The 72,089-nt window shown below is 37.3% G+C and overlaps 1 protein-coding gene, 1 long non-coding RNA gene and 1 pseudogene across 2 annotated transcripts; 1 reads left to right on the top strand and 2 right to left on the bottom strand.

Moving 5' to 3' along the window:
* Positions 1-18,936: 18,936 nt before the first annotated feature.
* Positions 18,937-23,717, bottom strand: LOC125236891. The gene is made up of 7 exons (XM_048143809.1): positions 23,690-23,717; positions 23,618-23,644; positions 23,329-23,382; positions 22,925-22,993; positions 22,407-22,541; positions 19,633-19,793; positions 18,937-19,212 (listed from the first exon to the last, which is right to left on the bottom strand). Exons 1-6 carry the CDS (start codon positions 23,715-23,717, stop codon positions 19,738-19,740), a joined length of 369 nt encoding a protein of 122 aa, XP_047999766.1. The 3' UTR covers positions 18,937-19,212; positions 19,633-19,737.
* Positions 23,715-25,532, bottom strand: LOC125237181. The gene is made up of 3 exons (XR_007178302.1): positions 24,904-25,532; positions 24,743-24,826; positions 23,715-23,812 (listed from the first exon to the last, which is right to left on the bottom strand). It is a non-coding gene; the product is annotated as an uncharacterized LOC125237181 (long non-coding RNA).
* Positions 25,533-30,498: 4,966 nt separating this feature from the next.
* LOC125236890 lies at positions 30,499-31,909 on the top strand (annotated as a pseudogene).
* Positions 31,910-72,089: the final 40,180 nt, after the last annotated feature.

Here is a 72,089-nt window from a genome sequence, read left to right as displayed (position 1 = left end):
TTTGTATGGTATTTTAAACAGCGCACCATGCGGAGTATTTTGGAAACACGAATAATTCATATTTTTACTATTCAATAGGTAGCACAGAGTATTTTTGCAACAATCAGGTTAGTGCCTCTTTTTAAGTATAAAAATAGGTCATTTAGGTCAAAAGTATAAAATGTTATAGCCATTGTCCTTGTCCATTAGGTAATAGACGTTTTTCCGGATTTATTTTTACAAAAATGTAATAAAGAATATTGTAAACGCACTCCAGTGCTCTCGTATTCTGCCGGCGTATCATGCTGCCAATTTTATCACTTATCCACGTGGATAAGACATCTGTCACTCTCACACTGACATACTTGCTAAAGCGTGACGGACGCTTTATCCACGTGGATAAGTAATAAAATTGGCAGCATGATACGCCGGCTGTTTTAATAATGAAATCAAAGGACTGTTTCGAATTCGCCAATATCTTACTGAATCTGAGAATATTCAGGCAAGAATCTCATTCTAATTTGATCTAGATTCCAACATGATTTAGTGTTATGACATTTTCGAGATTTATTGAACCTTTCATAATATTTTAATAATGTACTCTGTCATGCCTGAATACCTAAATGTCTGAAATATTCCGAACCACAGAGGAGCGCTTTTATTTTGACAACTAATGTTAAGAATCTCATAACTTCACAAATTATTTATATAATATTTGTACAACCGTGTTAAATCCATACTTCCATACTTAATATTATAAATGGGAAAGTGTGTGTGTTTGTTTGTTTATCCGTCTTTCACGGAAAAACGGAGCGACGAATTGACGTGTTTTTCTAGATGGAAATAGTTGAAGGGATGGAGAGTGACATAGGCTACTTTTTGTCTCTTTCTAACGCGAGCGAAGCCGCGGGCAAAGCGGCCTCTTAGCGAAAAGCGACTGTAAAATGACAAATGACAGTTTTGATTAACTCATTAGACATTGACAGTTTTTATGATCTCCTTGATTGAAAGTCGCTTGCTCTTACCCCAAGAAAACCAGCGCTTTTCTCTTTAATAGGTATTATTATGTAACTTGAAAACTATCGGCACTTGTAAATTAGGAAACAAACAAAGTCATACAACGTACATGTAAGAGGTGTAAACTACATGATTTGCTCAACTGACTCACCCAATGTGACTTCAATAACCCGTGCGTTGCTCTCAGTGAGTAATCATATTTAATCACTACACTGCGACTTAAGGCTGCTTTCAAAAAAAACGTCAAAATAATGTAAAATTGATAGTTTTAGTCGGTGAAATACTACACTTTCCGTTATCCAATAGATTTATTTAATTCAAATTTCAGTTAGAGCATCTTATTATCTTGATTTTTATAAGACTGGATTTTTGAAAACCAAGTCACTAAATTAATTATGAATTTTTCTCTAATGCACGTTTAGAAAAACTCACGTATAGAGCTGAATTAGTCGATCTTATTTGTAAAATTTGGACAATTTTGAATACTAAAACAGGTAAATTTATAATTCGTATACCCTGTACTACAAACTTCTCAGACTACATTTTTATTATAAGGTTTTAAAAAAGAGTAAACGAGGCTAAGACGAAACCATTTTTTTCAGAAATTACCTAAAATTAAGTGACAATTTCTTTGAAAATCTACATCACATCGAAATAATTTTTATAGTTAATTAATCTGCAACGTTTACTTTAATTGCTATTATGCCTCAGTGATTATAAATTGCTATTATTTATTTTTGGCAATTTTTTGAAACCGAGCCTTCACCGGTACAATTATTACCACTTTTGGACATTTTCTCATATTTTGTTAGACCAAGTAGAAAAAGTCCTATAATGTGATATATATTTGTAAACTACTCGCAAAGCCCTTTAATTTGATACCACACACGGTATTATCAAGCGCTCGGTTGCGATTTCACTGTTTTTCACACGAAAGCCCTCTTAAGGTTTACGAATTGTATAATGGTTTCTAGCCCATCGCCCACACCAATGCAAACCGTGCAACCCATCTCCTACTATGCTCATGGGAGGAACATCATTAAATTTATCTCCCTAATATTTATTACAATATGTCAGCGACAAATTCATCGTGAAATTATCCACTTTCGTTCAAATAGCTGAATATAATTCCTAAAAAGCAGTCAATGGCAGACAATCACTTATTCGCCCAGCAGTGGGCATAAATTGGGCGCGAATAACTACCTCCGTAATTCTGCCGGAAAGAATATTAAAAGCATAAATTCACAGTTTTTCCAATTTCGGATAGTCCTTTAGTGGGGGGCTAAAATGGCGCTTCGAGATTTAACTGTTTTTTACATAGCAGTGCAATAAAAACAAATTCAGTCGAATTGAGAACCTCCTCCTTTTTTGAAGTCGGTTAAAAATAGAAGATGTGAAGATGAAATCAGACAGGGGCAAGCACGGTAGCGTGATTTAACTTATCGTGCCGATGCTTCCCATTGCCCGCCAGAATGAGGGCCTTTAAAATTATAAATAAGTTGAGTAAAACTTTAATAAGAGCGAGAGAGTTTTCAGACTAATAAAGTGGAAAATGGGTTAAAAAATTGGAGAATCAAAAGAATTAGGTTATGCCATGAGTTTTTCAGGTTATAGAATTATTTAGACAAGCCCTGGAAGGCCGAAGTCAACGAATTGCTACTGAATGAATATCAATTAATTTGTTAATTAAAATTCTAATTTCACCAAGGATATTCTATGCCAATAGGCATTTGAGGGGTTAAGCAGCATTTTAACCCGTTCACGCGCCGTCGAACTGTCCCGCTGTCTCTCGCAGCTCGCTCGTTACGTTAGGGTGTCCTGCAACGAGCTCACAAACTTTACTGGCTTTGGTAGTGTTCGACCAGCTTAACTCTGACCCCATAGATATAGGAAGGAGATTGGACATGCCTGGCGATTTTTTTTTATTCATAAGATTTGTATTGAATAGTGAATACGCCTGTCGCAAGTTCTTAAACCTACACACACTTGTAGATGGACGCGATAAGGCTAATGCGCAATACACGAGCAATATTCTCTCTCAACATTAAAGGACATATTTTTACACAGTTTCTGGCACAGACACAAACAAGCATACGGTCCGCGTGATGGAAAGTGATCACCGTACCTATGAACGCCTGCAACTCAAGGAGTGTCACATGCGCGTTGCCAACCCATTAGAAACTTGTATAACCTGGACATACCTAGTTATAATTAAAATACATAAAATTGTGCAAGATATTTTTTTTTTAATGATGAAAAATTGAAAGGCCGAGATAATCTAGACATGTAATTTTAAGCTTTCTGAATAGGTTAGCCGCAGTTATAGATAGTTAGTCTGCGTGTCCACACACTGTAGCACACTGCTTGCACAAACTTGTCATGTGAGGATTTAGGGCTGGAATACCTACATTATTACCGGAGATTATGTTTTTCTTTAATACAGACATTTTGTAGGTACTGAAAACTTACAACTTGAAAGTGTAGATGGACCTTTTTTTTTTAAAATTGTCCACCCCACTTTTTTGTAACATGGGTATTTTTTACGCGATTCATCTGAGTATGAATTGCGAGGTCTTTCGATCCTGATAAGAGAAAAAAAATGTCCCAAGATTTCTATACATTTTTCAAACCTTCCATATCGATACCGCCATACAAAATGTATGAAAAAATGGTAACAGAATGGGAAAAAACCTTAAGAGAGAAGTCTCTTAACACACTTATTTTTTTCACGTCTCTTTTACACAATTCATCCATCGTTGTTTGGGTATATTTTTCAAGTTTATCACATTTATTATTTGTAAAGAACAAACCAAACATGGTCACTCACAGAGATTCAGAAGTCCAAACTGAAGGTTTGCCAACGCGCTATGGAGCGCAGCATTCTAGATGTCAAAAGGACCGATCGAGTCCGAAACACTACGCTGCGCTCCAAAACTCGCATTGCTGATGTTGGCAAAAAAACCGCCAGGCTTAAATGGGACTGGGCCGGCCACATCTATCGCATGCATCCAGATAGGTGGGCTAACATAGCCACCAAGTGGATGCCGACGAAGAAGCGTGGGCCGGGTAGGCCCAGACAAAGATGGCGAAACGATCTTGACGCCTTTCTGAGGAACTGGCCGGAGGAAACGGAGAATCGGGAGTCACGGAGACCAGGGGAGAGGCCTTTGCCCAGCAGTGGGACACTCAAATAGGCTAACCAAAAAAAAAAACAGAAGAACGAAAAACTATGTTGAGCTTTGAACTGCACTGAGAACCCGACACGCTTTTGGCCGGATTTTTCACTTATTGGTTCGTTAGCACGGATAAAAAGAACGGAAGATTGCTTCCATTTGCTCCATTTGTGGCAACTGATTGGTTGTTCGCCCAGAGACGAGTTACTTAGAGGGACTGATACTCCATCCGAAGTTTACAAATTTTGCTAATTGTTCATCAGAAATCTTTAAGAGTTTTGAATGATTCACGGTTATTTTTATTAGACTTATATTGACTGGGATATATACCCGATATAGAAATCCCAGTGTATAGAAATGTTTGCTTTTCGGACGAACCTTTTGCCTTCACACGATTGAATACTTTCGCATTTTAAACACACGTTGTTTTTAACCGGGTCTATCGCGAAATAACTGTGATATGTAGGTATATAACTTTTTAGTAACTGACGATTAGATCGACACAGGTTCCACAATTTGAGACGTTGCAGCAAAATAACAAAACACATTTGTGTAATTACCCAACGAAAAGTCTATGAAGTTTGGAGCACAGTTTGAAATCGCTAAAAACCATGTTTTAACCGAATACTCGTACAAATGCAGAAATCAAAGTCAACATAAACTTTCGGTTTCCACACGAAAGCAGGTGTGGGCTTGGTGACGAACCGGATTCGCTCGAACAAAACAGATTATGACATACTTTTCCATCATCATCCTCCTTGCGTTATCCCGGCATTTGCCACGGCTCATGGGAGCATGGTGTCCGCTTTGACAAAGCGACTGCCATCTGACCTTCCAACCCGAAGGGTAAACTAGACCTTATTGGAATTAGTCCGGTTTCCTCACGATGTTGTCCTTCACCGAAAAGCGACTGGCATTTCCGGAATTTATGTGCGAAATGTCATTTGATATTTATCAAATGACATTTCACACATAAATTCCGAAAAACTTATTGGTGCGAGCCGAAGTTCGTACCCGCGACCTCCGGAATGAAAGTCGAACGTACTTACCGCTAGGCTACCAGCGCTTCCACACACACACCCATTACATATAAGTACTTACTCTTTACGGTCAAATATAATAAACATTGACAGTCTTCAACTAACTCGTCTTTCATTAACCGAATGAAGCACAAGAGTAATGTTTATTGAAATGCCGCCATTTCTGTGTCCTTGCAAAAATGCAACGTTCGCTCGCGTTTCATTTTGCTGCACCGATGCAGTGAACATTATTGCATCGGATTCCTGTTTATTCTGTCACTTCGTTTTTCCTTAATTTTCGTGAATTTGTCTTGTTTTATTTGTTGTGTACTTAATTGGCCAACGAATATTTTATCGTATTTAATGTTGTTAATGAACAAACAACTTTGCTCATATCTCTTGTTTGTACATATTAATTTATAAATGTAGGTCGTGAAAAGCTGCCAATTTTATACGCAGCGATATTTTTTATTGCTCTCGTCAACAAAATAAGCGATGCGAAATGCATTGCATATTCTAGTGTCAAAAGGAATATATAGTATCCAAAGCCTATTTTGGATGTAAGAACACAATTCTATCGAGAAAAGAATCATACGGCCGCTCCGTGACACTATATCGTAATATTCGTAATAATCGTACTGTGGCCGTGACGCTCTTTTGCTCGACTTGGCGGGGGCACTGATCTACCCCCAGATTAAAATTACAAAGAATAATAACAACACCTTAAGATTTTAATCTAAATTGCATTGTATTGCAGTTTTTGCCTACCAGTCATTCCGCCATAATGTCTTGCCTTTCACAAAAACTCAAACAGACCAGCATTAAAAAACCTTCTGCATCTCTGGAACCAAGCCAGCAGCTATCTCCGTCTAACTCGGGTTAGGAAGGGATAGCAACAGCAGATGCGATGGATAAAAGTTTTTAAGTTAATCTAGGTTTTAGTAGATTAAAGATTTGATGGACGGGCAAGTGCAAAGTATAAACTTCTTGATGCTGAGAAGCGAAACCCCTGAAATGTTCAACTAACAGGGTTGTGAATTAATAGCTCCTTCAGTTTTTGCATGTACATTTAATATGAACTATCGGATGGATTATATTATATACTAATTAGTATATTTAGACACATTTACTAAGGATTATATGGATGATACATAAATCAATCACAGTCCTAAAGTGAGTATGGCCCGACATGCTCTTGGTCAGCTTTTTTAACGTAGTTTATTTATTTATTTAAAATTTATTGCACAAAAGAACAACTTAATGTACAAAAGGCGAACTTAATGCCATGGGGCATTCTCTACCAGTCAACCTTTGGGCAAAGCAGAGAAGATTGTAGGCGGTGCATTAAGAGACCAATTTTGAAATATCAATCAAAACCTTAGACATATAATATATTAACGTACATATAATTACATACTATTTTTACATAAATAACTAACAACTAGTAATAGTTTAGCTAAAAACAAAACTTTGTTCTGCGGTAGTTTTACAAAATAATGTACCTATTTACCTGCTACGAATATCATATAGAATTTTTTCAGTAAAAACTAGTATGGAATATAAACATTTTGGTGCTGCCCTGAGTTGACAAGTAGACATTTTAATTTCGCACCTATTTTCTAGTCAAAAAGTAGGTACATCCGATCACCATCTTATCAACCTTTAACTTAAAAATCGGAACAAGATGTCATAATTAAAGAAAAAATGTCGGACACCAATCAATCAGGTCTTTAACAATCCGGGCTAACGCCATTAAACCCCTAGACCACCCCGTTACCGTTATTTAACTTAGTCTGGGTATAGTTTTGCTAAGAATTTGGCCAATTTGTTTAAGTTATGTATTTACGGCGTTTGCAGTGGAGACTTTTGGGCAGGATGCGCGAAATTTGTTCAAGGATTTAAAGAAAAGGCTCCTAGACACCACCAGGGATCCTAGGGCTGGTTCATGTGGGGCAGAAGATTGGCATTGCCATCCAGCGGGGAAATGTGGCCAGCATTAGGTATGGACACTCTTCCGCAGGGATCGGATTTGGGAGATTTTATTTGATAGTTTGATTTTGTTTGATTTTATTTGATTTTTAGTTTGATTTCACCACCCCTTTTCTTCCCGTGGGTGTCGTAGAAGGCGTCTATGGGATATGAGTTAAAATGTGGTATAGGCGAGAGGCTAGCAACCTGTCACTGCAATGCCAGTTTCGTTTTCTTTTAACCCCTTATTTGTCAAGAGTGGCACTGAAGCTTTAGGAGTTTTCATGTGCTCTGCCTACCCCTTTATGGGATACAGGCGTGATTGTATGTTGTTGTTGTTATATGTTATTTGATAGTTTAGTTTGTAAGGGAAATTTTAGATATTAAGACTGATTTATGTGTGATTGAGTCATGTAGGTTACTACGCTTCCGAGTTAGGTATTATATTGAATACCGTTTCAGCCAATTTCCCGCTTGGTTGCTCCGAGACAACACAATGGCACTTCCGTTCCCAGAAATAACGACTTCCAACTCTTTCAAGACATTCTACATTCAAAAATACATAAGATTTGACATTAAGTAGGTACAGTCTCGTCGTAACAAGTAAAATAGGGCGTATTAGCAATAGTAGGTACTATCAGCTGCAAAAGTGCATGGAGAAATTATGAATGAGTTCATTGATAAATTCTCCCGAACAGTCAACCTGTCATATCTCACTCATACAAGTATTCACCTACACGAGCTTAGAATGTGTGCTAGGAACGCGCTTGCAAGAATGTAGAACACAAAACAAGTTATTACAGTATACATTATGATCCGTGTGGTGACGAGTTAAGAATTTCACCACCCCCTTTCTTCTCGTGGGTGTCGTAGAAGGCGACTGTGGGATATGGGTTAAATTGTGGCGTAGGCGAGAGGCTGGCAACCTGTCACTGCAATGTCACAGTTTCATTTTCTTTCAACCCCTTATATGCCAAGAGTGGCACTGAAACTTGAGTAGTTTCATGTGCTCTGCCTACCCCTTCATGGGATACAGGCGTGATTGTATGTATGTATGTATGTATGTATGTATGTACATTATGTCCCATGGTACATTCTGCTTATCAAAGCATGCAAAGAAGGTGTGCTTAATCTAACTTATACTTTCATATATTTGATCGCCAGTGCACAGTGTCCGAGATGTGCTGTAACTTAGATCAAATTAAACCGACCGGTCTGGCGCAGTCGGTAGTGACCCTGCCTGCTACGCCGCGGTCCCGGGTTCGAATCCCGGTAAGGGCATTTATTAGTGTGATGAGCACAGATATTTGTTCCTGAGTCATGGATGTTTTCTATGTATATAAGTATTATAAGTATTTATATATTATATATATCGTTGTCTGAGTACCCACAGCACAAGCCTTCTTGAGCTTACCGTGGGCCTCAGTCAATCTGTGTAAGAATGTCCTATAATATTTATTTTATTTATTTATTTAAACTATTTTCTCATAGAAAATATTTTAATTTGTATTTTTCAAGTAGTCTCACTACTATATCTAATTCTAGTCTATAGGTAATTGTACAGGTTGATATGTCACCTTGTGTTAAACATTTTAAAATGGTCGATTTCTGTATAACATTTAGTTCAGTCATCTCCGCTTAGGTATATCTTTTGAGGCAAGGCTTCTTAAGTCTCGTAACTAACTAACTAACTAGTATGGCACTGTGATCCAAAGAGGATCTTGGCCTCCAAAACGAGAGCACGCCACTTATCCCGATCCTGCGCAGCTTCCTGCCAACTATCGGCTTGTAGCTGACACAGATCCGCCATCACGCTGTCTCCCCAGCGGTATCTGGGCCGACCCGCCGGGCGGCCACCAGTTGGTCTTCCCAGATACGCCCTCTTGGCAGCCCGATCCTCTCCCATTCTGAGTAGGTGGCCGAACCAGCGAAGTCTGTGGGATTTGGTTACGCCGATGATGTTCGCTTCGCCCACCAACTCCTCTATTTCGGTATTCCTCCTTATCCTCCACGTGCCGTCATCTCTCTTGACAGGTCCCAGGATTTTCCGGTATATCTTCCTTTCCGCTACAAGGAGCCGACTTTCCTCTTTAAGTCTCGTAACTAATATTATATTATTTAACAGCATTTAAAACATGCATTTTATGATACAGATGTTCTAGCTATCAAGATTTCATCTCGCAAGATAGGTACCGACGTGATCTGCTACAGATTTCTAGCACGTTTCGCTGCTAGCTTGTAGATAAGTATACGTATCGGGAACAGCGGATAAGAGGTTTTATAAAGTTTACTGCCAATGCTGTGATACCCGTACAACATTGGCATATTATTTATTATAACACCGTGTCATCATCCTCCTTGCGTTGTCCCGGCATTTGCCACGGCTCATGGGAGCCTGGGGTCCGCTTTTGACAACTAACCCCAAGATTGGGCGTAGACAAATCAAATCTTCAAGAAAAGAGCGTACACCCATCTTAAAGACCGGCAACGCACCTCCAACACCTCTGGTGTTTCGGGTGTCCATGGGCGGCAGTGATCGCTTACCATCAGGCGACCTGTCTGCTCGTTTTCCTCCTATCCCATAAAAAAAAGACACTAGTTTTACGAAAGCGACTGCCATCCTGACCTTCCAACCTGAAGGGTAACTAGGCCTTATTGTGATTAGTTCGGTTTCCTCACGATGTTTTCCTTCACCGAAAAGGGACTGGCAAATATCAAATGACATTTCGATTTCGCACATAAGTCCCGAAAAACTCATTGGTACGAGCCGGGGTTCGAACCCGCGACCTCCGGATTGAAAGTCGCACGCTCTCACCGCTAGGCCACCAGCGTGTTTTACCTTATTATAATACCATGTACGTACGTTTGTACGTACATGGTACGTACGTTTGTAGTTTTAGTAATACTGTTTTTTTGCATATTGTGTAGTTTTAAGTTTATTACGAATAAATATTTTGATTGATTGATTGATTGATTGATGTACAACGGTGAAATATAAAGGACCATTTAAACTTTACATAGTGACTTTTGGGCTCATAATGAACAACTTTTATTATGGGATCAATGCTGAAATCGCAATAAAATGCTGGTTTATACATTTCGACTGTCATGCCGCTCATTTCTATGGAAATGGAACAGCCAATTTTTTTTTTTTGCGATTTCAGCATCGGTCCCATAATAAAAGTTATTCATTATGTGCCCAAAAGTCACTATGCAAAATTTGAACGGTCCATTTATTTCACCCACATTTTACCTTGTATTATCATGGTGCGGCACAGTATAATGAAGAGTACTATCGTACAGTATGGCCACTCCCGCTCCCCGCTGAAAGTGCCACCCACCCCCTCTCGGTTACCTCACAGTTACCGCCTGTCAAAAACGCGAACTGTTGACCTGTCATATCTCTCATATAAGCATGGTACGCGTTCACCTACACGAGCTTAGAATGTGTGCTAGGAACGCGCCTCTTTTATACAATATCGCCAGTGTCCTAGATGTGATCATGGTGTACATTCTATGGGACTTAGTTTTATTTCTAACGGTGACACCCACACTTCATTACTTAGCAAAAAATGTACCGGTACTAAAGTGATTTGTATTAATCTATAATGAACTTTATACATGCATATTAAGGTCTACATATTGTCACGTTAGTTAGTACTATTGTGTGATTTTTTATTGACTTTTATGCGATGGGTCAGTGACACAAAAGATGAAGTTGATTGTAGGCTTATAAGTAGGCTAATATCTGTCATACAAACATGTTAATAATATTATAATACAAGATTGTATATAAGTAACTTATAATAGTTATAATAAATAAGTATTTTACTATGTACCTAATACCTCCCGCGGACGGCGCAGACGCTCCGGCTGTGGAATGAGCCCCCTGCCGAGGTATTCCCGATGAACTACAGTGGTTCTTCAAAAAAGGAGTGTACAAGTTTCTAATAGGTCGGTAACGCGTATGTGATATCCCTCGAGTTGCAAGTGTTCATAGGTTACGGTGACCGCTTTCCATCAGGCGTACCATAATTGCCTGTTTGGGACCGTCGGCGTCGTGGTATAAAAAAAACTATGTTTATTACGCGTCAGTCCGTTTTCACATTATACGATTCGATATCGGATGTCGGCAGCTCGGAAGGATTTCAATGGAAAAAAAACAAGATGGCGCCTGTATTGTATGGGATATCGGTCCTCCATCCGATATCGGATCGAATAATGTGAAAACGCACTCACTGTAGCAAGTTGTATTTGGGTTGCTGCAGTTGCCGTCTATTACTTACATCAATTCACCCTTCATTAAATAATTAATAATTTTCCCCCTCACTAGCTCGGAAACACGTGTTTTGTCCTTTAATACCAGCGGGTAAAAACGCATTTTATCCACTAGTGAGTAAAGTAATTTGACCTTGAATAAATTCAAATTAACTGCTTTAAAATTGATAAAAGTAGGTGAATCTAGTAATAAAGATGATTTACCACCTGTGGAACTACTGAAAGCAGTGATAAACGCATTTTTTTGCGTTGTAGTTTCCTCGCTATAGTGAGGGGAAAAGTTTTGTGTTACACTCGGGTGCAAATGTATTTTACTTCTCGTGTGTTAAAAAACTCGCAAGTTCAGGATTCTCGTGGTTCAACTATAGAATCCTTTCACTTGCTCGTTTTCCAATTCCACACTCGGCGTTAAAATACAACTTTGCCCCCTTGTATAACAAATAACTATTATTATAATCAAATCTAATGTAAAGCCGTGCAATTCGCATATTTATAATGTTTATATACTTTATATCCGGAAATAAACTGGTACCTACAGGTAACCGCTAACTATGACTCATACACACGAGTCACACATTCTTACATAGTACCTACTTGACACGTGCGTCATATCACTTGTAATACTTGTATGGTCATAGTGACCGGTGTATGACTTATGACCTTTAGGACGTAGGAGGTGAATTGATAAATCACTTGATAAGCAGTTACTGTAGCCTTTGGACACCTAAAACTAGAGAAACCTAACCATAAGCCAATGATAAACGCGAATCGAAATAGATTTGGTGTGAATAAAATATTTATGCGAGTATTTAGGGGTCGATTGAAATTTTGAAAAAAAAAAAAAAAAGTTTTGTTCCGTTTTCCAAAAAAAAATCGATTTCCAAATATTTCTTACTTTAGTAAATACCTAAAAATCTAAAGTAATATTATGAACGGGAAAGTGTGTGTGTCTGTTTGTTTGTCCGTCTTTCACGGCAAAACGGAGCGACGAATTGACGAGAACTATGTTTTGCCAACCGGCAAAACATAGTTTGTTCAGACCGTTCATAGACCTAAGACCTAATATGTACCTATGTTTTACAAATAAAGCATTCTGATTCTGATTCTGAGATTTTTTTAAGTGGAGATAGTTGAAGGGATGGAGAGTAACATATGCTACTTCTGGTCTCTTTCTAACGCGAACGAAGCCCCCGCGGCTTATACAATTTATAAATATTAATGTTGTCTTCGGTTACCGCGATAGTTACTAATGAAATTAATTCATTATACGCGATATAATCCGTTTCCATAGTTTTATTTTATAAATATTAAGTTCAAATTTATTACATTTTCTGTGCCAGTTTTCCCGACAATAACTTCACAAGATCTTGACTTGATACAACATGATATTTGATAAAAGTTTATTACTTATAAAGATTATAGTTAAGACTTTTGTAGGTCAAATGAGTCATTCTGGTATTTTGCATTCATGAACTTTAAGTTTATGATAATTTATTCAAGACTGATATGTGACTCATGATAAAACCATGAGGAAACTCAAGGTTTTACCTATGGGGAAAACTGGGATGAATATTAGAGTAGGTACGTACTTTTTTTTTGAGCAAGTAAAGCTAGGTATGTAGAGCTTATGTTTTTATATTATTAATTAAGCAACAAAACCACTCGTTGCAAATTTACTCTAATAAATACGCAACAAACATAAATTCCTGTGTCAAAAAGGGGTAAGCAGGTCACATAAAACTTCTTAAGTGTTTGTGCTTCACTGAGCAATTATGAGGTTATAAGAAAACAAACTAACCTAACCACATAATTGAAATTTTGAAAAAAACCCCGACCGCGACATAGTAGACCGATTTTCATGAAACATGGCTAAGAACACTCCCGATTAACTCAGCTTTCAAACAAAAAAAACTAAATCTAAATCGGTTCCGTTCGGGAGCTACGATGCCACAGACAGACACACACACAGACAGACAAACAAACAGACAGACACACACACAGACAGACACCTCAAACTTATAACACCCCGTCGTTTTTGCGTCGGGGGTTAAAAAGGAATTAGTGATATTCCTAACAACACGACAAACTAACCTAACCACAAAATTAAAATTTTGAAAAAACCCCCGACATAGCCCAGGTAGCATTTATACGTCTTTATGACGTCCGTTTACGGTACTGCTCGACGTAAGAGACGTCATTTCTTGACGTCGGGGGGTCCCAGCAGATGACGTCAATTTGTCACAGCCTCAAGACGTCAGTTTACAGACCTAAGAGAGACGTCATATACCGACTTCATGGGGACGTCACTGGGACGTACATTAGGGCAGCCACTGACGTTGGAGTGACGTCATATACTAAGTTCATGAGGACGTTACACGGACGTACATATTAAGGCAGCCATGACGTTGGAGTGACGTCATATACTGACTTCATAGGGACGTTACTGACGTTGGAGAGACGTCATATACTAAGTTCATGAGGACGTTACACGGACGTACATATTAAGGCAGCCAAGACGTTGGAGTGACGTCATATACTGACTTCATAGGGACGTTACTAGGCCGTACATATTAGGGCAGCCACTGACGTTGGAGAGACGTCATATACTAAGTTCATGAGGACGTTACACGGACGTACATATTAAGGCAGCCAAGACGTTGGAGTGACGTCATATACTGACTTCATAGGGACGTTCCTAGGCCGTACATATTAGGGCAGCCACTGACGTTGGAGAGACGTCATATACTAAGTTCATGAGGACGTTACACGGACGTACATATTAAGGCAGCCAAGACGTTGGAGTGACGTCATATACTGACTTCATAGGGACGTTACTAGGCCGTACATATTAGGGCAGCCACTGACGTTGGACAGACGTCATATACTAAGTTCATGAGGACGTTACACGGACGTACATATTAGGGCAGCCACTGACGTCGGAGTGACGTCATATACTGAATTCATAGGGACGTTACTGGGCCGAAAATATTAGGGCGGCCGCTTTTTAACCTTTTGAACACCAGACGACGAAGAAATATGCCGTTGCCCTGATGTCACGCTATCGCATTTTTTGTTGAGCGCAATTGAACTTTGCGGAATCCCCGTAGGTGTCTATTACATTAACAAAGCTGACGTCCTTAGCCGTCGTTGGCGTCCACAGCACGATTTTCCGACGTAAGTCATAACCGTCTTTGGCGGTCAAAAGGTTAAGTAAGTTATGTTAAGAGCAAAAATGTGATTTGTTTTGGATACTAAATAAAACCAATGACTTTTTAAATTTGTTTTTATTACACTGTAAAAACCGAATTTACTCATACAAAGTACACAACATATGTTTAAACATAAACTAATTACTAACTACGAAAAAATCTGCCTAAATTACTGACTTTTGTGTGTATTAAGAACCTAGCTCTTGTCGGTAGCTTTTAAAAGTACATTGGGCCTGGATGTCTGTAGGATGTCTATTAATTATTATATTTGTCCTCTTAAGAGAACATTTAAGTACTTACTCGTAATCATATTTTTAATTTTTATTCAGTGTTAACAGACATGTATTAACCTCGAAAGTCCTGCGCTTTTGTAACACCTGTACTGTAGTCATATTTACCGGTTGTACTATACCAAGTACGAACCACGAATAGTGCATCAGACCGAGACAAATAGATGTCGTTATTACAGATTTATTTAATGTGAAGTCTTGTTGTCTTTGGGTGAATCAACTTTTTCTTGCTTTTTGCAAGAATTGCCCATACTTATTATTAGCTCTACTTTTGTGAGTTTTAACCTGGCCATCGTGAATAAAGATCCTTATTTTTATTTTACATTAAGGGAATAATAAAAAAAAAACATTTACAATTAAATCTATATGTGACTCAGTGGAAGAGACACTTTTTTCATACAAAAGTGAGGGACAGCAATGTCCACTGGGTCACTGCTATATAATATATAGCAGTATAAACTAATTACACTAAATACAAATTAAATTTTCTGACCACATGTAGTCGAAGTATGCGTAATTTTGCTGGCAAAGAAAAGTTGATTCACCCCTTTATATTTTTAGTAGACCGGCCAGCGAAAGAAATCTTCTAAGAATCGATTTTCGCTCATGTTGTTTCGGATATGGTGAATATGATATCGATGTATTCAGTGTAATGCCCTGAACACAAATATATAAGATGACAAGCGCGAAAGTGGTGGGAGTAGTTGCTGTGACGTCATAAATTCGGCAGTAACTGTGGATTGTACAATTTTTAAACGTATTCTAATAATTTGTTAGACCAAGTATTGAAAATGTTACAGTATGTCATATATTTGTGATCTACTCAAAGACCTTTCATTGGGGGCCCCACATGTTATGTTTAAAAGAAAAAAGTTTGTACTGTCGACTTTAGTCACAGCAACTACCCCAACCACTTTCGCGCTTGTCATCTCATATATTTGTGTTCAGGGCATTATACTGAATACCTCGATACTATATTCATCCATATCCGAGACGACATGAGCGAAAATCAATTTTTAGTGAGCGTCAGGACCCCTGGACCACTACAGATATTTGATGTTTAGTACATACTAAAATTTAGTACCTATTTGATACTATTTGGTACCTGAGTACATATATTTGGTACCTCCAGTGATATCGAAAAATCGAGCGAATAAAGTGGCCAGACATTCTGACGTCAGGATGTCTGGACCATTTTTGGTTTTACATAGTTCTAGACAACACTACTAATTGATATCTTAGTCAATATTTACTACCTATTTGGTACCTGTCAATATATTTTTTTCAAATTTTTTTGGCGTACCAGAAAAAAGTTATGATGGAATTTAAAGTTGAAAACTAGTGTAATTACACTAATTACTTTTATATTTCGTTCGACTATATTAATGCCACTAGTCAGTAGAGATGATGTGCGAGTGCCTAAAAATAAATTCCTATTTAAGTTGACGCGCAGGAGGGCAGGCGGATTTGCCTCTATTCTTTTGACTGGCGCTACATACTTCAACGGCACGGCCGGGCTCACAACTTTAAATTCCGTCATAACTTTTTTCTGATACGCCAAAAAAAATATATTGACAGGTACCAAATAGGTAGTAAATATTGACTAAGATATCAATTAGTAGTGTTGTCTAGAACTATGTAAACCAAAAATGGTCCAGACATCCTGACGTCAGAATGTCTAAATAGTATCAAATAGGTCCAAGGTACCAAATAGTATCAAATAGGTACTAAATTTTAGTATGTACTAAACATCAAATATCTGTAGTGGTCCAGGGGTCCTAACGCTCACGATTTTTAGAAGACTTTTCTTTCGCTGACTGGTCTCCTAAAAATATAAAGACAACAAGACTTCACATCAAAAAAATCTGTAATAACGACATCTATTTGTCTCGGTCTGATGCACTATTCGTGGTTCGTACTTGGTATAGTACAACCGGCAGATATGACTTCAGTACAGGTGTTGCAAAAGCACAGGACTTTCGAGGTTAATACATGTCTGTTAAAACTGAATAAAGATAAAAATATGATTACGAGTAAGTACTTAAATATAAGCTAAGAGCTAAGAGGACAAATATAATTAATAGACATCATCTAATTTAAAAAGAAGCTTAGGAAATATATTGGAACGGAACGCATTTTGTCAGTTTGATTTGATTGAAGTAACGAAGTCAAGTCATTCAAGTGACGCTGTTTACCCTCCTTTTTCGTTTGGCGCCTGTAACAGGTGTGTCGTACGCGTCCTCCGTGATTGTGCTCTATGTGATTAATAATAACACCTATTCGTTTCATCGAAAACATGTACTCACATCATGTACATTATGTGGTATTTGATATTGAGTGGCCCAATGTTTTAACTCTGTTTTGAAATCATCTTCTTTTATAGACTTAACAGAATCTGAATCAGATAGTAAATGCTCATTATCACTAGTAATGATATGATTATCGTGAGAAATGTCATGTTCTATCAATAAACCGGAATTATTTCTAGATAGTCCGAGTTCTTAACCAGATGTACAGTCCGGTCTGGCAGAAAGCATGAAACTTGGCATGTATATAGCTTATAGGTTTATAAGAAAATATGGAAGTAGAAACACGCTGAGGTGTCAATGTTTCCCCTCTTTCCCCCAACTTTTGTATCCCTGATTTCAGTTTTTTAATATTTCCATGAAAACCGTGAAAGCTATCATCACGATGTCTAGGAGAAGTATATTCTTCATAAAATTCTCTACAATATTGTCTATGGAAGTATAAAGCTAGAACTTATAATTTTCAAACTATGCTCATTTTCCCCTAACGATATTTCTCTTTGGTGACCTGAACGATAAGTAAGACTAGCGACTTTGCTCTTTTACCTGTGGCGATGTTGCTTCACAAAATTGTTCTTTGGGTCAAACTGATCCGGTTTTGCTCAATAGTTAAGAAATCGCACGTCACTACCCCCCACAAAGACAAGGGGAAAGGGCCGGTTTCCTCGGTGAAAACTATGCATTACATCTTTTTGCTCTTAGCGACTAGGGCAAATCGTATATCATTTTCGTGTAATATAGGGACGAGTTAATCATTTCTGAAAAAATCGTTGCACCTTTTCATACAAAAATAACGATTTTATAGCAAAATAATGAATTTCGATGTATTTCAATAAGTATGGAAGTTATGGCATTTACAGTTACAATGCGGTAATTATCAACAAATAAAACATAGGACAGATTAGCCAATAACCCAGTTCTGATGATGGAATCGTGGAGAGGTCGAGGAACTCCTCAAATATTAAAGGCATAAGATATAGTGATTTTTGTGTTTCTATAAGAACAGCATGCATTTACGTTGAGAACATTGACAAATCGTTATTTTTGTATGATAAGGTGCAACGATTTTTTCAGAAATGATTAACTCGTCCTTATATTACACGAAAATGATATACGATTTGCCCTAGTCACTAAGAGCAAAAAGATGTAATGCATAGTTTTCACCGAGGATTACGGCCCTTTCCCCTTGTCTTTGTGGGGGTAGTGACGTGCGATTTCATGACTATTGAGCAAAATCGGATCAGTTTGACCCAAGGAACAATTTTGTGAAGCAACATCGCCACAGGTAAAAGAGCAAAGTCGCTAGTCTTGCTTATCGTTCAGGGCACCAAAGAGAAATATCGTTAGGGGAAAATGAGCATAGTTTGAAAATTATAAGTTCTAGCTTTATACTTCCAAAGACAATATTGTGGAGAATTTTATGAAGAATATACTTCTCCTAGACATCGTGATGATAGCTTTCACGGTTTTCATGGAAATATTAAAAAACTGAAATCAGGGATACAAAAGTTGGGGGAAAGAGGGGAAACATTGACACCTCGGCGTGTTTCTACTTCCATATTTTCTTATAAACCTATAAGCTATATACATGCCAAGTTTCATGCTTTCTGCCAGCAGGGACTGTACTCTCATACTTATTAGCCGTTAAGAACTCGGACTAAGAACCTTGGAATACAATTTCAGATTGAGAATTATTATATGAAGTACATGGAAAATTAACTAAGGAAGAGGATGCACTTACAGTTGTAGTACTCTTTTTTAAATTTGAAATTACATTTAACTGTGCTTCTTTGGCTCTTCTCAATAATTGACGTTGGCCAACTATGGCTTTTCTCGAATATTTTATTTTCTCTGCCATGTTTATTGTTGTTTATTAATCTTCTTCAATCTTTCGGGGGCATGTTTTAGCCAAATTTTAATGGAATCTTCTACGTCTTTAGCTGTAGACCCAGATGTAGTGGTGACAACTCCTTCTATAAAGATAAAGATATAATACATTTGTTAATGTTATAACATTACTACTGAATGGCAACCTAATAATTCAAATCAAGGATCCGGCAGACCCCGCCGACAGTGGCGAGGCGAGTTTGACTCCTTTCTAAAAGTACGGCCAGAGACTGCTCAAGATAGGGAACAATGGAAAAAGTGGGACGGGTCCTTTGCCCAGCAGTGGGACACTATAGGCTCGCAATAAAAAAATATAACTATTTATGCAAACTAATAAGTTTTTACTTCATCTCCAGATTCTCCAGCATACAGATTGCTTTTTTTACAACTAACCATATTGTACGAGGTAATTAGGTAGGTCATATTGAACAACTTTTTCTATGGGACGTGGACCAACCCCAAAATCCTAAAAAAATTTACCACAAGTTATGAAACAGCCAACTTACCCACGATACAATCTCGCAGGCGCAGTTGGCAGAAAGGCTTTTTGTTCGATCTCTTTCCATAAAAGTTGTACTGTTGAGCCAGCTGGTCAGTGAAACAAAATTTCATTAGCCGAGACACTGCTCGCAATATCCCTGCCTCCAATAGTTCTCATGTATGAATCCTGTAACAAACAAAATAATGTATAATTGAAAAATAGCAAATAAAAATTATTGTTGGTCAGACTAATTTAGTACATACATACATATAATCACGGATTTCCATTTACTACGATCCTGACAAACCACTAATTGAGTGAAGATTATAGCAATATGTGAAATACATTTTTTAGCCGAGTTTAGACGTGCAAGTTATAAGAGATGCAGATATTTGCCAGTTTTGCCACCCACTCTTACCTATAGTTGCATCTCAAAACTTGCAGCAATAACTTGCTGGTCTAAACTCAGCTTTACAAATGTTGTATTACTACTAAATAAATAAATAAATTGCACCCTCTTTTTCAAGATGTTCCTTCCTTCTTCCTATGAATGTAATAAGCTGTCTGAATGAGATAGCTTTGAAGCTACAAGGCCGCCTATTGGTGCAAATATTCTCCATTTATCTTTTTTCTGTAAATCTTATTATATGGTGTTCAATAAAGAGTTATTGTAGGTATTGTAACTTACCAAATTGTCATAATTTTCTTTTTTCTCTATTAATAATTCAGTTGTAGTTAATTCATCGGCATTTTGAATTGGGAATTTGAATTCCGGTTTTAGGCTACCTTTCGATGTGCCTGCATGTTTTAACAGACTTATTATTTGATCATTTTGAGTTTTGATACATGTCAACATTACAGCACTTTTGTTTGGTATCCTAAAAAATAAATATAAAATAAAAACAGTGTAAGTGCAAAGTGGTCAAATATATCGGAACAAGACTTGAGAGCGTGTACATTGGCCGCTGCGATATAGATACATGTTATGCCGACTGTACACACTCGCCGAGACAATAGTAGGGGGAAATTAGCTAAAATTACGGCATAATTAATGGAAGGTTTTTTTTTTAATTGAAATATGTACGTTATAGACCGAAATTATTTTTCATCAACCCTCCCCACTCCTCCCTCCTCTGCGTCACCCCTCTACCCTTCCTTAAAGTGCCGAAAATGCGGTTTTTCTCGATTTCTGACAAAACTGTTGAAGATACAGAAAAAGCGCGTAGGAACGAAGTAATCCTTAATAAATTTACTACAAATCATTCATTAACACTTTGGTTCTAGCATTTATAGTTTACGCGTGATCCGTCACGAAAGTTGGTCCTTTGCTGCAATTTTCTTTAGTAAATGTTAAGTTTTCGCCCAAAATGCATACGAAATCGTCGAAATTTGTTTGATATAACTAAAATATTGTAACTCATGACTAAAATAAAATTAAGGGGAAAAAATCACTACCATGGGTGGAATTTCCAATATTTCTTGGAATTCCAGTAACTATTTAAGACGTAATATTTTCACGGTAGTAGTCGCTAGGAGTACCATTGATCTATATAGTATATCTATGACTGGGGATGAGCTTTTGGTAGCTGTTGGTAGAGCCCTGGAGTATCAATCCAGTAGCCGTGAGTTCAAGTCCCACCCATGGTAGTGATTTTTCCCCCTGAAATTCATTTTCAGTTTATAATATTTTAGTAATATTAAACAGATTTCGTAAGCAATTTGGAAGAAAACTTAACATTCACTGAAGAAAATTGCAGCAAAGGACCAACTTTCGTGATGGATCACGCGAAACCTATAAGTGCTAGAACCAAAGTGTCAATAAACGATTTGTAGTAAATTTATCAAGGATTACTTTCTTCCTACACGCTTTTTCTGTATCTACAACGGTTTTGTCAGAAATCGTGAAAAACCGCATTTTCGGCTATTTAAGGGGGTGAAGAGGGGTGACGCGGATGGGGAGGGTTGATGAAAAATAACTTCGGCCTGTAATGTACATATCCCAATCAAAAAAAAATCTTCCATTAATTATGCCAACATTTTCATACATAACTTTCCAGAAGCAACGGACTACAACGCGAGATGGGCACGCCATTTCAGTCATCAATTCTAATATTATAAATGCGAAAGGAACTCAGTCTATCTGTTAGCATTTGACGGCCTCCTAGCCTACGCCTAGTTGGTAGTGCAACTGCTTACATAGCAGGAGATTCTGGGGTCGAACCCCGGTAAGGGCATATATTTGTGCGTTTATCACAGATATTTGTTCTTGAGTAATAGATGTTTCTATGTATACAGTATACCATTGGACAAAGCCTTAAATCCACATAGAGTTATTTCTCAGAAGTGCTCTAACGCCATTATTTTTTAATTCATAAAAAGATTTTTCCAATAACTGACACAACAACAATAATCATACTGTATTAGTAGTTATTTGTTATACAAGGGGCAAAGTTGTATTTTAATGCCGAGTGTGGAATTGGAAAACGAGCAAGTGAAAGGATTCTATAGTTGAACCACGAGCGAAGCGAGTGGTTCGAGAATTGAACTTGCGAGTTTTTTAAAACACGAGTCAACCTATAAAGGTTCCTAGTTGACTACGGAACCCTAAAAAGTACTACATCATAGTCATCCTGTCACTGCAATGTCACAGTTTCGTTTTCTTTCAACCCCTTATTTGCCAAGAGTGGCACTGCAGCTTTAGTAGTTTCATGTGTTCTGCCTACCCCTTTATGGGATACAGGCGTGATTGTATGTATGTATGTATGTATGTATCATAGTCATATATAGTATATTACCTACCTGTTAATCCCTGAACTCTCGATGGCGTTGCTGCTGGCTCGTCGCTGCCGATATTCGACGGTTGTTCATATCGGCACCGGGGACTAACTTGGCGTGCAAAGGGAGTTAACCGTCCGTCGCCGTCTTCTGCCAAATCTGACAACATACAAATATAATAAGTTTTTGGCAAAAAAATATATTTTTGGTACAAGCTCTTATCGCTGCATGACTGCACTTTTCTTACGACAGACAACTAATACTCATCGAGACAATTCTAAGAAAAACCATTTTATGACGCTATGATCCTTGGAATTTACATACAGGTCGACCTAATATAAAAGCTTGTTACTATAAAAATAAAAGCGGAAATTTTTTAGTACCTACCTATTAATAAATAAAGATGAATCCAACAAAAAGTCATCCTTGCTGTTTACAGCAGCCTAGCAGGGAACACAGTAATGAACACCACACACACACATACATGATGATGAAAGTTAAAGCGCCGCATGGGTTAAAATATATAAACATGGATATCTTACCTTGCAGTCTGTTGTCACTGTTTGTCAAGATGGGAAGCTCATCTGCTACAGTCAGTAATGAGAGGGTTCCTGTTGGCAAAAAACATTTAATTTAATATGAATTATATTTACACCCCCAGGTTAGCAATTTATTTAAACTCTAAAGTTGGCCTTAGTATGTAATACATTATAATTTATAATTAGTATAATTACAGGGTTTGACAAAAATGACTATTCACTTGTAAGCCGTTAATCAGGTATTTTGCGTGCCTGAAGAATCTATTTTATTATAGGTCAAAGGTTACCTTGCCCAATTACCTTTTTAAATGTTATGCATTTTTATGAAGCCCTACCCAAATCTAAACTTTACCAGGTAAGAGTATAATATGTGTTTATCTATTATTTATTAATTATAATTTACTTACTTTCTGCTATTGAAGCGGTTTCTTGGGCAATGTTTGGCTGAGCTTGACGACTATCTGCACAAAACATAACATATAATTTTTGAAATTAGGTACTTCGGAATTACATCATTAATATCAACTAAATTACTACATATTCATAACAGCACGGGAAGCATGGTCGCGCGATAGACGATAAAATAGCAGGCCGTCCCTATCACACTATTTGTAAGTGCGATAGGGACGGCCTGATATTTTATCGTCTATCGCGCGACCATGCTTCCCGTGCAGGTGTTTTGAATATAAAACCCACCTCCATAATCTCCTTCATTGTCAGCAACTTGAAGTGGTTGTTTATTTCTTTTTCACTGTTCATCTTCGTCACTGCTGCTAGAAACATATCTTTTTTGCATTTTACGTTTAAGACTTGGTTCTGTTTCGGCTTCAGTCTGTAAGTCTGATGTATCCTCAACCAGTTTCAGTATTTTTTTTGCTTTCTCTAGGTCATCTTTAGGTACATGCAAATAAAAAAATACACACAATATGCAAAAATAATAAATTAACACAAAATAATGCATCCCCTAGTAAACAAGGTTATTAAGTAAACATATAGGATGGACTTGCATTAGTAGGAATAATCTGAAATTGTACGGTCAACCAATTTAATTAGTAGGTCACTTTGAATCTTTGCAGGATTCTTTAAAATGGAAACAGCTTTTACAACTTTTATGGAAGAAGCTTTTACACAGAAGGGGTCTACAGAAGAAAATCAATAATGATTAAAAAACAAATAATCGAAAAGGAAAATCTTTTATGTAGAATAATAAAACTTAAATAAATAAATATTATACGTTAGAATAGCTAGCTCAGTCTATTACTAAAAACAAACACAAATACCTAACTTTAGAGCATATGGGTGAGTCAGTGATTCTGTAGGCCTAGCACATGATGGCCGCGAGAGTATGTCGCCGCGAGATACATGCCACGTCTTCTTCTAACTGTATGAATGACATAAGGACGGGTAGTCTATCTCGCGGCGACATACTCTCGCGGCCATCATGTGCTAGGCCTACTGGTACTAGAAGACCGGGTAAAGGGTAAATTTATTAATTAAAAAATGATAATTTATGTTGGGCTCCTTTTAAAAATACTAAAACGAGGCACGCCTTGGCCGAGGCAGACCTTGACCTTGGTGACATGTAACAGAATTTAGGGGAGGTGGAAGCTGCAGCTACAGGAATGGAAGCTCTTCCATCCCAGTCGCCACAGCCTCCTGTCCACCGGTTCAGGCTCGGGAAGCATCAGCTCCGCGCTACCTTTGAACGTAACCTCCAAATCGAAGAACCCTGAAATAGGTTTTAAAAGAAACAATGACCCTGAGGCTTTTACCAACCCTTGGCGAGGGTTAAAATCATGGGCGTACAAATGTGAAACATACCCAACGCAGAAAAGAAGCCGGCTTGTAGTTCCGTGCATTCATGTCAATGGAAGGGGTCCTCAAGTCATTTTATGAAAATAATGTCTGAAAATAATGGACACAAGAATTAGCACTGAACGTATTACAACAAATTTTATTGGAAGATGGGAGAAAATACTTACGATTATACGAAATAGGTACTCGCGATTTCAAATTAGCATGGCTCGATCACTGGCCCTTAAAGAATTTCTCTCTATTCAATATGGCAGCCTCGTGGACCTTCGCCAATGACAAGTGTATTACATAGATATAAAAAAACACCGATGTGTGCATGGATTAGGCCTTCAAGTTGCACTGGAGGATAGCTGGAGCAGCAGTACAAAGCATGATGGCGGCCGGGACCACGAACTGCCGAGTGATGTCCGTAGAATTTGATATTCGCATCTCCTTGGCGTAAACCACTGGTTGTTCACTAATGATACGGTTCCGCCGTCTTTTTCAGTAAATTTTATCACCGAGTACATGTTTTCGCTTTTCCATGAAACGAATAGGTGTTATTATTAATCACATAGAGCACAATCACGGAGGACGCGTACGACACAACAGGCGCCAAACGAAAAAGGAGGGAAAAACAGTGTCACTTGAAGTGACATTTCGTTACTTCCAGGGAGAGTAGAGATAAGGAGGAAAGTCTGTCGAAGTAGAACAGTCGCAAAAATGACCGGCTGAGGCATTGTAATTGCAGTTATAAATCTCTCCGCTTGGAGCGCATGTCTCGCTCAATGATCAGCGATGTGAGATGACATTAGACGTTCTTTTCTATAGGCTGATTTCGTCAGACTGAGCAAGTCAAGGTAATAGTGCGCTGGCTTCGTACGCAGATGTTCTCGGGTTCGATTCTGACAGCGATCTTTTTAGGGTTCCGTAGTCAACTAGGAACCCTTATAGTTTCGCCATGTGTGTCTGTCTGTCGTCCGTCCGTCCGTCCGTCCGTCCGTCCGTCCGTCCGTCCGTCCGTCCGTCCGTCCGTCCGTCCGTCCGTCCGTCCGTCCGTCCGTCCGTCCGTCCGTCCGCGTATAATCTCAGTAACCGTTAGCACTAGAAAGCTGAAATTTGGTACCAATATGTATATCAATCACGCCAACAAAGTGCAAAAATAAAAAAATGGAAAAAAAATGTTTTATTAGGGTAACCCCCCTACATGTAAAGAGGGGGCTGATATTTTTTTCATTCCAACCCCAACGTGTGATATATTGTTGGATAGGTATTTAAAAATGAATAAGGGTTTACTACGATCGTTTTTAAATAATATTAATATTTTCGGAAATAATCGCTCTTAAAGGAAAAAAAAGTGCGTCCCCCCCCCTCTAACTTTTGAACCATATGTTTAAAAAATATGAAAAAAATCACAAAAATAGAACTTTATAAAGACTTTCTAGGAAAATTGTTTTGAACTTGATAGGTTCAGTAGTTTTTGAGAAAAATACGGAAAACTACGGAACCCTACACTGAGCGTGGCCCGACACGGCCTCGGCCGGTTTTTACTTTTTGTTTTTTTTTTATGCATTAATTTTCTTTTTTGTATTTTATTTGTGTTTATTTATTGTTTTATTCATAGAAATGTTAACTTAAGCCCTTTAAGATTCTTCGGTAATGTTGTAAGCCTTGCGAATGAAATTTCGAAAAGTTATAACAAAACAAAATATTTTTGGACATTAAAAAAATAAAATAATTCAAGAAAAAAATAGTAGAAAAAAATAAAAAACCGGCCAAGAGCGTGTCGGGCCACGCTCAGTGTAGGGTTCCGTAGTTTTCCGTATTTTTCTCAAAAACTACTAAACCGATCAAGTGCAAAACTATTTTCCTAGAAAGTCTTTATAAAGTTCTACTTTTGTGATTTTTTTCATATTTTTTAAACATATGGTTCAAAAGTTAGAGGGGGGGGACGCACTTTTTTCCTTTAAGAGCGATTATTTCCGAAAATATTAATATTATCAAAAAACGATCGTAGTAAACCCTTATTCATTTTTAAATACCTATCCAACAATATATCACACGTTGGGGTTGGCATGAAAAAAATATCAGCCCCCACTTTACATGTAGGGGGGGGGGGGGTACCCTAAGAAAACATTTTTTTCCATTTTTTATTTTTGCACTTTGTTGGCGTGATTGATATACATATTGGTACCAAATTTCAGATTTCTAGTACTAACGGTTACTGAGATTATCCGCGGACGGACGGACGGACGGACGGACAGACAGACAGACATGGCGAAACTATAAGGGTTCCTAGTTGACTACGGAACCCTAAAAAGGTCTCATCAGGATTTGAACCCGGGACCTCTTGTTCTGTAGGCGGGGTCACTACCGAGAAGGCAAAGAGATTGTCAAACTATCTTTTCTTTTATATGTGCACTTCTGATACTTAAGGCTGGGCGCACACGGAGGCGACAGTTGCACGGCGACATTTTTTGTCTCTGTCGTTACTACTTGCGTCCAAGACAGAGACAAAAAATGTCGCCGTGCAACTGTCGCCTCCGTGTGCGCCCAGCCTAAAGCTTTCGCTCCTTATATTTCTAATCTCCATAGTTACTTCAATCAAATCAAACTGACAAAATGCGTTTCGTTCCAATATATTTTCTAAGCTTCTTTTTAAAAAATGGCGTTTTTAAGTTTATTTTGATGTTATTGATTAAAAAACCTTTAATAATTTACCTTATAGATATTACTTCAAAGACTTATATTGACCGGGATATAGACCGTGATTACCTTTTTGATTTTTGTCGAGCTCCCGATATTTCGACGCAGTTGCATGCATCATGATCACGGAAAACATTGCATGCATCATGATCGGGGGTTTTCCGTGATCATGATGCATGCAACTGCGTCGAAATATCGGGAGCTCGACAAAAATCAAAAAGGTAATCACGGTCTATATCCCGGTCAATATAAGTCTAATGAAAATAACCGTGAATCATTCAAAACTCTTATTACTTCAAAGTTACCTAAAAAGACTAAAATTTTTTTTTACTTTATTAATGATTTACAACAAATGATTGACAAATTGATATCAAGAAACGAAACGCGTTATTTTTTTTAAGTCGCATCATGTCGCATCCATTGATAGAATAAGGTCGCATCAGTAGAAAAAGGCAAAAAAATTGAAAAATGTAGGCGCAAAGGGATAATAATTATCCCTTCGCGACAAGATTTGCTTGACCATCTATTTATCCGGAGTCCGAAAATCCGGATAATTCGCTGATTTTGCGATCCGTTTCTAAATCCGGATTTTAAAACCGAAATCCGGATTTTCGAATTTTTACTTTTACGTCGCAATTTCAACCGAAATAAAGGACACAAGTTATGTTTACTAGCAGAAACGTCTGCAAGCGATGCCACTAAGCTTAGAATAAATTTAAAAGTGGAAAATGTGAGTTCAAGTCTCACCCAAGGCAGACATTTTCCACTTTTAAATTTATTCTAAGACAAGTGTTTATGTACGTGGAATCCAATGTATAAGCAACTGTAAATAAAAAAAAACATCCGTTTACACGTCATCAGATGTCTTGAGAATGCAGGCAAATTTAAGTTTAAATAGTATACGAAAAATGTCCATAAATACAGGGTGTAATGTGATTCCTGGTATCTATAATACTTATGTAAACCACTTTGTATACCATGGTTTGCAATAAATGCTTATATTATTAGTAGACGAACCAAACATCCTATTGTTAATGAATTATATTAAGTAGAATTACAATCATAACCACATAACAACACTGTCATCAAAGTTGGTTATATGTTAGAACTGATGCACTTCAATACATACTATAATTATGCTGTCAAAGTCGATTAGGCTAAGTTTGAACTGCGACCTCAACAAAACTTGTTCAATGTTAATGTAGAAATTTGACTAAATTGGCATGTTTATAAGATAAATGAATAATACTAAATGGCTTGCTGCCTTCATATTCGGAAACACTATTACTGTCGTAAAACATATTTTATAATATGCTTTTCATCACACTCTCTCGAAAACGGTGTTATTACATTATGATACTTAATGAACTATTTTACCGCCCTGGGGCGGTAAAGTGAATACCAGGGTGGGACCTTCCACGACCTGTCAAAAATTACAAGATGGCGGACGAATGTTCAAAATGTCAGCGTAGATATTTCAATACAATAGTTTAAAATTTGGTTATTACTTCGCGAGTGTGATGAAAAACGTTGTGTATATCACGGGCGGCTGAAGGCTTCACTTTCCGCCCTCAATCTTAATACACAATGTACGATTATTCAATGCGTATTGTTAATTACGGCAATATAGATAGATTGTGCAAAAATGACGTCTCAATAGTAAAATAACGGCAAAATACGAGAAATTGTCACGTTGGAAACGACAGGCTAAATATACACGATGTGTTAGTGTTACTCGTTTAAGTCCTGATTTAGTTTAAAACTGAGTGAAAGTCGTAATTCAATTCCTCACGTTGGAAACGACAGGCTAAATATACACGATGTGTTAGTGTTACTCGTTTAAGTCCTGATTTAGTTTAAAACTGAGTGAAAGTCGTAATTCAATTCCGCGCTCTTAACCACTTAAATCAATATTTTCCTGGTTCTGTTGTAATGCTGTGCCTAAGAACGTAGAATTGACTCTACACTTGACGCGCTAATATTTTTATGATTTCGTTGTTTACTGGATGTATATAATCCTGAATGTAAAAAAAAACTTTACCTCGTTAATAGAATGATTAACTGCCCACGTACGTAGCTTATATAATCAGTAAAAACCGGCCAAGAGCGTGTCGGGCCACGCTCAGTGTAGGGTTTCGTAGTTTTCCGTATTTTTCTCAAAAACTACTGAACCTATCAAGTTCAAAATAATTTTCCTAGAAAGTCTTTATAAAGTTCTACTTTTGTGATTTTTGTCATATTTTTTAAACATATGGTTCAAAAGTTAGAGGGGGGACGCACTTTTTTTTTCATTTAAGAGCGATTATTTCCGAAAATATTAATATTATCAAAAAACGATCTAAGTAAACCGTTATTCATTTTTAAATACCTATCCAACAATATATCACATGTTGGGGTTGGAATGAAAAAAATATCAGCCCCACTTTACATGTAGGTTCCCTAATAAAACATTTTTTTCATTTTTTATTTACTGTTTACTTCTTAAACTCTTGAATTTTGCTTTATTTACGGTGGTAACTAAAAAACCCTAAAAATCCGGATTTAATCCGGAATCCGGATTTTTCCTACAAATAATCCGAAAATCCGGATTTCCCAACATATAAGCGGATTTGCAATCGCTATTCACTATGATATGAATTAGTCTGAGTAAAGGAAAAGTATAAGATAACTAACTATAGTTTTGTGAAAGGTCTGTCTCATTTCAAATTTAGACAGAGAGAATATAGTCATACTAGTTATGAAAAAAAGCTGCACTTTGAAATGGAAGCAAGCCGCTTTGCATGGTGATAGTAGACATCAAAGTAAACGATTTTTTCCGAGGATATCGAAATTTCATCCTTTAGGAAGCCGAGCGTAGCGAGGTGTTTTATGAAAATGAAAAAAATATATTTTTTTATTGTATCGTCCGATTTTGACAAAACGTATCTCAAATTCGAACAATGCAAGCAGAGACAAGTTATCAAGTTTGACAAGTTAAAATCGAGAACGAAACGCAGCGATGACGGATTGTCTCAGAGCGTAAACGGAATGTCGCTGTCAGTGTCAAATCGATCAGTTGTCAATTTATCAGATAAACTTACTTCCGTGAGATAAACAACTCACTGCGTGTGAGTTTTCGGTTCTGGAAAAAGGTCTCTTATGAGGACATTATCGTCAGTGTGGAAGATTGTCTGGTGAAGAACAATGTAGGCAAGGAAGAGTTAGAGGCTATACGCCAGGATGTCTCGTCTTTGTTACGGAGAGCGAATTCCCCAAGAACAAATTTACCTAGGGATGAATTTGTCGCTTTAAAAAAATTGGATGAGGATCCGGACATAACTGTTCTTCGAGCTGACAAGGGTAATGCGGCCGTTGTACTTAATATTTCAGATTACAACGAGAAGATAAGGAATCTTTTGGCGGATACATCAACATACAAACATCTAAAGAGGGACCCAACTACGAAGATCCTGAAAACCACGACACGACACGACAAAGACTGCATTGAAATTGTCAAAAAGAGGTTGAGAGAGCAGAACATGTCTGAGAACTACGCCAAGTTGGTGGAACATTGCCTCACATCGGGCTACTTGCTATGGAACGGTGAATTCTCGTCGCCGACATCTTCATGGAGGATTTCAAGGAGAGAGCGCTCTCATTGGCTGCCGTCCAGCTGAAGATATATAAAAGATACGTAGATGACACTTTTACTATACTTCCTAAAAGTAATGTTTCAACTTTCTTAGACCATTTAAATTCTATCCATAGTAAAATACAATTTACTATGGAGTTGGAAAAAGAGTGTTCTCTTCCCTTCTTGGATGTTCTCATTTTGAGGAATCCTGATAATAGCTTAGGTCGCACTGTGTATAGAAAACCTACTCATACTGATAGGTACTTAAATGGCAAATCCCACCACCATCCCAGTCAACTAGCTACTGTAGGCAAATCTTTGTTTCAGAGAGCCCAAAGGATATGTGACGACCAGCATTTGGCAGCGGAGCTTCGACATGCCAGGCAGGCGCTGTTGGCGAACGAGCTCAAGATACCGCGTGTCAAGCAGAAGGCCCGCTTGAAGATCCCTACAGTCAAGCGCCGGCCTGCTATTCTGCCTTTTGTTAGAGGGGTCATGGATAGGATCAGCCACATCTTGAAACGGGCTTCTATTAAAACTTATTTCAAGCCTATGAAGAAGATGTCCCAATTCCTGAGGCCTGTGAAATGTCAAACTCCTCTATAAAATGCGGGAGTGTAAAGACTAGACTGTGAGTGCGGCCTGTCATATGTGGGACAGACGAAATGAAGTATTTCCACACGGGTGAAGGAATACATAGCGGATGTCAAGCACCATCGACAAAGGTCTGCAGTCTCTGAACATGTCATGGATAAAGTCAATCATGCTATAAAGTTTGACAAGCCTCTGGTTCTTGCTAAGGAGAAGCGATATATACCCAGAAATATCCTAACTTTAATAGAGAAGATGGCTTTACTTTACCACCGGCTTGGGATCCAGTAGTACATCTGATAATGGAACTAGCATGACGAAGGCTGTGAGGCATTTGTGTTGTATGGTGTTGGACATTTGCAGTTTGTTCTTTGTCAATTTTGTGTAGATTAATTGGTTAATTATTTTTTAACATAGTAATGGTAATTTTCTGAATATTGTATAACTAGCTTTATTAATAGTCTTTGAACCTGCCTTAGAAATCTATATTATTTATGGTCATGGTTCGTTAATATTTCTTGTATGTGGGTAGCTTTTGCACATTGTAATTTTTCTTCAGTCACCCGTTGACCACGAACGCTGTAAAGAGTTCGAAACGTCGGGATGTATTCTAAATTCATTATACGCGATTTAATACGTTTCCATAGTTTTATTTTATATTTTCGTATCACACTGAATAACTGCAAATAACGGTAGAAATAATGTACAATAATGTCGAGAAGTAAGTTTTTAATATTAAAGACAAATAAATTCATGATTATAAACTAAAAACCGAATCGAAATCGGATCAGTAGTTTTTAAGATACAAGTTGCCAAATTTGGCTTATTTTGTTTATATACATTTTTTAATTTTTTTCTTTTTTTTGTGAGATTTTTTCTTCTATTTTTTTTAAGTTACATCATCGATTTAAACTTCCGGTAGTTTAGATCGATGCGTTACATCAATAAATCTCTTTCAACTGACATACTTTTTGTCAATTTGTGCATTGTCTTATATAACAACCTTCCTGATGATATGAGGCAAATGGATTATAATAGATTTTCGATAGTGCTGACCAAATGGCTAAATGACAATTGTTTTTATAGTATTAAGGAATTTATGGACTTTAAACTGTTACTTTAATTATAATGACTGACATGTACTAATTTTATAATTATCTTGACTACATTTATTTTATTTTAATTTGCATTGTAATTTTATTGTGATTTTTGCATTGACTGTAATTGTATTAAGGTATATTATGAAAATGCTATCGTGTTGATAATGTTTTCATGTTTTTATAATTTTTGCATGTCGTTCACCGACTGAATACTGTCACCTAATGTACCTCAACATCATGTACGATATGTTAATTTTAAGTATTCTAGCAAATAAACTATTCTGATTCTGATTCTGATTCAAAATCAGATGATCCAATAAAAAAAAAATATTTTGTTTTTTGTAACAGACCTCGCTACGCTCGGCTTTCTAAGGGATGAAATTTTTATATCCTTGGACTAATAATACTATGTTTGACTTACACTAGTACTAGCACCCTAAAATAAAGGATGCCTATCCACTCAATTACTGGTTTGCAACCGTTAATAGTGTCGATTTGCAACCCCAAATAGACGTCAGTGAAACGTCCATTTTTAACCGCCGCCCAAATCGCTCTTCTCTTTTCTCTCGGTTCTGTGACTAAAACGGTACATCCTGATAGTGACCCCAAAAAGACGACAGTAAAACGTCGTATTTGTGACCAAAAAGGTACGTCCTGGTAGTGACCCAAAATAGACGTTAGCGAAACGCCATGTTTCTAACCAAACAGGTACGTCCTGATAGTGACCCCAATTAGACGTTAGTGAAACGTCAACTTTGTGACTAAAATGGTACGTCCTGATAGTGACCGCAAATAGACGTCAGTAAAACGTCGTATTTATGACCAAAAAGGTACGTCCTGATAGTGACCCAAAGAGACGTCAGTAAAACGGCGTATTTGTGACCAAAAAGGTACGTCCTGAGAGTGATCCCAAAGATACGTCAGTGAAACGTCGTATTTGTGACCAAAAAGGTACGTCCTGATAGTGACCCCAATTACACGTCAGTAGAACGTCGTATTTGTGACCAAAAAGTCACGTCCTGATAGTGACCCCAAAGAGACGTCAGTAAAACGTCATATTTGTGACCAAAAAGGTACGTCCTGATAGTGACCCCAATTAGACGTCAGTAGAACGTCGTATTAGTGACCAAAAAGGTACATCCTGATAGTGACCCCAATGAGACGTCAGTAAAACGGCGTATTTGTGACCAAAAAGGTACGTCCTGATAGTGACCCCAATCACACGTCAGTAGAACGTCGTATTTGTGACCAAAAAGGCACGTCCTGATAGTGACCCCAAAGAGACGTCAGTAAAACGTCATATTTGTGACCAAAAAGGTACGTCCTGATAGTGACCCCAATTAGACGTCAGTAGAACGTCGTATTAGTGACCAAAAAGGTACATCCTGATAGTGACCCCAATGAGACGTCAGTAAAACGGCGTATTTGTGACCAAAAAGGTACGTCCTGATAGTGACCCCAATTAGACGTCAGTAGAACGTCGTATTTGTGACCAAAAAGGTACGTCCTGATAGTTACCCCAAATAGACGTCAGTAGAACGTCGTATTTGTGACCAAAAAGGTACGTACTGATAGTGACCCCAATTAGACGTCAGTAGAACGTCAACTTTGTGACTAAAATGGAACGTCCTAATAGTGACCTTAATAAGACGTCAGTAGAACGTCGTTTTTGTGACCAAAAAGGTACGTCCTGATAATGACCCCAAACAGACGTCAGTAAAACGTCGTATTTGTGACCAAAAAGGTACGTCCTAATAGTGACCGTAAATAGACGTCATTGAAACGTCAATTTTGTGACTAAAAGGTACGTCCTGATATTGACCCCAAATAGACGTCATTAACCCTTAATTTGGCAGAGACTCTGGTGACATAAATTTTCCGATTTTACTTAATATATTGAATAACAGGTGTTTTTAAAGCGTCCGAAAAATATTAAAAAAAATCTAGATTTATTGGTTTTGGAAAAAAAATATGTCCGCCACAGCGGACTCTGCCAAATATTGGGATAAATTAATATGTCCGCTGAGGCGGACACTGCCAAACATACGGTCATTTAAAATAAACAAGTATTTCTTAACATATATTTATTTTAAAAATTAACAAATATAATAATTTTGTATGAAAATCAAACTGACACATATTTTATAGTCAAATATCATTATTTTAACTTTTTTCCGACATTTTGGCCAGGTTGCACAGGCCGTGATCACGACAGACTGATGTGACAGTGATGTCCCAGCAAAATGTCGTCGAAGATGTAAACAACACAAAACTACCCGAAATTAATTATATCAATGTTCGGGGCAGACAAAGAAATTATAAATTTTGATCTACCCGGTTTTCTTTAATGTTTATTGCCCCTCGCGCGACATGTAACATTCACAATATCCGCGCACTACGTATACCTAAAAGTGCCAAAATTTTAACTGCTTGGTCCAGCACCACACGCTGTTGGATTAAATAAAAAATCTAAGCATAAAAGCAGGCCACCAAAACAAGAAAATCAAAATAATAAACAAAACAATATAATAATTTGTTACAACACGTGTCACCGCAACATTGGCATAGTCCGCCACGGCGGACAAATCGTATTTAGTATATATTTGGCACTGTCCGGTGCGGCGGACAACTTGTTTAGATGATGATTATGAGTATTAGAAATTGAGAAATAAATTGAAAACATAACCACTTGCAACTATTATGTAATATATTTTATTATTTATACAACAGAAATACCCTGTTCTTACAAAAACCAAAAGAAAAACGCATAAATATTTAGCTAAAAACAGTTGACTTCTGATGCGGTGCCATCTTGACGAGTAACTGTCAAACGAGTGTTGACAGTGGTCAAATAGTATTTTTATACAAAGCATGTATCATAAAAGAGTCTCTTTCCATATGTTAAATTAAATTAAATTCTACCTAAAAAGCGAAATATTTTTTTTTATCACCTGTCCGTCCCACCGGACTTTGCCAAATTAAGGGTTAAAACGTCCTCTCTCGACGAATAAATGACCGACCTTATTATGACCTATAAGTGACGTCGCCTGTGCGTCGCTGACGTCAGTTTGCTACCTGGGAGTGGACCGATTTTCATGAAACATGGCTAAGAACACTCCCGACTAACTCAGCTTTCAGACAAAAAACAGACAGACAGACAGACAGACAGACAGACAGACAGACAGACAGACAGACACACAGGACGGACGGACGGACGGACAGACACGTCAAACTTATAACACCCCGTCGTTTTTGCGTCGGGTAAAAATACAATAACAGAACATACAAGAAGGACCCTTTTCTCACGATCCTATTTGACGGCATCTACGTGAGGTTATTACGACAAGGTACCATCAAACTCCACCTATACTATTATGAACCTTGTCACATTGTTTTAAGGTGCAACATGTGACACATTTTTATTTGAAGGATTTAAGGATTGTGAAGCACGTGAAGGCCTAAGGCGAGGATTTTGGTCTAAAGTCAAAAGGGCGTATGTGCATTTTTTTTTACATTTGTTCATAATTATGTGTACACTTTTTCACCTAGTTAAGGTGAAGAAATGTACACATATATATGAAGAACATTGTTTAAAAGTACCTATGACGTTTTAATATTAGATTGTGTGGTTTAAACATATATTAATACGTGACCGGTGGTGTATTTGTTTAGGTTTCTGTTATATAAGTTACTAGCTTTTGCCCGCGGCTTCACTCGCGTTAAAAAGAGACAAAAAGTAGCCTATGGACACTCTCCATCCCTTCAACTATCTCCACCTAAAAAATCACGTCAATTCCTCGCTCCGTTTTGCCGTGAAAAACGGACAAACAAACAGACACACACACTTTCCCATTTATAATATTAGTATGGATATAACATTATAATATAAGGTGTGTTTAAAAAAAACCGGCCAAGAGCGTGTCGGGCCACGCTCAGTGTAGGGTTCCGTAGTTTTCCGTATTTTTCTCAAAAACTACTGAACCTATCAAGTTCAAAATAATTTTCCTAGAAAGTCTTTATAAAGTTCTACTTTTGTGATTTTTTTCATATTTTTTAAACATATGGTTCAAAAGTTAGAGGGGGGGGGGACGCACTTTTTTTTCTTTTAGGGGCGATTATTTCCGAAAATATTAATATTATCAATAAACGATCTTAGTAAACCCTTATTGATTTTTAAATACCTATCCAACAATATATCACACGTTGCGGTTGGAAAGAAAAAAAATATCAGCCCCCACTTTACATGTAGGGGGGGTACCCTAATAAAACATTTTTTTCGATTTTTTATTTTTGCACTTTGTTGGCGTGATTAATATACATATTGTTACCAAATTTCAGCTTTCTAGTGCTAACGGTTACTGAGATTATCCGCGGACGGACGGACGGACGGACGGACAGACAGACATGGCGAAACTATAAGGGTTCCTAGTTGACTACGGAACCCTAAAAAGGGTTATTATAGATATTGTACTAGATTAGTTTGCTAGCTTGAGCTGTGGAGTTACTGCCCGATTCAAACAATGATTAAAATAAGATTTCACTCTGATAATATCGGGCACATTATTATTGGTGTGAAATCTTATAAGCATTGTTCGAATCGGGTAGATCACTGATGATGCATACGTAAATACATAATATACTCACGCCAGCATTACTATAAGGGGTAGGTTGAGTACATGCAACACAATAATTTTGCCAATAAATGAATCTTATTCGTGTAGCTTCTTATTGATTAAAATACCTACATACGTGAGAAATAATTTGATGTTATAAAATATGAATGAATGTAGAGCGCAGTTAATACTCAGAACACGTAATATGATAATAGGCCTTTATTATAGAATAGAATAGAATAGAAAATATTTATTTGGCATACAGATACATAATAAAAACAAGTAACTACATAATATTTAATAACTAGTACACCAAACAGGACGCCACTCAGCGAATACCGTGTCTTATAGACGCGGCACTGGTTTTCAGGGTACCCAGAAAAACTAGGTCTTATAACTAAACAGAAAGTATGATGAAAGTATGTCTTATAACTAAACAGAAAGTATGATGAAAGTATGTCTTATAACTAAACAGAAAGTATGATGAAAGTATGTCTTATAACTAAACAGAAAGTATGATGAAAGTATGTCTTATAACTAAACAGAAAGTATGATGAAAGTATGTCTTATAACTAAACAGAAAGTATGATGAAAGTATGTCTTATAACTAAACAGAAAGTATGATGAAAGTATGTCTTATAACTAAACAGAAAGTATGATGAAAGTATGTCTTATAACTAAACAGAAAGTATGATGAAAGTATGTCTTATAACTAAACAGAAAGTATGATGAAAGTATGTCTTATAACTAAACAGAAAGTATGATTATAAATGTCAATGTAAATAAATGCAAATGTGGCCGCTTAGTGTTAATCATTTAGTTGAGATTCAAGTAGATGCTGTTTAAGATTTATTATGTTAGTGTTATTAGTTAAGTTTAAATTAAGCGTTTTTGAATAAAGTTTCTTCTATTCTATTCTATTCTATTCTAAGATTGTGCTTGAAAGAGGTAATGGATTTACAGTTTCTGATTGGTGGCGGTAAATTGTTCCAACATTTCGTGGCAGCATATCGGAAGCTGCCACGAAAAGTGGCCGTACTGTGTTGCGTACCAATAAGTCTTAGAGCACCTCGTATATTAGCCTCTGAGAACTTGAGTTTTTCGAATAAAAAGATGGTTGTTTATCGCGAATTATTCCAAAAAGCAGTGACGCAAAATGTAAGGTACGTCTGGCAGCCATGTTTAATAAGTTGTTACAGTTCAAAAATGGAGTGATATGGGAGCGAGAAGGAACAGAGAAACAAAAACGGGCGCAAGCATTTTGAACTCGCTGTAATAGCACTAGCATTAGGTATAGTTGTTATGTGATATTATTACATGATTTACTTCACGACAAATACAGTTCATAAGTTGTTTTACTGCATTCTTACTCACGCACACATCTAGGCAGATATTTGTGACGTTGTCTAGGTAAAGGGACCTTACTGTCGATGGCGCTTACGTCCCGCGGCGTCGTATTTGTACACGAACATCGCTCATAATGTCGTAAGCGCCATCGACAATAAGGTCCCTTTACCCAGATAATGGCACATTTGTAAATTAAATGAATACCTAGTACAGTAAACGGCGATAAAGAACGCTCATCGGTCTTTGGAAAGAGACAATCAACGTCACATAAGCAAGAAAGAGACAACGCTCTACGAAGACGAAAAACCGCCGGGTACTGTAAATACAGGTATTATATGATCTATTCTGTCTTAGACTTAATATACATAGTGTTCCAAGAAAACGTCAGAAACTCAGGCAGGGTCAGGGCTCAAATAGATAACTCTGTTTATTTTAATACATTTTCATAAGTATTTAAAAAAAAGTTTAGTGCGTAAATTAAACTTTAGTTTGCTAGACTTGTTGCCCTTATTTCTTTACCGCCCTTAACAGTCGGGTAAAAAGTCTATACATACCAAAATGGGCACTTGACAGTTGAGCGTTTTGAAAACAATGGAAGTCATAACTCATCTCGCTCACGAGTCAATGACAGTTGTCCCGTGCAGGCCCGCTCGGGGAATCCATGTAGATATAAGGACCAAGTAGTATGTTAGCATTTTCAGAATGTGGGTCCCCCCCCCCCCCCCCCCCCCCAATTATTTGACGACAATTAAGCATGACATGCCTTAAAAATTACTTTTGTTCACATTTTCAATGTAGATTATAGTTTTAAAGTTTATGTAATTAAGTAACACAAACAAAATATTTTTATAGCAATTTCATGATTAATTATTATCGTCACAAAACTGACAGCGAGTTAATTTTTGTTAACAACTTACTCTAATTGGGGGGTCCCAAATTCTGAAAATGCCCATGTACCTATGCAATACATAATGACTGTGTATTAATAAATAATTTTTAGGATCATGTATGTACATGGGAAAATTTCTCTGATAATTTACAACTATTTAGGAATAATTGGTTTACCCTTGAATCGCCGACAGACAATTTTTCGAATATTATTTCAAAGACAACGTTTCAAATAATTTCATTTCATCGACAGTTCATATCGTAGAATAATCGATACAAGTAAAATCAAACCGTAGACTTTTATTTCGTAGATAAGTTATTCCGAGTATACTTTATTTATATCGTGGTATTTCGTTTCGTGTTTTTTCATTTCATTTTGTTTTACATTAAATACAATTCATTACGCATAATATTATTTCAATTATGATTTTTTCTAAAATTTTACAATTTGTAAACTGTTTGTTTGGTCACAGTTATAACCTAACCTAAACCTACTTTAAAAAAAACCGGCCAAGAGCGTGTCGGGCCACGCTCAGTGTAGGGTTCCGTAGTTTTCCGTATTTTTCTCAAAAACTACTAAACCTATCAAGTTCAAAACAATTTTCCTAGAAAGTCTTTATAAAGTGCTACTTTTGTGATTTTTTTCATATTTTTTAAACGTATGGTTCAAAAGTTAGAGGGGGGACGCACTTTTTTTTCCTTTAGGAGCGATTATTTCCGAAAATATTAATATTATCAAAAAACGATCTTAATAAACCCTTATTCATTTTTAAATACCTATCCAACAATATATCACACGTTGGGGTTGGAATGAAAAAAAAAAATCCGCCCCCACTTTACATGTAGGGGGGGGTACCCTAATAAAACATTTTTTTTCATTTTTTATTTTTGCACTTTGTTGGTGTGATTGACATACATATTGGTACCAAATTTCAGCTTTCTGGTACTTACGGTTACTGAGATTATCCGCGGACGGACGGACGGACAGACAGACATGGCGAAACTATAAGGGTTCCTAGTTGACTACGGAACCCTAAAAAGGTTCGTTGTTGTGTAGGGTCGCAGTTCTAACCTAACCTAAACCTATTCTGTAAGCAGTTTGTTTCTGTGTGATCACAGTTCTAACCTAACCTAAACCTACTCTGTAAACTGTTTGTTTTTGTGTGTGGTCACAGTTCTAACCTAACCTAAACCTAATTTAAAAGCCATTAGTTGTAGTGTAGGTCGCAGTACTAACCTAACCTAAACCTACTCTGTAAGCTGGTCGTTTTTGTGTGTGGTCACAGTTCTAACCTAACCAAACCTACTTTAAAAGCCGTTCATCATTTTGAAGTATTATAGTTTCATAGTTTAGTTATGGACGTATGTGATCTGCCACGATAAAATAGACAATTTGAAGTTTCCTAGAATAGAAACATCTATAAATGTGTAGTACGACAAATGAGAAAGTTTTGTAATAATACGTCGAATAAATGAATTGCGATGTTTTGTAGTTCTACTATTTGAAGTACTTTGAAACGAATCAGCGATGAAGAAATATTAGTTGAATAGTATTTATAATAACTAAAAAAATTCAAATAAATAGTAGTTGAAACAAAATTACTCGAAACAATTTTACTCGAACTAAACTTTCGATGATTTGTTGTCGATGAAATGATATTCGATGAAAAGTTTGTCGGCGAAACAAGGGTACACCGGAATAATTTACAATTTAAGTTAGTTTTATCTCTATAGAATAACACTAGCTTTTACTCGGCTTCGCTCGCGTTATATTCGAAAATTGCGGAATACAAACTTCCACCCTTCATTTTAGCGAAGTGGGGGGTTAGACAGAGACAAAAAGTAGCCTATATAACTCTCCATCCCTTCAACTATCTCCACTTAAATCACGTCAATTCGTCGTTCCGTTTTGCCGTGAAAGACGGACAAACAAACAGACACACACTTTCCCATTTGTAATATTAGTATGGATTTTAATTTATTTGGACAGGTGACATTTCACTTCTTAGGTACATAATAATGTAAAATGAAATCGATTATAGGTCAATTTACAACGTTGTTTTGCGGTCTAATAAATCAAGTAACTTCCCAATATATTTGATTCAGTCCCAAAATCCCTGGACAACTAATAAACGATAAATTTACATATTTACGAGCTCCGGTCTTACCCTCGGGAATAAATGATAATACATATTTGCATTTTGGTCAACCCTTTTAATGCTATTAATATATAGAACGGGTTACTAATGTATTACCGAAAGTTATTTGCCAGATTTTCACATCCCAAACAATGTATCCCAAAAATTTAACAGGCAACTCATCATTTCCCAACTTATCGTGTGACATATACATATTTGCCAAAATAATGATATCCAAATAAATATTTAGACATTTCCTTACTTTGGCAATGTTCATTTTACCAAACTTCAATTAATCAAAATGATTAATTGCCAACCAATATTATTCCAACAGAAAAAAAGCCAAATCTAACATTTGGTAAAACATTTCTTGGGCATTTTTTATTTTAACAAACCTTGTTTACTCAAACCGAGTAGTTGACAAAAATATAAATAAATAACATTTACTTTGACATTTTTTATATTACCAAATCTTAATGTATTCGAAATAAACCTACTTTTTTAGCAACATTTTGTGTGGGGATCGCAGTTCTAACCTAACCTAAACCTACTTTCTTACCAACATTTTGTGTGGGGGTCGCAGTTTTAACCTAATCTAAACCTACTTTCTTAGCAACAGTTTTGTGTGGGGGTCGCATTTCCAACCTAACCTAAACCTACTTTCTTAGCAAAGTTTTGTGTGGGGGTCGCAGTTTTAACCTAATCTAAACCTACTTTCTTAGCAACAGTTCTGTGTGGGGGCCGCAGTTCTAACCTAACCTAAACCTACTTTCTTAGCAAAGTTTTGTGTGGGGGTCGCAGTTCCAACCTAACCTAAACCTACTTTCTTAGCAAAGTTTTGTGTGGGGGTCGCAGTTCTAACCTAACCTAAACCTACTTTCTTAGCAACAGTTTTGTGTGGGGGTCGCAGTTCTAACCTAACCTAAACCTACTTTCTTCGCAACAGTTTTGTGTGGGGCTCGCAGTTCTAACCTAACCCAAACCTACTTTCTTAGCAAAGTTTTGTGTGGGGGTTGCAGTTCTAACCTAACCTAAACCTACTTTCTAAGCAACAGTTTTGTGTGGGGGTCGCAGTTCTAACCTAACCTAAACCTACTTTCTTCGCAACAGTTTTGTGTGGGGGTCGCAGTTCTAACCTAACCTAAACCTACTTTTTTAGCAACATTTTGTGTGGGGGTCGCAGTTCTAACCTAACCTAAACCTACTTTCTTAGCAACAGTTTTGTGTGGGGATCGCAGTTCTAACCTAACCTAAACCTACTTTCTTCGCAACAGTTTTGTGTGGGGGTCGCAGTTCTAACCTAACCTAAACCTACTTTCTTAGCAACAGTTTTGTGCCGGGATCGCAGTTCTAACCTAACCTAAACCTACTTTCTTCGCAACAGTTTTGTGTGGGGGTCGCAGTTCTAACCTAACCTAAACCTACTTTCTTAGCAACAGTTTTGTGTGGGGGTCGCAGTTCTAACCTAACCTAAACCTACTGTCTTAGCAACAGTTTTGTGTGATGGTCGCAGTTCCAACCTAACCTAAACCTACTTTCTTAGCAAGAGTTTTGTGTGGGGGTCGCAGTTCCAACCTAACATAAACCTACTTTCTTAGCAAAGTTTTGTGTGGGGGTCGCAGTTCTGACCTAACCTAAACCTACTTTCTTAGCAACAGTTTTATGTGGGGGTCGCAGTTCTAACCTAACCTAAACCTACTTTCTTCGCAACAGTTTTGTGTGAGGGTCGCAGTTCTAACCTAACCTAAACCTACTTTTTTAGCAACATTTTGTGTGGGGGTCGCAGTTCCAACCTAACCTAAACCTACTTTCCTGGCAACAGTTTTGTGTGGGGGTCGCAGTTCCAACCTAACCTTAACCTACTTTTAGGTTTTTAGGCTATGTTTAGGTTTTTAAAGATTATTTGACTCGTCATAATTATGGTATTTTCGTCAAAAGTGTTTGTGGGAAGCAAACGTGTAAGTAGTTGTTAAAATCTGTTTGGGAAATGAAATTCGGTAAATGAAAACAATCATGTTAAAACACTTGTCAAAAAGTGGTTTTGCATGGTGTGTTTTAAAGGAAAAGTTTTTTTACTAAATAAATTATTTGACTAAATAATTTTGTCCAGTAATTAATTTGACGAAAGTAGAGTTGAGCAAACTTTTCTAGTCAAAGTGAAACATTTGCGAAATTAACAGTTGGGGTTATAAAAGTTGCATTACAACAGTTTAGGAAATTATCATTTGACGGATTTTAACGTTGTCAAATGTTATTATGGGAAAGATTGAGTTGACAAACGTGTAGTTGGCAAAATTCGTTTGGGAAATGAAATTCGACAAAAAAATCTTCGGTAAATTAAAAGGATCCCATATAGAACGTATGTAATAGGCGATACCTAGGTACTTGAAAAAACTAATCAGTAGCAATATAAGCACAAACAACATATAAGGTAGAAGTACCAGTGATTGACACGCTAATGCATAATAGTTGACACCCTAGCGTCACATTTATTGATATCTATAGACATTTAGTGCGTTTTCACATTATCCGGTCCGATATCGGATGTAGGAATGATTTTAAAGGATATAGTCAAGGCGGTGTAAATATATGGGATATCGGTCCGACATCCGATATCGGATCGGATAATGTGAAAACGCTTTTATTGGCATCTGTGTACAAGAATGAAAGTAATAGGTATGCCTGTCAGTTGTTTCATAGAAAATCATACGATAAAAGGTTTGCCGCTATAAAAATACAGGCGCTAATTATAAAGGCGTGATAAATAACTGATAGTACAATTTTATATTTTTTTTATACTACGTCGGTGGCAAACGAGCATACGGTCCGCCTGATGGAAAGCGGTCACCGTAATCTATGGACGCCTGCAACTCAAGGAGTGTCACATGCGCGTTGCCAACCCATAAGAAACTTGTACACTCCCCTTTGCTATTATAAACGAAATATAGCTTTGCTATTATAGGCGAAATGAAACGCAGAAACATACTAGATACCTTCTGTTCAGTATTTTTACAAAGACTTCTCTTCTTTCTTTTCCCGTGAGTGTTGTAGAAGTCGACTGTAGGATATTAGGATAGGTATAGGTGCAACTTACCTGTTGCTAATTGCTAAGTTTGGCACTCGAGTTTCATATGCTCTGCCTACCACATTTGTCCTTACAGGCAGTTTATGAAGGCATGTTATGTTTTCCACGAAACCTAAAAATACTTACATTTTACCTGTACTGTAGATTACCCAATACTAAAATCAAGAAAACTATACGTCAAATAGTTCCATCAGAAGTCTAAGATCCGAAGATTACAACTTAAAGCAATATTTCTTCACCGTTGAAACTTTTATCAAAATTGTTTCATCTTCGACCTGGCGGCCATTTTGTTTTTACGTATAAGTCTACTCCAATTGCCACGCGAATTTTTATCATATTTCTCTAATATTATGGGATGTTTTCATGTGGATATTAAGAATGGTTTTGGTAGTTTTTTCTTTGCAAGAGCGTTATCATTTCTATTGGATGTTAGTTTGAAGGGATAGATTTAGAAGGGGTAGATGGATCGCTTTTAAAAAGGCAAAATGGGAAACGTAATAAATAGTGACACAATCAAGTGTCAAAATCAATTTTAGAATAGAATAGAATAGAATAGAATATAATATAATAGAATAGAATAGAATATAATTTATTTCAGTATAAAAACACAGTTATACAATGCATAGGTACACAATGAGATGAAAAAAAAGAAGACTTATAACTAACATGTACACTGTAGGTAATTACACTGAAAAAGGTGAACACTCAGCATAATGCCCGGTCCTACTGGAGTAGTACCCGACGCTGGTCTTCCGTGAACACCTGTAGGGAGCGTAGTTGCACGTAGCTATTTATAATTACTACATATAGGGTTATATACCTCGTCGCTGCGCGTGCAAATTTCGCTATGTGTTTTTAACCTACTTTACAGGAGACACAAAAAACTGTTTATTTCGGCAATTATTGAACATAAATAAGTCAATATTTTTATGGCATAAGTATTTTCACTTTTGCATGCATTAAGAAATTACTTGAAATGATATTTTAGTTATTATAAGGTTAAAAAAATATTTTTTCATAAATATGTTACATAGCGATTATAATTTGAGTCGTAAATAACCGGTATGTGTCTTACAATCACATAACTAGATTTTATTCTTAAGGAACAAAATACAATTTGTGCACTTTATCGACACATAATTATTTAATCATATGATTTGAATTAACTATGTTGTTGTTTATTTGTAACTTATCAATTCATTTTCGAATAAATTATTTCAGAAAAACCACGATTTAATACTACAAGCTTAATACACAATACTATAATAAAAAACTCGATTTAATTAATATATTACTTTACTACCAATATATTACAACTATAATAATATATTTATTCCATTAATTTTTATGAATGGAGGTTATTTCAGTTACAAAGTTGCTCAATGTGGTATTATGTAAACATTTACGTATTGAATAAGTTTTCATTATGCATGTTTAACTTGAAAAAACCGGATAATGCTAGTCTGGCTCGTACACCGAAGGTTACGTGTACATTTTACTATTTTTTTCTCACAACTATATATTAATAATCATGTACTGATGTATGGTGTAATACGATTTATTTTCCAAATTTTATAGTTTAGGTCAACCGGAAGTACCCTATTAATTTTGACTTCCTTGAGAGTGTAGATTTTTTTTCAACTCAATTAACCTATGTTGTATTTACTTAGAAATAAGGTTATTTTACAGCTTCAAGGAACGGTACAGTACACTTGAGTATAGGGTTTTTCCGAAATGAAGAATATTGACAAATAGATAAACGGATAGACAAGAAAGTACATAATTGTATAAGGGTTCCATTTTTCCCTTTTGATCCGAAAAAGATAAAAAATCTTTGCCATTCAAAACTTTATGTGATTTCTCAATTCAGCTTTTTTTCATTTATTAAACATTTCATTTTCATTAATTTATTGTAAATGTTTCCAGAAAGGATAGGTAGATCTTATCACACAAAATTTCATACAAAACGATGTCTTGCCACTTCAAGGCAATGATAAATCACTTGCTATTTTTTTGAGTTACTTAGCATAAATTTATCTTATTTCGATAGTTTGTAATATACGTTTACACACACTGAACCCTACACGAAATTTGTCAGTATACTAAACACTATACATTTCTGACAGTTAATCTTAAAAATCAATTTGAAATGATTTATTTTTAACTAATATTAAAAAATAACTATTCGGTCAGAGTGAGTACTTTCAGACATAGTCTCAATAAAAAGGGAAACTACACTCTGTCTCATTTATAGAGGTTATACTTGACGACAAACCCAGCTACCATACACCATTTAAACAAGTTTTAAGAGATTTTTATAAGAAAAGCCTGCTATGTGACGCAAAACACACGATCTGGAAACATTCACGATTTCTACAAATAGTACTAAATTATCGCTATGTATGAGATTGTACAAATCGGGCACAAACATCGAACACATCTTATTATACAATATTTCCAAAAATATAGCTATGTGTCATAATTCACATAGCAGGCGTAATTCCAAAACTGCTGTTATAAGAAGATAATGTAGTTATGTGATTTATTGCAGTTAGCGATTATAGGAAGAACATTCAATGTATGGGCGTCACATACCTACTTTTGATAAAACCTGTAATACTGAAATGAGCTCGACGCTGTTTTTGGAGCATATGTATCTAGAAATAAGGTTTAAAACGGCATTGAAAACGAAAAATCGTTAAAAATCACATAGCGAATTTTGCACGCGCAGCGACGACCTATATTTTATACATATATGTACTTCACAAAATTTTTGACGCTAACAATTAATTATGACGATTAGTCTATTAAGAGAAAGGACAAGTTAAGTGGCTATTCTTGTTTTATATTTATTTTAAGAATTTTGTACTACAATCAAGTTAAATAACAATTTGGAAACTATGCAGATGAAAGCTATAAAAATTACAAAACTTCAATCACCCTGACATTGACTTTTGCTTAGAAAGAAGATAACGTTTTAGTTTTAGACTTCAAATAGTCGGAACTTTTTATCCAAAACTTCCTGTTGAATGTACCCATATTAGATACTAGCTTCTGCCCGCGGCTTCGCTCGCGTTAAATTCTCCACACAAGTTGACAATCCCTATTTTAGGATAGTGGGGGGTACGAAAGAGACAAAAAGTAGCCTATGTCACCCTCCACCCTATAAACTATCTACACTGAAACACACCTTAATTTGTAGCTCTGTTTTGCTGTGAAAGACGGACAAACAAACAGACACACATACTTTCCCATTTATAATATTAGTATGGATTTATTTCTGTTGACATACAGGATGTTTATTTTTACTGACCCAAAACGTCCTGGGTACAATCATTTACGGAGCGAATAAAGGTCATGCTGAGTAAGTTTTACTGTGGGAACCAGTTCGAAACCGTGAAAAGAATGACTGATCCATAGAAAGTGTAAATAGCAAAAATGTATGAAACAGCGAATATTCCCAATTGTGGTTCCCATAGTACAATTTTCTGGGTAATAACTGATCTACACCTATGTGTAAAATATATTTTCTTGATCTAAACACAATATTATAATAATAAATAGAAAGGTATATTGTTGAAGTGCACCTTGGTTTATTCATGTAATATACACATACGTACATACACACAATCACGCCTATATCCCATAAAGGGGTAAGCAGAGCACATAAAACTACGAAAGTGTCAGTGCCACTCCTGGCAATTAAGGGGTTGAAAGAAAACGAAATTGTGACATTGCAGTGACAGGTTGCTAGCCTCTCGCCTACGCCACAATTAAACCCAAACTCCACAGTCGACTTCTACGACACCCACGGCAAGAAAGGGGGTGGTGAAATTCTTAACCCGTCACCACACGGCAATCGTGTAATATTATCCCCATTTTTCAGCTTACCTACCATGGGACTCAGTCAATCTGTGTAAGAACTTCCTATAATATTTATTTATTTTATTTTAATTATATATAATATTTTAAAACTCGCTAATCCCATTCGTATGTACAATATTCTGTACACTGGGCCTTACTAGGATACATCGAAAGCAGAAGGTATAAACGGCAGCCTATAAATTCATAATGGGCCATCAGGCGCAGGCATCTTCGCGATATATTTCAGAAGAGGGCGCTGGTGGTGACGCGAGCAAAGTGGGGTCTCTAGGCACTGCAGTTTTACGATTTTCGTGTTTCGTATGAAAGTATCGGCTTGGGGTCTGATTCGAATAGGCTAGTTTCCTATATATTTTTAAATTAAAGGAAAAATGGAAAAATTCACACCTCCGGCAGGACTCGAACCTGCGACCTCTGTCCTTCGTAAAAATATGTAATATCGCTAGCAGACGTTTTCGCACGATAAAAAAAAAAAACAAATTTAGTTTCCTATATACTTAAAATAAAATATTTTTTGCAGTGCACGTAATCACAGATGTCATATATATGTCGGAGACAGACCGGATATTGGCACGGATAGTCAATTATAGCGCAGCGCGCGAAGAGTTGCAGCTGGACAGCTGACGTCACAACCAACCAGTTGTCCACCCAGCCAGTTGTTGTCCCCACTTCGTGCGCTAGGACGGAGCCGGGATACCTGAGACCCAACACTCTCTGGCGGACCACGCTAGAGACAAGAAGTCTTAGAGCCTCCTCGGAACTGTCCACGCTATAATTGTTCTAAACCAAGTTGTTTACCTATCAGTTATTGTAAAATTTAAAGTGTGTAAAATAAATCGTTGATTACTATCGTCTTCGTCTCAATCCTCGATGACCCAGCAACGCCCCGATGTCTGAAAATGGTGCCAATCCTGACCTGTCCCCGACATCAGAAGTGGGATCACATCGAGGCAAAGAGACGCAAAATAATTGCACCGGAACGGAAGTGCCGCAATATTGGCAATTTCTCGAAGCGCAAAATCAACAAATGCGCTCCCGTATCGAGACACTGAAAAGTTCATCAATACCAACCTACATTCCACGGGTGACCTTTCCGGACTTGGAACCCGACAAACAAGAAACCAACGCCATGACATGGTGTGCAACGACCGACGTGTGTATGGCCGACGATCCATTGGCCACCCCAGCTTGTCGTCGCCATCCGCAAGTTGCAGTGACTATGAAGCCATCCAGGAAAATGTTGTTTATGAGTGATAACAATGGAAACGATCATACTAGTTTTCATAACCGAAAAAAGAGGAAGTACCCGCTAGAAAAAAATGTGTCAACGAGTTAAAAGGAGCAGCCACATAGACGGCTTTCGCAAATCGTTTACACAGTATAGCAATAATAACTCTTGTTACAAACTTCACGACGCACCGTGCACCGTCGAAAAACTACCCTTGCACACAGCGAATACATGCGAAACTGGGAAATATTGGATTGGACAGTCTGTGTTGACGTGTGTGTGAAATGACGTCAGTGCAGAGGACATCTCATTACGGCAGTGTTTATGGGTGTATGGAAAACAGTTCACATTCGTCAGAATTCCTAGACATCCAGGAAAATGCCGACCGCGTCGCCCCTGTCGGATATTCACATACTACTCAGTACTTAGTCGTCCTTATACTGTGTCGCCAGGGTAAAGGCCTAAGGTGGGACCAGTTCCAGGAGCTGTTTATTGCGAGCTAATTCCTAACCTAGAAACGTGGTAGTAAGGTCACGTGTCTAACCTTGAATGCAGGTGAGTTCATTTCATAATGTTATTTGGTGAATTGTGGATCCCATTTGTGGAAAGTTTGAGAATACCTACACTTGACGAGAATCATTTGAAACGTAGTGATTATAAAATTTCGAAAAGCGTAATTATTGTTTGTGTTAAAATTATTTAGTGTCTTTTGCTCTCAAAACAAAGATTCTTATTCTGATTTTGTTAGTTTCCAAGATCCGTATTCTGTAACGTTCCGTAGTTTATCAAATTTGACAAGTTATTGCCAGTATTAGAGTAGGTATTACCCCTTTTGTGATTTATCTCAAATTGTTCATTGAGTGAAAACAGAAGCTACGCATATGAAATTTTATGTTGCAGTTTGCTACAGTCAAATCTACTCAACGTGGTATCTAGGAATGTGTACCATCACGCCAGTATCGCAGAAACTGCAGCACAGGGAGAATGGGGAAAAAAGGGGAAAGTTTTCTTTCCAATTGTTTATTATTGAATTTTATTCAGTGTCATGGTTAAGCAGTTTAAAAAAGGTTTAAAGACCAACAAACACGTGCTCACACTTGTTTGTCCATTTCAAGTTTTATTTTAATATCAGAGAAAGTTCATAAAATAATAATTGTTAAATCTCATATCTAAGACAATGCCAGTCGTTGTTTATTTGTGAATTTGTTTCCCTTTGAGTTTTTACTTCGGTAAACAATGAAACTGATACCGTGCAAATTATTATTTCAGTAATGGCCAGCTATGAAACGACGTCGCGTCGTGATTTCATCTGATGCTGCAGCAGCGATAGCAGTGGCAACTGAAGCCTTGAGCTTTCGTGCGTGAATTGGTCATCGTGAGGTCTACGAATAAGAACACACCTTTGAACTCTGATACTTTATCTGGTGAGCAGTTCTCATTTTATTGGGATATTGTTGAGATATTTGTTCTGTTTAGATTGTGAATTCTAAACAGAATGAAACTCATCTGTTGCTAATGCTAGTAAATTAATTTTTTTGGTAAACATTAGTTTGCAATCGAAGAATGAAACTCGTTGTTTTCATGGTTAACGTAATTTTTATTTTGTACCATATTGCTATGTGTTGCTTTGGCTCAGACTGCGTACACCATTACAATCATTCGTAAACGTAGGAGTAAAATTCGGATCTATTTTTCCGTTTCTGTGCGGCCACGTGTGGGTGGCGTGCGTTTGGTTTGGTGGTGTAATCGGTCGATGTTGGATGCCGTATGGAGGTAGTCCATATTCATGTGATGAACACCGGGTAGAGGTGGTTCATATGTCGCCGTGTGTCAGCTGTATAACGTGTGTCAAGTTGCCGAATGGATGCAACTGTTAGAGCACTGTAACTCATTACCTTGATTCTGATTTAGTGACATTTTGATCAGTGAGATCAACACGTTGAGTTTCATTCTACTATTGTTGACTTATTTTGGTACCTACATACAATTTTGAAAAGGTTTTTTTGTCCTTAACTAAAATGATAGGACAAAATATAAAACTGGTAAAGTTGACTTTTTGGTCATGTTTTTAGTTAGTTTCATAATAAAGAAAAAGTGAAAGGCTTTTTTTGATCTTACAATTTTAATTGCGGATTAGTCGTTGTTTTGCGAACCGTGAATAGTTCTGTGACAGCAAATAAATAGGTTAACATTTAATGGGCTCACGATAGATTGAGGAAAATGCCAGATAGCCACGTACCATTTGATGATTTAGATGTAAAGATAGCGAGTGTAATATTGAGAATGAGGATCTCAGTTCGGCTGGTCAGACCGTACCAGAGGCTTCACCGTAGTCGTAGCCCGTTAGAAGTCGGTATCTGCTGTGTGCAGTCCGTGGGTGCGCGATGCGCGGGGAGCTCTGGCGGAGGTCGGGTCTTGCAGAGACCGTAGAGTCACAGGGTTGACTCGGCGATCCCGTGGGGATGCGCGTAGTGTGTGGTTATGGTATAACCAATAGGCCACGAATGAGATACTTGTTTGGATTTTATGAAATTAAATGTGTTAAAGATTTTATTGTGAAAAAAGACAACATTTGGTACTCGGTTGTTTTGGCATTGCGTATAGTGTGTAAATAATGCTATCCATTTTATCAAATTTAATATTTTGAAGATTTTATTGGGAAGAATAAATAACTAAATTGGAACTCGGTTGTTTTGTCATTGCGTATAGTGTGTAAATAATGCTATCCATTTTATCAAATTTAATATTTTGAAGATTTTATTGGGAAGAATAAATAACTAAATTGGAACTTGGTTGTTTTGGCATTGCGTATAGTGTGTAATAAATGCTATCCATTTCTTGAAATTTAAAGTTTTGAATGTTTTATTGTGAAGAATAACTAAATTGGCACTTGCAAATTAAACAACCGTTTTGGCACTAAGTAATAGTGTGTAATTGCTATCTTAAAGTTTTTAACGTTGATCATTTTTTGAGATTTCGTCAGGAGTGACCGAACGGTGTACTTTGCGTGTCTATTATTGTTGCAGAGTAAAACACACGAGGACGTGTGTAAGCGCAGGAAGGCCGTGTCGGAGACAGACCGGATATTGGCACGGATAGTCAATTATAGCGCAGCGCGCGAAGAGTTGCAGCTGGACAGCTGACGTCACAACCAACCAGTTGTCCACCCAGCCAGTTGTTGTCCCCACTTCGTGCGCTAGGACGGAGCCGGGATACCTGAGACCCAACACTCTCTGGCGGACCACGCTAGAGACAAGAAGTCTTAGAGCCTCCTCGGAACTGTCCACGCTATAATTGTTCTAAACCAAGTTGTTTACCTATCAGTTATTGTAAAATTTAAAGTGTGTAAAATAAATCGTTGATTACTATCGTCTTCGTCTCAATCCTCGATGACCCAGCAACGCCCCGATGTCTGAAAATGGTGCCAATCCTGACCTGTCCCCGACATATATCATAGATCAAGCAAACGTATCTACTTAGCGTGTCAAATGAACTCAGTGAAATCCACTGAGTTGTCCGTCTTTAATCGCAGCTTGCAGCTTTCGTGCGTCAGATTTTGTAAGTTGAAGTCAACAAAAACATTAAAAATGCCTCGTTACGTGATATTTAATTGCAACAACACAAAAATTATGAACACTCAGAAGCCTGAGACATATTTAAAAACACAGGCAAGTAACAACTTCAGTACAAAATCTGACACGCTCGGCCGCCATGCAAATAGATGAACTTGTTTCTTCTATCTAAATCTAGTTCTGTGCACGTAATAAAGCACCACATAATTAGAAAAAAAATGTGGACAGTAGCTATGTTTAAACATAATTTTTATTTAATAAGTCAAAGAGAAAGATATAAAGTAAATGAATTGACCGTGACGTCATCGTCACTCCTCAGTATTTCACAGTAATTCCATATTAGCAAATCGTTTTGACAGTTCTTAAAAAGAAGCTGATTTGACTAGGAGGAAATTAGCCTATAATATGTACTAGCTTACATTCACACGAGGTGTTTGCTAGTTGGTTTGTGTGAGTATTAATAACAAGATCTAAGAAAAGTTCTGGGAGAAATGAACGCGCAAATAATAGCTACTAAATTGATGTCAAATAATCGAATAAATATTACACTGATTGAATGAGAACGGTAAACTCAGAAAGGCTTGTGTTGTGGGTACTCAGACAACGATATAAGTATAATATAACAAATACATATATATCATCCTCCTTGCGTTATCCCGGCATTTACCACGGCTCATGGGAGCCTGGGGTCCACTGTGACAACTAACCTTAAGATTTGGCGTAGGCACTAGTTTTACGAAAGCTACTGCCATCTGACCTTCCAACCCGAAGGGTAACTAGGCCTTATTGGAATTCGTCCGGTTTCCTCACGGTGTTTTCCTTCACTGAAAAGCGACTGGCAAATCAAATGACATTTCGCACATAACTTTCGAAAAATTCATTGATACGAGCCGGGAACGGCGGGAACAAATAGAATAAAATAATAGATAGAAATAGGGAATACGGAATAGAAAAAAACAAAACAAATATCTGTGCTCATCACACAAATAAATGCTTACCGGGATTCGTAACCCAAGACCACGGCTTAGCAGGCAGGGTCACTAGACTTGCAAACTAGGCGACCGGTCGTCAATTCGTCAATTGATATGATTTCAGTATTCATTCAATTCGGTATATCTAAAAATGCGTGGTTGCTACAGATCAAACTCATAACTTGTTATTATAATAATGCCTTGAAGATTTAAAACTGCCAAATCATGATTTAAAAAGATTCCCTTTAATGACTTTGTAACAAAGATGGCGGGACAAAGGTATTTTTTTCAGGAAATTGCCCGGAAATTCCGCTTTTTTCAGTAATTAGTCGAGAATAATTAGTCTGTTTTCGAACGAAATTAAACGGAAAATGTGGAAAACGATTGGACGCCATTGTGGGGTGACCATGATGGGTAAGTATTTTAAGGATATGTCCTGAACACAATAAAATTATAAGTGAAATGGATGTTATGTTAAAAATTTAGTGATGTGTACCCAGTAGTTTAGATTTATTTTTAATATTTGCACGCCGTCCTTGGCTAAACATTTTTCTTCGACTTATTGTGCCATGTTTGAGCAAATAAATAATTGTCTTAACTTATAAGTTTAACCCAATCCATAATCCATAATCCATCTAAGTAATATTATAAATGAGAAAGTGTGTGTGTCTGTTTGTTTGTCCGTCTTTCACGGCAAAACGTGAAGTGGAGATAGTTGAAGGGTTGGAAAGTGACATACGCTACTTTTTGTCTCTTTCTAACGCGGGCGAAACCGCGGGCAAAAGCTAGTATAATATTATAAATGGGAAAGTGTGTGTGTCTGTTTGTTTGTCCGTCTTTCACGGCAAAACGGAGCGATCAATTGACGTGATTTTTAGGAGAAGATAGTTGAAGGGATGGAGAGTGACATAGGCTACATTTGATTTCTCTCTAACCCCCCACTTCCCTAAAATGGGGTGTGGAAGTTTGTATGGTATTATTCCGCAATTTTCGAACTTAACGCTATCAAAGCCGCGGGCAAGAGCTAGTTACATATCGGTTTGTACGACATGCTTTAGATACCTATTAAGTCAGTATTAAAGATGAAGTTTCTTCAAACGAAAACGATAAGACACTGACAGATCCAATCCATATTTATTTATTTATTTATTTAAACTTTATTGTACAAATAAAACAAAAATGTACAAATGGCGGACTTAATGCCTAATGGCATTCTCTACCAGTCAACCATCGGGCCAAACAGACATGTAAAAATGGTGCAAGGAGAAAGAAAAATGACAATGATAGAATTATCAAAAACAACTGATTAACTTCATAAAATACTTATGTAATATATAAATATAAATATATGCAAACAAAAATAAATATACTTACTTATAATTGATATCTAATAAAATTGAATTCGAATTCCTGACTTACTTTTAATTTGTTCAGTTGAAAACTGCAATGCAATAAATAACCTACGACGTTTTAAGTTGGCAAAGAGAAAACAAATATGAAGTAAACACTAAAATTAAAATCATCCCAATTTTTAACAAAATTTGGTTGCCATACAACAGGGGATTGACCGGACGAAGCACCCATCTCTCTCCTTCCTATACCCATCTCTCTCGCACTTGAACTAAATCGTTAGTTCAGATAACCGAATTAAATCCGATTGAAGCTGAATTAACAAGTCCTGATTATTTCGAGTATTATTAAAATGGAATACGATTGACAATGTTAATGAGTGGTGCAGAATGAATACAAAACACAGTAGGGAAATGGTGTCACGTGAATATCTATAAAGATCTACATTTATATGAAATAGTACATTACGATACAAGTGCGTAAAAAAACCGGCCCAGAGCGTGTCGGGCCACGCTCAGTGTAGGGTTCCGTAGTTTTTCGTATTTTTCTCAAAAACTACTGAACCTATCAAGTTCAAAACAATTTTCCTAGAAAGTATTTATAAAGTTCTACTTTCGTGATTTTTTTCATATTTTTTAAACATATGGTTCAAAAGTTAGAGGGGGGACGCACTTTTTTTCCTTTAGGAGCGATTATTTCCGAAAATATTAATATTATCAAAAAACGATTTTAGTAAACCCTTATTCATTTTTAAATACCTATCCAACAATATATCACACGTTGGGGTTGGAATGAAAAAAATATCAGCCCCCACTTTACATGTAGGGGGGTACCTAATAAAACATTTTTTTCCATTTTTATTTTTGCACTTTGTTGGCGTGATTGATATACATATTGGTACCAAATTTCAGCTTTCTAGTGCTTACGGTTACTGAGATTATCCGCGGACGGACGGACGGACGGACAGACAGACATGGCGAAACTATAAGGGTTCCTAGTTGACTACGGAACCCTAAAAAAGAAGTTCGAAACGAGTGGCGATAAATTAAAACACGACCGAAGGGAGTGTTTTAAATCGACACGAGTTACGAATTTCCTTTTCGCACGTGTATCGTACGACGTTTTTCAGTACAGATGAGCCTCCGAAGTTTCGACTTGCCATATATAATGAACCACTTCTCGCACTAGTGCGTAAAAAAAGCACCATCTGTACTGAAAAATATTTTTCTCAAACATGATATGAAATATTGATGTTATGTGCCTTATAATTGGCAGCGAAGTATGACGTTGCAGGTGCGGCTAGGACGATTGATAGGTAATGGAATTTCATACAAACCTTGCAGGCCAAGGCCGGCAAAGTCCTCTTTTTTAATTTCCAAACACAGATAATTGTGACATAACATCCAGGTATTTAGCCAATTAAAAAAAAACTATAAGGGGCTTTATAGACGTGCCGACTGCAACTGGTACGGGCCCTAGACAATATTTGATTTTGGGTGCGTTTTCATACAAAAAAAAATTTTTAACTTTTTGTTTTTTTATAAGCGTATACGGGATATGAAAGGGGAACGAAAATTCGATTATTTTTGCGCTACGACGCACCGTTTAGGAGATACAGCCATCCAAAGTTACTATTTTCAGTAGACTTTATTTATTTCATACCATGTTTGAGAAAAGCACTATACATACCTCGGCGGGAAATGGGGTTGCCCGCCTCAGACCTATCCGGCCTCGCTTCGCTCCCCCCTTTGTCCCGGCCTCTGTAGTAATGTACTATTTTTTGTGCCTAAAATGCAAGGGAGTACTGGAGCTTTATTCGACTTGCCAAAACTGACGTTTCGTGTTCTCAGTTTAAGTGGGTAAAATTGTGTGTGGGTAAAGTTGTCGAATCACAGTTAGGTGACCAACGTAACAATTAAAACAAACTATTATAACCCGTGTAATAGTTAAAATACAACATTACAAATTTAAATTAGAAAGATTTTTTTTATTACTACGTTTTATTTGTACAGTTTAACGATAGAAACACTTGATAGAATCCACCTGCGATAATATTCACTGTTGATTTTTAAATGATGCAACTTTGATAGTGAACGCGAGTCAAATAGCGCCCCTGGAACCAAATTATACAGGCACTTACTCTAAAACTAATATTTTTTAACATTTTCCATGTTTGTGCAGGTGACTAAAACCACCCTGTATACCTATAAAATACAGTAAATTCCCCAAACCACTAAATCACCCACTAATCTACTCCATTATACACCCTATTATTATAATGGCCGAAGATTTAAAATCCCCTGGCTTGATAGCCTTCGTGAGTACCATTTCGAGAGCCCTAACTGAAATAGGTCGTAAGTGAATATGAAAATGGAATGGAGATACGACCTTTTTGAAATGAATACAGTAGTTATAAGGAGAACGAAGTTTTTACAAAGAGTTTTTGGCATTATAGAGTAAGGTACAGCGGGACAATTTCGACTGGGGGACAAATGCACTGATCCATTCTTTTCCATGTTTTACAATGTTTGCATTATTAAATTGAGTGTCCTTAAGGCACGCGTGTTCAGTGGATACATGTGGAACTCAACTTAATAGTGTAATAATGGAAAAAAAATGATCTGTTAACAATTGCCCCCCAGTCGAGATTTGCCCCCCCCCTGTACCTTACGTTAAGTACTCTATAGAGATACGTTCACGAGAAATGACATTGTAAATAAAGAAATAATAGTACATTACTACAGAGGCCGGGACCCCCTTTGGTTGCCGGCAACCCCCTTTTCTAAATCCGCTGAGCCACCTGAGCCGCTGACCCCCCCTCGCTTCGCTCGGCCGTCTATATGTCTTCGGCCGGCAACCCCATTTCCCGCCGAGGTATGTATAGTGCTTTTCACAAACATGGTATGAAATAAATAAAGTCTACTGAAAATAGTAACTTTGGATGGCTGTATCTCCTAAACGGTGCGTCGTAGCGCAAAAATAATCGAATTTTCGTTCCCCTTTGATGCCCCGTATACGCTTATAAAAAAACAAAAAGTTAAAAAAAACGCACCCAAAATCAAATATTGTCTAGGGCCCGTACCAGTTGCAGTCGGCACGTCTATAAAGCCCCTTATAGTTTTTTTTTAATTGGCTAAATACCTGGATGTTATGTCACAATTATCTGTGTTTGGAAATTAAAAAAGAGGACTTTGCCGGCCTTGGCCTACAAGGTTTGTATGAAATTCCATTATCTATCAATCGTCCTAGCCGCACCTGCAACGTCATACTTCGCTGCCAATTATAAGGCACATAACATCAATATTTCATACCATGTTTGAGAAAATAAATATTGGGGGACACTTTACACAGATCAACCCAGCTCCATACTAAGCAAAGCTTGTAATGTCACTATGGGTACTAGATAACATTCATGACTCATGACTCAGGAACTGTGCTCATCACATTGTAAGATACGACATTTCATTTTTGTGATGAGCACAGCACACAAATGAAATGTCGTATATTACAATCAAAGAGGATCGATTATTATAGAGAGTTACTGTCGAAGTAAAATGTGTAATCACAGCTAGTGCATATAGACTGCCATCTCTTGATACAGGTGTAAAACTTTTGAACCTCAGTTTTGACAATTTGGCCCATATTCTTAGCTTGATAGGTTTTAAAATGTCAAATATTAATATTAGCGCCATCTAGCCGAGCGTACCCCAAAGGTGTAATGCCATCTAGGTCACCGTAGCTTTTTCTGTATGGTACTGAGGTACGTTTTTTTCTTAGACTTTATCTGTCTATACGGAGTTATACATGTCTTTGGAATTAAGACCTTTTTAAAATAAGTAGAAAAATGAAAAAATAAAATACATTAGCACAATTTTATCTTAAAAAAACTTGATGAATTTAAAGTTTGTGGAGAAATATTAAGTCTAGTCTGCAAAAAAAGATTTAGGTAGGCTTTCTAAAATATCTACATTTTTTGACATTGATAAATTAGCTGTCGAGAGTGAAAACGTGTCTAACGACCTTTTGTATCTATTTTATATAAGAGTATTAGGATTGAAATTTAAATTAATTTAAGCAATCATTAAACGAACTGCCAGCCTACGCTACGCGTATAAGATGTTTTTTGGGACGTTAAATAATATTATCTAGTATTAGGTAATTTAAATAAAAATTATAGACGGACCAAAAAATCTTGTCAGTAGAAAAAGAGCGCGAATTTCAAAATGTCTATGCACGATAAACCTTTCCCATACATTTTAAATATTTTTTTAAGTGTTATGGCTCGTCGACGATTCAAGGTTTTAGAACGCACGCGCTTTATGAAGACAATGAGGAGGCACACTGACATTTTATCCCACCAGGCGGCGCCTGTGTAAGTGTCTAGGCATGTCACTGTCATTCATATGTGACAGATAGAAAAAACATATCATCTTCCCGCTCTCACGTGAGAAATTATTTATCTGTGCAATGTACTAATAAGGTGGCGACATCTGTCATAACCTTTGAGTGTGCCCCTCATTGGCCGGTGAGCCCTACATTTTTGTTTAACACCTTTTATTAGTGACATTTGCTTGACCGTCTTTATAACTTACCTCAACCGGCAACCCCTCATTTCCCGACCTATGAAATAATCTATTATTCCCGAATAACATTAAGTACCTAAAATATACCCTTAAAAACATTTCCCTCCCATTCAATTGTCGAATATTTTATTCACCGTTTGGTTCGAGTTATTTTAAGAACGAACTTGAGAAAGCTTTCAAGAACTGACTGAATATTTATTACAATAGCTCCTTGAATTTTGTTGTTTACGAAAGGACAGAGTCAGTGTAATGGCCACTGTAGGTACACATGGGGCCAACGGTTGGGCCACCCTTAGAGCACCCCCTTGGCCAAGATAAGAAATGAAATGAAAAGAAATGAAATGAAATGAAATGCCTTTTATAATCCGCGAAGGGCATTAAATTGTGGATTTAAAATGATACACAGGGAATAGAAATCTGTTATATTGAAATAAATAACGACATGTATTACAATAGGACAGTTAACCCCAACCCTGTATATTGTATAAATGATATCGGATTGTAAAATGTGAAAACGCTCTAAAGCATTATTTTTTACTCTCACAACGTGAAACGTAATAAATAGCATTGCGATACAGCGAGCGATAAATGTCGCCAGCATTCTTGGTACAACACCTCAAAGCCTATTGTATAAATGATATCGGATTGTAAAATGTGAAAACGCTCTAAAGCATTATTTTCTACTCTCACAACGTGAAACGTAATAAATAGCATTGCGATACAGCGAGCGATAAATGTCGCCAGCATTCTTGGCACAACACCTCAAAGCCTATTTTAGACATAAGCACATTATACTGTATGCATCAAGGGCCCTTTCTTAAGTTACTGGTTAAGGTGTGTAGGTATACTATTTATCTGTTCGACGGAGCCGGGAAGCGATATCTTCGTTTAGCGCAGCTGGATTTTGACGCTTTCCGGCCGAAGAACTGAAAATTATTTTTCTCAAACATGGTATGAAATATTGATGTTATGTGCCTTATAATAAAATTGGCAGCGAAGTATGACGTTGCAGGTCTGGTGCGGCTAGGACGATTGATAGATAATGGAATTTCATACAAACCTTGCAGGCCAAGGCCGGCAAAGTCCTCTTTTTTAATTTCCAAACACATATAATTGTGACATAACATCCAGGTATTTAGCCAATTAAAAAAAAACTATTAGGGGCTTTATAGACGTGCCGACTGCAACTGGTACGGGCCCTAGACAATATTTGATTTTGGGTGCGTTTTCATACAAAAAAAATTTTTTTCGTTTTTTTTTGAATTTTTTTTTAACTTTTTGTTTTTTTATAAGCGTATACGGGGCATCAAAGGGGAACGAAAATTCGATTATTTTTGCGCTACGACGCACCGTTTAGGAGATACAGCCATCCAAAGTTACTATTTTCAGTAGACTTTATTTATTTCATACCATGTTTGAGAAAAGCACTATACATACCTCGGCGGGAAATGGGATTGTCCCGGCCTCTGTAGTAATGTACTATTTCTCAACTTCAGATTATTATATGTAACTAAATATATTTCTACATCGACTAAGGCACATCTTAGTAATATTAGATAAATTATTATCTAAGATTAAGTAACTCCTAACGGCCTAGCCACGACAATGGTCTAAGGCGGCGAGCGGGGCGGCTGGGCTGCGCGGGAAACGCGCGCGGGCGCTAGCCATATGCCACGTACTTTTAGAAGCGGCGGCAGGGCCTAGTAGCGGCCAGGACGATTTCATATTTAAAAACATGTTTTTTACTGTCTAATATGACTCTAAAGTGCATAGAATGCTTTAATTAGTCAATTACGTCTTGTACAAGAAAATATGTGTGATAACTAAATACAGGACAATTATTTTATGGCTAGTTAAATGATACTTAATATAAATAACCAATCAGAAAAAAATTAAGAGTAAATACGAATAAATACTATGCAAAAATATGTTTGAAAACATTATTACATACTACACACGCGAAAGTACATTTCAATTTTTAGTAAATAATGGTTTCGGGTTCAAGACGCTCATAATAAAAACAAAATCTTTTGTTTCGCGTGGAATCGCTAGACCCATCTAGCCGCCTAGGCCGGCCGCGCCGCTCCAATGTCGTGGCACCGCCCGCGCGGCGCGCTACAGTTGTTCGAGTCGCGCGCCGCCCCGCGCGCCGCTCCCGCGGGTAGGCCCGTGAAACCCGCGCGCGTTTTCGAACAGCGGCGCGAGTCGTGGCATGCCTCGCGCGCGTTGCGTTTTTGTTTTTGTGACTTACCGCTTGCCGCTGCCGCAAAACGCCTTAGGGCCTGGCCACATGGGCGCGTTGCGGCGACGCACCGCAAAAATTCTGCGTTGCGTTGCCGCGCCGCCAGTTTTTGCGGCAGGAAATCTGCGGCGCGGCACCGCGACGCAAGAACTCGCGGTGCGTCGACGCACCGCAAAAACTCGCGGCGCGGCACCGCAACGCAGAATTTTTGCGGCGCGTCGCCGCGCCGCCAAAACTGGCGGTGCGTTACCGCTGCTCGCAATTGTGAACTGTTGTGTTCGAATTAAACTTCGTGTCGTTTATATTAAACCCTTCTTTACTTGGTGATGGATTTTTTTCCAAGCATCACGAAAATTGAATCAATAGTAGATTTAGTACAGTTTTTCACGATACAATACTAAGCAATATTCGAATTTTTCAATATGCTATTAAAAATCATCTTTTTTAGTTACGTTGTTTCATATTAAAAAAATGGTGATAGATTTTTTTCATTATTTTTCCAGTTCTCAGCATATATACCACCATGGTGTCATATATCTGTAAATTGTTAAAAAAGTAAAATCATGCAATTAAGGGTTTATTGACAATGGAGTGCCTTTCTAATTTATATTTCCGCAATGGGTACATCAAAGATTCAAAGATTTATTTGTTCAACATAGGTAAGTTACAAGATGTTCAATAATTGTTTTCAGTATCACTATGTCGTGCCTATTGGCATACAAATATATTAATAATATAGTTACACTACTTAATTAAAATATCACAGTCAAATAGCAAAACAATAACAGTCAAACAGGGTTATCTCATGCAATCAATTCAATCTAATAATTTAATAATGTCAAAGTAATGTTCTAAAAAAAAAAAACATCGATGGGCAGATTAAAATAATAACATTTTAACCCCCGACGCAAAAAACGAAGGGGTGTTATAAGTTTGACGTGTCTGTCTGTCTGTCTGTCTGTCTGTCTGTCTGTCTGTCTGTCTGTCTGTCTGTCTGTTTGTCTGTCTGTCTGTCTGTCTGTCTGTCTGTCTGTCTGTCTGTCTGTCTGTCTGTCTGTCTGTCTGTGTGTGTGTCTGTCTTTGGCATCGTAGCTCCCAAACGGATGAACCGATTTAGATTGATTTTTTTGTCTGAAAGCTGAGTTAGTCGGGAGTGTTCTTAGCAATGTTTCATGAAAATCGGTCCACTATGTCGGGGTCGGGGGTTTTTTCAAAATTTAATTAAATAAATAATTTTATGACTTTTATGTAATTCCCAAAAGATTTGACAATTTGTAAATACATAGGTAAAGAAAATATTCGTTCTATCTGAATATGACGATAGGTACCTACGTTAAAAATAAAATAGAGCGCTTTCGAACTACGTCCGAACCGAATCCGATAAATTCGTGAAAATAAAATTACGCACTATTATGGACTATGGACGGAAATCTGGCAGGATTTTGGAGTAGGCCCTTGAGGCAACCTGCTAAGATGCTTCTCTTATCATAGTCAACCTCAGGTCCGCAAGCTGGCAGCTGGGGAGCGGGGCTAAATCGACAATCGATTATATTTTTAAGACGATACAGGACGGTTCAATTTCCATACCAACGCTCTCGACTATTTGCTCCCTGGTTTTTGAAGGTAGACTGATTTTTTCAACACAGATTATTCTATAAATTGAAATAGACATCATACACGAAAGAAAAAACGACAAGGCCCAAGGCAACAATTAGTGCTTGCACCTCCTATATGAATCCATTTGCAGCATTACGATATAGCGAAAGACTATTTTTAAATCAATTTTTTTTTTCCATACCAATGCTCTCGACTATTTGCTCCCTGGTTTTTGAAGGTAGACTGATTTTTTCAACACAGATTATTCTATAAATTGAAATAGACATCATACACGAAAGAAAAAACGACAAGGCCCAAGGCAACAATTAGTGCTTGCACCTCCTATATGAATCCATTTGCAGCATTACGATATAGCGAAAGACTATTTTTAACCCCCGACGCAAAAACGAAGGGGTGTTATAAGTTTGACGTGTCTGTCTGTCTATTTGTCTGTTTGTCTGTCTGTGTGTGTGTGTGTCTGTGGCATCGTAGTTCCCGAACGGATGAACCGATTTAAATTTAGTTTTTTTTGTCTGAAAGCTGAGTTAGTCGGGAGTGTTCTTAGCCATGTTTCATGAAAATCGGTCCACTATGTCGCGGTCGGGAGTTTTTTCAAAATTTTAATTTCATTGTTAGGTTATTAAATAACAAATCAAAAAAATATTCAATAAAATAATTTGATTTGTTCCCAGTCAGATTGTTATTAATTATTAATCTTATCTGTGTTGGAACGTTTTGATATCTATTTTTATTTTTAAAGACGCTCGAGTCAATCAAAAATTTCCAAAAACTGCCTTTTTCATTATGGCGCAAAAAAAGTGATACTCAAGATTGGTAACAATTAGCCAAAAAACCAAAACGATACGATATAAATTTGATGAAAAACGTGTGACCTGTGCCTTTAAAAAAGTAAAACAGAAAAACGTACGTCGTTTTCGTACGTGTTTTCACTACGATCAATATGCAAATAAAAATAATGTTCAACTGGAAAAACCTAGGTACGTTTTTTCGCTAGAATCTACATTTTAGTAGGAAATTTTCTTAAAAATAGATTAAAATTAAACTGGTACAGATTTTTTTAATTAGCCCGTTATAATGCCCTACTGCTGGGCAAAGGCCTCTCCCCTTGATTTCCTCAACTCCCTCTGGTGTTATTTTTCCGGCCATGCAGTCACTCATAAAGGCGTCCAAGTCGTCTCACCATGCATGCGACAGACCAGACGTGGCATGCACAAATACACTTCAGCATGGCGGTTTTCTTCCCTACTTACTTTAATATGTACAGATTTCATTTCTGTCGTAGATCAATTTTAGCTGTAGACCACCGTTAACGACTAACTTACGAAAAACTAAAAAATGTTTACAACATGTCGATGTGTACCTTAAACAAACCATGAAAAAAAAAACCGCTTCCTAAAAATAAGCGCGTTAGAAAACACGGAGAAAAAAGAAAAAAATAATTTTACATTGCAATAATATTGATGATTAGATTTCCTACCTAAACCTTTGAAATCAGATTTCTTAAGACGATACGATACAGGTCAGTTCTCCATACAAACGCTCTCGACTATTTCCTCCTTGGTTTTTGAAGATAGAGCAATGATTTTTTCGACACAGATTTTTTTTTTCTGAGTCGGACCGTTTTGATCCAATCAAAAATTTCTAAAAACGGCATTTTTCAATATGGCTCGAAAAAGGGATACTCAAGATCGGTAACAATTGTCCAAAAAATCTAAACGGTCCGACACAGATTATTTCATTTTAAATTATTCAGATTCTCAAATTTCGTTCCGTTTAAATAAGTTTTGAAGGAGGAAAAGAGAGCGGAACCTCGATTTCAAAGATTTTTTCGCAATATCTTTTAACTGAGTTGTTCGTAATGGAATTTTTTTTTTCGATAAATCTAGTTAATAAAACTAGTATATTTAACTAAAATTCCCAAATTGAAAGGGGGACTCCTTTCCATTTTAGCATTTTAGCTCCCGTAGCGTCTTAATGTATTGCAATAATCTAAACATCCAAATTATATATATATATATATATATATATAATTAAATTCCGTTAGGCCGTTTTCACATTATCCGATCCGATATCGGATGTCATAAGGATTTCAATGGAAAAAATACAAGATGGCGCCTGTAATGTATGGGATATCGGTCCTACATCCGATATCGGATCGGATAATGTGAAAACGCACTTACGATTCATTAAGTTTTGAAGGAGGAAACAGTCGAGAGCGGAACCTCGATTTTAAAGAATTTTTTCGCAATATCTTTTAACTGAGTTGTTCTGAATAGACAATTTTTTTCGATAAATCTAGTTAATAACACTAGTATATTTAACTAAAATTCTCAAATTGAAAGGGCTCCCTTTCCTTTCCATTTTCGCTCCTCTAGCGTCTTAAATACCTAAAAGTACTTAAACACCTAAAAGTACTTAAATACCTAAAAGAACAACCAGCGAATCGTGTCATCACGCACGCACACAAGGGTAGCTTAGCTAACAACTGCGACACGGCCGGCCGCCGCGGCACGTTGCTGTATCGTGCAAATGCCACATTGAGCGGTGTAGGCCGTTTTCACATTATCCGATCCGATATCGGGTGTCGGACCGACATCCTACATCCGATAAACGCTTCCGATAGTGTCGGATGTCGGTCCGATAAAACGCATTGTTCCAAATCAATGAAGTATGATTTTGTATCAAAAAATATTTTTAAAAAGTTTCATATTTAATAATTATAAGCACTATATTTTATTGTCAAATTAAAATAACGAGCATAAAAATACTCAAGAGCGGCAAGTAAAATAAATACTTATAATTTTACATTTAACTATATCTACTAAAAGATGAAAAAATTAGTATCCGCAATTCAGACCGATAAATTACAATCTTTTTGTTTTCAACAGAAATTCATCATTAACAGCAGCTGTTTAATAGACGCCATTTTTGTCACGCACGCACACTACACTACAAACGTATACCTACATTATATACGCACACACACAAATATTATCGGCCGACAGCTGGCGGGGGGACCGGCATGCCAAAAATGTCGGAAGCGTCCTGCCGATATCGGCAGTTCGGTGGTGCCTCGGACAAAAACTGTTCTAGGAGAGTGCCATCTGCGTTAAATCCGCAATTTTCGCGTTTTATATCGTTTTTTAGTAATAATGATCTATTAAATACATAAATAAAAACCTGGAAGCGCATAAATCTTACATTTTACATCCTTCCTATATCCGATATCGGATCGGATAATGTGAAAACGGCCGTAGGGTTGCCAACCGTAGGTAGTATACACAAAGACAGGAAAAATGCTCTGAGGAAAATGATATGATATATAGTATTGTAAGTAATATATTATTTTGGTTCAGCGTACTGTAATTATTTTTAATTTCTGTACCATTTTTTTTTTGTAGGTACTGTACTGCACACAATTACACCGTCATATTTAAAATAGATACCTAACTTGGATAAGTACTCGACACCGATAGCAATAAGAAGTTGCAGGGCAATCATGGTCGCGCGATAAATGATAAAACATCGGGCAGTCCCTAGTCCCTATCGCACTTACAAATAGTGCGATAGGGACGGCCTGATATTTTTATCATTTATCGCGCGACCATAATTGCCTGCCTGCTGTCTATAAGGCTGTCCTTTCGTCCTTTGTCCACATTAGAGATGGGCCGAATATTCGGTATTCGGCATATTTAGTTAATCTCAGCATCTCCAGAGGTCCGACAGGTTTTCTAAATATATATTGTTTTTTTATTCGAGGTGAGATTTTAAAGACCAGTTCTTCGAAACTTGCTATTGTCATTCTGAAATATTCTTTGAACTTCACTTCACTTGTCTTTAATGCCGCATATTTCCTTTCAAAATGAGTTCCGTCATTATTCATTTTATATATACAGGGTGTAAACCTAATACGGGCGAACCTCTTAACGGTGGTGAGTATAGGACATAAAAAATGGAATTAGATAACTTTTACTTAAAATTGAAATATTTTTTTTATCCATACAAAATAATTCGGCCCGCAACGTAATGCAAACACACTCGCGTTAACCGCTCGTTGACAGTTGTCATTGATTGTCATCGCAACCACGTTTACAGTACATTGCTGCTGGGAAATTTTTCAAAAATTCATTATGGGGTGAAAACTAAAAGTAACTCAAAAACACCTCTTAATTATAGATAACAATATTGAATTATATGCCTGGTTTCATTTATCGCCCTTATTAAGTTTACGCGCTGTATATGGGTTGACCCAGCATCTTCTTTTCGTCTCCTTTTTTTTAAGCGCCTCCGTAATACGAGCAAGAGCAGAATGCGCGTAATGGGATCCATGTCTGGATAAAGACTGATCGTGAAGTTCTGCACTGTGTATAGTTATCGAGGCGCGGCAACGCACCGCCAGTTTTGGCGGCGCGGCGACGCGCCGCAAAAATTCTGCGTTGCGGTGCCGCGCCGCGAGTTTTTGCGGTGCGTCGACGCACCGCGAGTTCTTGCGTCGCGGTGCCGCGCCGCAGATTTCCTGCCGCAAAAACTGGCGGCGCGGCAACGCAACGCAGAATTTTTGCGGTGCGTCGCCGCAACGCGCCCATGTGGCCAGGCCCTTAGACCATTGTCGTGGCTAGGCCGTAAGAGTCCCAAGATAAAGGCCCGAGGGTACTTTCAGTTCCGAAAGCCGGTCCTAGGGTCCCTTAACCCTTTTAGCATTAAGTCTGAAGATAACTTCTATCTTACGTAAGTAATATATTTTATTCTAGTGTTCTCGAAGCGTGCCTTTCCACTAGAGATGTGCTACGCTTAGTTTATTTATATATTATTTATTGTTTGTATGTCTTTCCCATCACGGAACAATATTATAATATTCCGGACCTTTGGGAGCCGTGCGCGGGGCCGAAGCCAACGCGTAGAGGCCCTTTCGACACTTTAATGAAATGTAAGGGGTACACCGAGCGGATGTTGCCTTTGCTCGTATCATGGGACACACGCAGAGGCAACACCCGCCAGGGTGTAAGGACTATTTGAGAGTTAATGGAATCTAAAATGAACTGGTCTGTTTTGATGAAAGTGATGGACTAAATACTGGGCTATGGATAAAAACCGGACGCCTGCCTAATAAAACGGTATCCAATTTTATTTCCGGCAGACGGTGACTCGTTCCCACAAGATGGGCCCCCACAAAAAGCGACGTCCAAGATGGCTCAAGGGCAACACCGGTGTGAGAACTCAAGGGTGTCGAGAGGTGTACACCGCTTTCTGCCCAGTGGCTGTTAAGCCACTGTACCAACTCGCGTCTTATGCAAATTTTCACTTCCACCCCTGGGGCATGTAGCCCTAACGACTCCACTCTGGACGGCTAGCCAAGGCAAGCCAGAGGTAGAGAGTCCTGTCCCACCCACCCGCCTTACGGGTAACAGAACTCCCCAGGAGCACTCGGGTACGTGGGGTCGCTGTTATTTATTGTTATTATTAGTTACAGTATAGGACTTAAATTAAAACATATCCCTGCAAAACTGCATCTACAGTTTGTCTGCACCTATGAGTCTCTATTTAGCAGATATGTAGATTAAACTACTTATGTAAGTACTTATAATTTAAAAAATATTATTTACATATTTAAACACTTAAATGACATTTACACGTTTGTAACTGTCATTTAAGTGTTTGCAAGAGGTACAGTTTTAATGCGTTTAGTTGTTATGGATAGTATTATTATGTCAAAGTTTGTATGAAACTAATGAAACGACAACAGCTATCTCAAACTCAAACTAATCACGGTTCTCATATAATTCAGTTTAGAAGATATTTATCTTCAAAAGACGCATTTAAATACCCAACTACACGCTTTCCCGATTGACTTTATTAATGGTCAAATAAGCGCCTGTATTTTTGTTCATAGCAATTCTATCGCATCGCGCATAAGAGTTGTACTTTTAATAAAGGCGGTTAGCAAGAGTCTGAGAGCAGCCGGCCAGGCATATTTCTCTTTTACACCAATTTGTTAATAATTAGAGTGACAGAAAATGAAGAAAGCGATCTCTACTAGAGAATACTTAAAGATTTGCATAAAGCTTTTGTCAAAAGTCGCTTTTCAGGTAGGTTCATGTTCAAGTTTGTAGCCATTTTTACTGCAAAATGTATGGAAATCTTTGACTGTAACTTTTCTCTACTTTAATACCCCACCCACTTCCCCGTCATTCCTAGTCAGAGCCCATAAACCTACTACTGTACAATTTTATACACACTTTTAATTCCACACTGTATATCCTTTATTTAATCACACCCACTCTAAATCTCACCTTAACTTAATAATAACACAATTCAAATTCGTTTACAGGCGACCAAGCGCTTGTGACATTCTTACACTGGTTCGTGTCAAAGAAAAGAACATCAAAAACAAATGCCAGCGAAATTCGGATTTCAAACATTTGAAAACAAAGTCGACATTCATTTGTTTTTCTATAGCCCCCTTACAGATGACACGCGGGAAAAACGCGTTTGATATTGAACTTTATATGGACGGAGTTATAGTTGAGATTAGATTGTGGTTTGTATTTATGACAGTCACTGAAATGGGAGTAACATAGTAGAAGAATGGTTCCGTAGGTCAAGCTATTTGTGGCCAAGTATAGACATAGGAAAAAATATAGACTATAAAGAATATAATAGAATATTTAATGAAATATCAAAGGACATAATTATGTACTATCACCTGCAAAAGTGGATGGCGAATGTATCAATGAATTCATTCATAATTTCTCCATGCACTTTTGTTGCTGATAGTACACAAAAGAAGACATGTATACATAATAACCTAACCACAAAATTAGAATTTTGAAAAAACCCCCGACCGCGACATAGTAGACCGATTTTCATGAAACATGGCTAAGAACACTCCCGACTAACTCAGCTTTAAGACAAAAAAAAACTAAATCTAAATCGGTTCATCCGTTCGGGAGCTACGATGCCACAGACAGACACACACACAGACAAACAGACAGACAGACAGACAGACAGACAGACAGACAGACAGACAGACAGACAGACAGACAGACAGACAGACAGACAGATAGACAGACAGACAGACAGACACGTCAAACTTATAACACCCCGTCGTTTTTGCGTCGGGGGTTAAAAAAAAAGATTGGTATTCATCGGTCCGAATTGCGGATACTATTTTTTTCATCTTTTAGTAGATATAGTTAAATAGTTAAATGTAAAATTATTTATTTTAGCTGCCACTCTGAGTATTTTTATGATCGTTATTTAAATTTTACAATAAAATATTTGAAATGTAGTGCGTATAATTATTAAATATAAAATAATTTAAAAAATATTTTTCGATACAAAATCATACTTCATTGATTTGGAACAATGCGTTTTATCGGACCGACATCCGACACTATCGGAAGCGTTTATCGGGTGTAGGATGTCGGGCCGACACCCGATATCGGATCGGATAATGTGAAAACGGCCTAAATCGGTTCATCCGTTCGGGAGCTACGATGCCACAGACAGACACACACAGACAGACAGAGAAATAGACAGACAGACAGATAGACAGACGGACAGACAGACAGACAGACACGTCAAACTTATAACACCCCTTCGTTTTTGCGTCGGGGGTTAAAAAAGGCTGCAAAATATTTCTTATTTCTAGAGCCATAATGTCAGATATTTATGCAGCTTTCTTGTTGTGCGATGCTATTTTTGTATACAGGGTGTATTTTGATAGTGGGTCAGTGTAGCATTTAGTAGGGCCCCGTGCTGCTAGGGGAAAACGGTATTAGGTGACTTTTCCTGGATTTCAAATTAATATTGGTGTTAGTTTTTCGGAAAACTTACAGGATGCGAGAG

This window comes from Leguminivora glycinivorella, chromosome 20, assembly GCF_023078275.1.
Source record: "Leguminivora glycinivorella isolate SPB_JAAS2020 chromosome 20, LegGlyc_1.1, whole genome shotgun sequence".
NCBI classification, from domain to species: domain Eukaryota; kingdom Metazoa; phylum Arthropoda; class Insecta; order Lepidoptera; family Tortricidae; genus Leguminivora; species Leguminivora glycinivorella.
Note: the sequence above shows the minus strand (reverse complement) of the source record. Positions and strands in the feature narration are given on the sequence as shown.

What these genes read in the sequence shown, in the direction of transcription:
- LOC125236891 (XM_048143809.1), bottom strand. Translation starts at nt 23,717, where the DNA reads ATGCAAAAAAGATATGTTTCTAGCAGCA. An exon ending in AAGATATGTTTCTAGCAGCA is followed by an intron (nt 23,645 to 23,689) that starts GTGACGAAGATG and finishes AACCACTTCAAG; the next exon opens with TTGCTGACAATGAAGGAGAT. An exon ending in CAATGAAGGAGATTATGGAG is followed by an intron (nt 23,383 to 23,617) that starts GTGGGTTTTATA and finishes TGTTTTGTGCAG; the next exon opens with ATAGTCGTCAAGCTCAGCCA.